The 72,089-nt window shown below is 37.9% G+C and overlaps 4 protein-coding genes across 5 annotated transcripts; 1 reads left to right on the forward strand and 3 right to left on the reverse strand.

Annotated features, from left to right (window-relative positions):
* Window positions 1–17,505: 17,505 nt before the first annotated feature.
* Window positions 17,506–30,525, reverse strand: LOC107817449 (uncharacterized). The gene is made up of 13 exons (XM_016643277.2): window positions 29,904–30,525; window positions 28,748–28,860; window positions 28,558–28,614; window positions 27,874–27,969; window positions 27,673–27,743; window positions 22,641–22,683; window positions 22,466–22,546; window positions 22,265–22,324; window positions 21,398–21,448; window positions 19,592–19,689; window positions 19,442–19,490; window positions 19,044–19,088; window positions 17,506–18,628 (listed from the first exon to the last, which is right to left on the reverse strand). The coding sequence occupies exons 1-13, from the start codon at window positions 30,253–30,255 to the stop codon at window positions 18,185–18,187; spliced, it is 1,560 nt and encodes a 519-aa protein (XP_016498763.2). The 5' UTR covers window positions 30,256–30,525; the 3' UTR covers window positions 17,506–18,184.
* Window positions 30,526–31,138: 613 nt separating this feature from the next.
* LOC107817450 (uncharacterized) lies at window positions 31,139–38,083 on the reverse strand. The gene is made up of 8 exons (XM_016643278.2): window positions 37,763–38,083; window positions 37,130–37,232; window positions 34,043–34,141; window positions 33,067–33,939; window positions 32,925–32,988; window positions 32,598–32,737; window positions 32,029–32,340; window positions 31,139–31,835 (listed from the first exon to the last, which is right to left on the reverse strand). Exons 1-8 carry the CDS (start codon window positions 37,807–37,809, stop codon window positions 31,530–31,532), a joined length of 1,944 nt encoding a protein of 647 aa, XP_016498764.1. The 5' UTR covers window positions 37,810–38,083; the 3' UTR covers window positions 31,139–31,529.
* A 2,669-nt stretch (window positions 38,084–40,752) lies between these two features.
* On the forward strand, window positions 40,753–51,001 carry LOC107817451 (vesicle-fusing ATPase). Its single transcript, XM_016643280.2, has 21 exons — window positions 40,753–41,107; window positions 42,689–42,784; window positions 42,876–42,957; window positions 43,241–43,291; window positions 44,645–44,812; window positions 44,935–45,089; window positions 45,221–45,329; window positions 45,463–45,562; window positions 45,639–45,694; window positions 46,229–46,294; window positions 46,408–46,490; window positions 46,624–46,757; window positions 47,010–47,220; window positions 47,697–47,828; window positions 47,897–47,957; window positions 48,061–48,120; window positions 48,245–48,303; window positions 48,377–48,464; window positions 49,342–49,464; window positions 50,244–50,309; window positions 50,494–51,001. Exons 1-21 carry the CDS (start codon window positions 40,932–40,934, stop codon window positions 50,635–50,637), a joined length of 2,220 nt encoding a protein of 739 aa, XP_016498766.1. The 5' UTR covers window positions 40,753–40,931; the 3' UTR covers window positions 50,638–51,001.
* Window positions 51,002–52,495: 1,494 nt separating this feature from the next.
* Window positions 52,496–55,160, reverse strand: LOC107817452 (cytochrome c oxidase copper chaperone 2-like). 2 transcript variants are annotated; one of them, XM_075227069.1, is made up of 3 exons: window positions 55,057–55,160; window positions 54,859–54,960; window positions 52,496–52,989 (listed from the first exon to the last, which is right to left on the reverse strand). In XM_075227069.1, exons 2-3 carry the CDS (start codon window positions 54,877–54,879, stop codon window positions 52,747–52,749), a joined length of 264 nt encoding a protein of 87 aa, XP_075083170.1. In that variant the 5' UTR covers window positions 54,880–54,960; window positions 55,057–55,160; the 3' UTR covers window positions 52,496–52,746. The 2 variants fall into 2 exon arrangements, with proteins under 2 accessions (XP_075083170.1, XP_075083171.1); XM_075227070.1 differs by lacking the exon at window positions 55,057–55,160 and having other exon boundaries at window positions 54,859–54,982.
* Between the last annotated feature and the right edge of the window lie 16,929 nt (window positions 55,161–72,089).

Below are 72,089 nucleotides of genomic sequence, written 5' to 3' on the forward strand. Positions count from 1 at the left end.
AGGTAAATTCCGATAAGATCAAAGCCATCGAGGACATCTTAGACCAGCTGTCAAGCATGAAAGAAGTCCAAAGGCTGACCGGAAGATTGGCCTCTCTAAGTAGGTTTATTTCTCGGTCTTTAAAAAAAATGTCATCACTTCTTCTCGCTTTTCAAGAAGAAGAACAACTTCGAATGGACTCCAGAATGCTAACAGGCCTTAAAAGACCTGAAATGTTATCAATCAAGCCCTCCGCTACTATCAAAATTGGAGGAAGGCAGACAGTTGCTGATATTCTTTGTGGTCTCGAAAGTAGCGGTAAGTGTTGTTCTACTCCGGGAGCACGAAGGTACTCAATCTCTTGTCTATTATATTAGCAAAATTTTGTCGGGATCATAAACTCGTTATCTGCATCTCGAAAAACTGGCCTTAGCTCTCGTAGTCACCTCTCGAAAGTTTAGGCCTTATTTTCAGTGCCACCCGATAGCCGTGGTGACAACCTTCCCCTGCGGAATGTCCTTTACAAACCTGAGTTGTCAGGTCAGCTGGCCAAATGGGCAGTTGAAATTAGTGAATTTTATATTGAGTACAAGCCTAGAACTACGATCAAGTCACAGGTTTTGGATGACTTTGTGGCCAATTTCAGTCCCGGGTTACTGCCTCTAGATGCGAAAGAGGCGGTGATGGTGTCGGAAATGACATAATGTGTTTGGACCTTGTTCACAGATGGAGCATCTAATGTGAAAGGGTCCAGGCTCGCGATTGTCCTAATCATGCCCTCGGGAGAAACCTTGAGGCAAGCCATAAAAATTGTTCCTTTAATTAACAATGAAGTCGAGTATGAGGCATTGATTGCAGGACTCGAATTGGCCCGCAGATATTGTCACGACCCAATTTTTTCTCCGTTTGGTATCGTGATGGCACCTAGTCTTAGGGACTAGGTAAGCCTAACATTAATTGAAACCACATTATTTAAATAACATCTAACAAGTTAAATAGAAATCTCTTACAATTCCCAAAACCGGTAGTACAAGTCATAAGCTCTACAGAGTGTTTGCTAGAAAACTTCTAAATGCAACTGTCCAAAAATAAGAATAAACAGTGCAAAATGAAAACTTGAAGGTGACTCCGAAGCCTGCGAACACAGCGGCAGGTTTACCTTGAGTCTCCGTAGCAACAGTCCACACAGCTAGCTAACGGACAAATACCTGGATCTAAACAAAACAATGTAGAAGAGTAGCATAAGCACACCACAGCGGTGCCCACTAAGTATCAAGACTAACCTCGATGGAGTAGTGACGAGGAACAGTCAAGACACCCACTGGTCTAATAAACTAAAGGGGTACAGTATATGAACAACAGGAGTATGATGTCTACATAAGGACTATGCAATATGGCTCACAATACAGTAATGGCATTAAAGAAAGAAACAACATGTATCAGCAGAATATCATGAAAATGACACAGACAAAGTGAATTGAACACAACCTAAATCCGGAATCATAAATACAGCAAGGACAAGAAATAACTCAGCAACTAAAACCGCTTTTACATCAGGTTTTAGCCAACAACTCCACGAGGTACCGAAAGACAATTCACAACTTACAGGTCTCAATACATGAACCCTAACACTTGGCATCCTGTGCCCCCATAACACCTTATAACTGCACTGACGACTCACATGCCAATAGAGCCATTCTCACATAGAAGGCAAGTAAACAAGGGTGAGCATCTATGCTCAACAATATCAAGAACACCTCTTATCTGATAAGAGTGCTTAACTACGTGTATGTTTGTGCAAGTGTCCTAACATAGTCCATACCAGCAAATAAGCATAAGGAAGAAGAAGAACGGACAACACATAGAATATTTTCTCACAGCTTTCACAAGATACAGCTCACACAAGTACGTATATCACTACACAAATATCAACAACAAGAATGCCCCCAGGCCATAAATCATCACAAATCAATCCCTGACAAATCCTACCTTGTCTCGCCACGTGTGCAACAGTAGCATAAATGCCCGCCTTGTCTCGCCACACGTGCATAATAATATACACACACACACACACACACACACACACACACACACACACACACACACATATATATATATATATATATATATATATATATATATATATATATATATATATATATCGCCTTGTCACGCCGCATGTGCAAATATCAATGGTAACAATGGCACGGCAGAAACCTCATGCATCACAATAATAACAACCGCACGGCAGAAACCTCGTGCATCACCACAACAAGTACCACAACAACAATGAAAATAATACAAAGTACGACAAGTAAATACTCTCAAGAACTTTAATTCACAAAGAAACGGTAGAACCAATTCACTAGGAATAAACACAGTAAAGAATGCTAGGCGTAAAGAGAACAACTCAACAAAGGGAAAACTAATGTATAGCAACGATCCCACAATATACACTTCAACAACAGGGAAGCTAACACGAATCACATAATTCCAAATAAAACAAGTCGACTAAGATATAGGATATCTAAACTTCTTTTAAGTTTGAGGAAATTACGAAGGGTATTCAACAATTCAATTGAGGATAAGCAGCAAAAAAAAATCATAACCTCAATTAAGACTGAACAATTATAGGATAAAATAATATTAATTCAAAATAAAGATAAGCAGTTATGAAAAGATAGCATGGCTATAAAAGAGATAACAGTTTCAATTAAGGCACATACGAATCAAGTAACAATAATAGTGGATCATGAAGCAATTAATTCTAATTAAGCAGGTAGGTGTGAGTCTAGTAATTAAGATATATAATCATAACAAGAACAACTGCATATTCAATGAATACAAGGACCTAAGAACCCTAAAAGGTCAACTTTCCACAAATAAGTTTGTGCACGCACTCGTCACCTCGTGTACACGGACTACAATCAACATAGAAGACTCAAATCCTAAGGGGAAGTCCCCCACACAAGGTTAGGCAAGATACTTACCTCGAACCAAGCTCAATCAGTCCGTAAGAATGCCCTTTCCTCGATTATCAGACTACGAATGGCCTAAATCTAGCCAAACGCAGATTTCATATCATGAATACAATCATAATAGACTCATCTAATTAGTGAAATTAATATTTTAACAAAAATTCTGAAATCCGCCCTAAAAAGTCGACACGGGCCCACATCTCGAAATCGGGTAAAAGTCACGAAATACGAACACCCATTCACTCACGAGTCTAACCATACTAAAATCATCAAATTCCGATACCATTTCGTTCCTCAAATCGTGATTTTTCATTTTGAAAACTTTCTTCAAAAACCACCATTTTTCTCAACTCAACCACAAATTAATTGATAAAAATAAAGATAGAATCATGGAAATAAATAAATTCTAGTTGAAGAAAACTTACCCAATCGATTTGATTGAAAAACCGATAAGGAAGCTACCAAAACCGAAGTCTAAACCTCAAAATATGAAGAAAATGGCCAAACCCTCGACTTAAATGATTCTTCCAAGATTTCTGCATCTGCGGACTAGGAGGCGCACCTGCGCACTCGCATTTGCGAGAAAGAGTCTACATCTGCGAACTCAGCTGGCTAGGCCTGGAACCGCATCTGCGGATTTTTAGCCGCATCAGTGGCACTGCAGAAGCGAAAGGGGGGAACGCAGAAGCGAGCTTCTTCGCATATGCGATCGAGGAACCGCAGAAGCGGCCTTCGCACCTGTGTGCAAGCTTTCGCAGAAGCGAGCGAGATCCCAGGACTCAAGGATCGCAGAAGCGACCAGGCTCACACAGAAGCGGAGCCGCACCTGCGCTCCAACCATCGCAGGTGCGAAAACACCAGGACCAGACCTGTTCAAAACTATGAAAAACAGCCGAAACTCGTTTGAAACACACCCGAGACCCCCGGGATCTCGTCCAAGCATACCGACAAGTTCCATACCCTAATACGGACTCGCTCGAGGTCTCAAATCACATCAAACAACGTTGAAACTATGAATTGCACCATGAATCGAACTTATAAATTTTTAAATCGTTCAACTTCTAAAACCCGTGCCGAAACCTATCAAATCAATCCGGAATAACATCAAATTTTGCAGGCAAGTCCCAAATAACATAACGGAGCTCTTCCAACTCTCGGAATCGCATTCCGACCCCGATATCAAAAAGTCCACTTCCGGTCCAAATCTCCAAAAATTCGACTTCCGTCATTTCAAGCCTAAATCGGCTATAGACCTCAGATTCACAGTCCGGACATGCTCCTAAGTTGAAAATCATCCAACGGAGCTAACGGAACCAATGGAACTCCATTTCGGAGTCGTCTTCACATAGTTCCGACTACGGTCAAAATCCTAAGACTTAAGCTTCCGTTTTAGGGACTAAGTATCCCAAATCACTCTGAATCATCCGGTAATTGAAATCAACCACGCACGTAAGTCAATACACATAATATGAAGTTGCTCAGGGCCTTATGCCACCGGACGGGACTTAAATTCTCAAAACGATCGGCCGGGTCATTACATCCTTCCCCTCTTAAACAAACGTTCGTCCTCGAACGTGCTAAGCATCGCCTCGAAGTCTTGAAATCACTGAAAGTACATACCCAACATACCCCCGTGGGTGACCCCACGTCACCCCAATCCATATAAGCCTGACGACACCATCTCAATTGTAATTTATCCTTTCTGCCAACACCTATAAGCTTTAGAGTCAAAAATTCTCACCTTCCATTTATCTTCAAAAGAACCGATTCTAAATCCATAACCGATATCAGTATCAACCAACTGTAACAACTCATGCCTACAACCACAAGGTACGACCACACAACAAGACACACCACATATAGGCCCATAATAACTTTTCTGATCACAATAGCTGCCCGAAATCAAAACCCGCACCGGCAACGATGATGCAAGAAACACGAAGACCTCATAAATATACACCCGAATCAACAAGTCACAACTAACACCATCGGGCACACACCCCGCAAGCCAAAACTTAAGAAGCACATAACGAAAATGACTGAATATGTAAAGAGAAACACATAAGAGAAATATCAAACAAGTTCGACAGGCAAAATTCTCTAACAGTACCATAATACGAATCAATTTAAGAGGAAAACTCAAAGTACATGAACAAATCATAAGGATGTCCTCCTGGTATAACCTCCACCGTGGCACGTAGCCCGGCTCAAACATATTAAATCGCATGGAATCACGAGGGTCTCGCCCTCAACTCTGAATCACAAGTCGAATACACATCATACCAATGGAAATCTTCAACTAATTCAATTCTGCCAATAAAATCACAACACTTACTAAACTCTCACCCCGGTAGAGTATCAAATCACAAATCATAACTAATTTACTCAGGAATCACATCAAACCTGCCATAATGGACGACGTGAATTCACTTCTAGTCTCGTAACTTTCAAAATAATGAATAGAAACAAATGATAGACACAGGCTACCACTCATAGAGTCTCCCAATAGGGGTAAACACCTAAACATAATACTAAGTCATGAACTCACACATAGGTGGGATAACAAATAGGGGAAGTCGCCCCGATAAGCAAAATCGAATCAAAATACGAATGGTTACCCTCTATAACAAATCAAAAGCATACATGTATGACATCATCTGGGGCAGCGGCCTCCAGCCTACTATATGAGACACATCAACGGGATGGGCCTTCCCCTCTTGGGCGCCCTTTACTCACCTGAATACCCCGCTGTGACACATCTGTCCGAAGTCTAGGACAATCTCTCACCATGTGGATGGTATCTCCACACTCGAAGCAACCTCTCTGCGATGTGGCTGTGGGAACTGTGCGGTACGGGTACTCGGAGACCCATGAGCACCTGAAACACTGTGCGAAGCCTGAAGTGCAAACTGAACTGGCCGACCCACCAAACCTCTACCATGTCGTACCCTGCCTCCAAAATAAGGACCAGTAGATCTCTTCGGTCTACGAGGCCTCCTCACCTCCCTGTCCTCTCTCTCCTGATCTCGCATGTACTCTCTCTCATGGACTCGCCTGTCTTCTCTCTCCTGGTCCCACATGCCCTCTACTTGGCGAGCGATCCCTACCGCCTGCTGAAACTAAACATCTGACTCTAACTCCCAAGCCATGCTGAACCGAATATCATGCTTGAGTCCCTCAATAAATCTACGGACACGCTCTCTAACTGTGGTGACCAAAATAGGTGCATGCCTGGCCAAATCACTGAATCTCACGGCATACTCTGACACTGACATAGTGCCCTGGCGTAGCTGCTCAAACTCCGCGCGCCATGCATCTCGAAGAGACTGAGGTACAAACTCTCTCAGGAACATCTCTGAAAACTGAACCCATGTAAGTGAAGCTAACTCGGCTGGGGCCCAACTCATATGCCCGCCACCACCGATAAGCCGCTCCCCTGAGCTGGAACGTAGTAAAAGCAACCCCGCTCGTCTCCGCAATACCCATAGTACGGAGAATGCAGTGACACTCCTCCAAAAAACCATGTGCACTCTCTGAAGCCAAACCACTGAATGTAGGAGGGTCATATTTCTTGAACCTTGCAAGTCTAAGCTGCTCTTCCTCAGATGATGCTACCCTGACCACGGGCTGAACTGGAACCACAGGCTGTGTCACCATGACACCTGGAACCTGACCAACATGAACTCGCTGCTCTAGGGTGTGGGCGGCGGGAGTCTGGGCTCCTCCCCCGGTCTATGAAATAGCTGGTGCAACCGGAATCAACCCCGCCTAAGCCAATATACCAAACATGCTCAGGAATTGTGCTAAGGTCTCCTGAAGCCCGGGGGTAATAACAGGCGCCTCGGGTACCTGCTCCCCAACTGGAACTACTGGCGGCTCCTCAACTGCTGCTCAGGTAGGTGCTCTGGCTATGGCACTTACTCCTCGTTGGACTCTGCCTCTAGCGATACCTGCTCCTGGAGAAGCGTCGTCGATAACTGTAGCTTGTGTCCTCACCATCTGTGAGAGAATGGAATGATAAAAGTTCAAACTCCGAGATCAATAAGCTCGCACGATAGGAATGAAAGAAGTGAAATTGTCCTAATAGTTCCGTAGCCTCTCGAAGATAAGTACAGACGTCTCCGTACCGATCCGCAAGACTCTACTAAACTCGCTTATGACTCGTAGCACCTATGAACCTAGAGCTCTGATACCAACTTGTCACGACCTAATTTTCCCTCTGTTTGGTATCATGATGGCACCTAGTCTTAGGGACTAGGTAAGCCTAACATTAATTGAAACCACATTATTTAAATAACATCTAACAAGTTAAATAGAAATCTCTTACAATTCCCAAAACCGGTAGTACAAGTCATAAGCTCTACAGAGTGTTTGCTAGAAAACTTCTAAATGCAACTGTCCAGAAATAAGAATAAATAGTGCAAAACGAAAACTTGAAGGTGACTACGAAGCCTGCGAATACAGCGATAGGTTTACCTTGAGTCTCCGCAGCAACAGTCCACACAGCTAGCTAACGGACAAATACCTGGATCTTTACAAACAAATGTATAGAAGAGTAGCATGAGCACACCACAGCGGTGCCTAGTAAGTATAAAGACTAACCTCGGTGGAGTAGTGACGAGGAACAGTCAAGACACCCACTGGTCTAATAAACTAAACGGGTACAGTATATGAACAACATGAGTATGATATCTATATAAGGACTATGCAATATGGCTCACAATAGAGTAATGGCATTAAAGAAAGAAACAACAAGTATCAACAGAATATCATGAAAATGACACAAACAAAGTGAATTGAACACAACCTAAATCTGGAATCACAAATATAGCAAGGGCAAGAAATAACTCAGCAACTACAACCGCTTTTACATCAGGTTTTAGCCAACAACTCTACGAGGTACCGAACCTCGGACAATTCACAACTCACGGGTCCCAATACCTGAACCTAACACTTGGCATCATGTGCCCTCATAATACCTCATAACCGCATTGACGACTCACGTGCCAATAGAGCCATTCTCACATAGAAGGCAAGTAAACAAGGGTGAGCATCTATGCTCAACAATATCAAGAACACCTCTTATCTGATAAGAGTGCTTAACTACGTGTATGCTTATGCAAGTGTCCTAACATAGTCCATACCAGCAAATAAGCATAAGGAAGAAGAAGAACGAACAACACGTAGAATATTTTCTCACAGCTTTCACAAGATAAAGTTCACACAAGTACGTATACCACTACACAAATATCAATAAGAAGAATGCCCCCAGACCATAGATCATCACAAATTAATCCCTCACACAGCCTACCTTGTCTCGCCATGTGTGCAATAGTAACATAAATGCCCGCCTTGTCTTGCCACACGTGCATAATAATGTTCCCACCTTGTCTCGCCACATGCGCAACTCTCGCCACATGCGCAACCCACACATATATATATCCCACCTTGTCACGCCGCATGTACAAATATCAATAGTAACAATAGCACGACAGAATCCTCATGCAACCCCATAATAACAACCGCACGGCAGAAACCTCGAGCATTACAATAATAACAACCGCACGGCAGAAACCTCGTGCATCACCACAACAAGTACCACAACAACAATGAAAATAATACAAAGTACGACAAGTAAATCAACTCAAGAACTTTAATTCACAAAGAACCGGTAGAACCAATTCACAAGGAATAACCACAGTAAAGAATGCTAGGCGTAAAGAGAACAACTCAACAAAGGAAAAACTAATGTATAGCAACGATCCTACAATATACACTTCAACAACAGGGAAGCTAACACGAATCAAATAATTCCAAATAAAACAAGTCGACTAAGATATAGGATATCTAAACTTCTTTTAAGGTTGAGAAAATTACGAAGGATATTCAACAATTCAATTGAGGATAAGTAGCGAAAAAAATAATCATAACCTCAATTAAGACTGAACAATTATAGGATAAAATAATATTAATTCCAAATAAAGATAAAAGTTATGAAAAGATAGCATGGCTATAAAAGAGATAACAGTTTCAATTAAGGCACATATGAATCAAGTAACAATAATAGTGGATCATGAAGCAATTGATTCTAATTAAGCAGGTAGATGTGAATCTAGTAATTAAGATATATAATCATAACAAGAACAACTGCATATTCAATGAATACAAGGACCTAAGAACCCTAAAAGGCCAACTTTCCACAAATATGTTTGTGCACGCACTCGCCACCTCGTGTACACGGACTACAATCAACATAGAAGACTCAAATCTTAAGGGGAACTCCCCCACACAAGGTTAGGCAAGATACTTACCTCAAACCAAGCTCAATCAGTCAGTAAGAATGCCCTTTCCTCGATTATCAGACTCCAAATGGCCCAAATCTAGCCAAACGCAGATTTCATATCATGAATACAACCATAATAGACTCATCTAATTAGTGAAATCAATATTTTAACAAAAATTCTGGAATCCGCCCTAAAACGTTGACCCGGGCCCACATCTCGGAATCGGGTAAAAGTCACAAAATACGAACACCCATTCACTCACGAGTCTAACCATACTAAAATCATCAAATTTCGATACTATTTCGTCACTCAAATCGTGATTTTTCATTTTGAAAATTTTCTTCAAAAACCACCATTTTCCTCAACTCAACCACAAATTAAATGATAAAAATAAAGATAGAATCATGGAAATAAATAAATTCTAGTTGAAAAACACTTACCCAATCGATTTTCTTGAAAAACCCATAAGGAAGCTCCCAAAATCGAAGTCTAAAACTCAAAATATGAAGAAAATGGTCAAACCCTCAACTTAAATGATTCTGCCATGATTTCCGCATCTGCGGACTAGGAGGCGCACCTGCGCACTCGCATTTGCGAGAAAGAGTCTGCATCTGCGAACTCAGCTGGCCAGGCCTGGAACCGCATCTACGAATTTTCAACCACACCAGCGGCACCGCAGAAGCGAAAGGGGGGAACGCAGAAGTGAGCTTCTTCACAGATGCGATCGAGGAACCGCAGAAGCGGCCTTCGCATCTGCGTGCAAGCTTTCGCAGAAGCGAGCAAGCTCCCAGGACTCAAGGATCGCAGAAGCGACCAGACTCACGCAGAAGCGGAGCCGCACCTGCGCTCCAACTGTCGCAGGTGCGAAAACACCAGGACCAGACCTGTTCAAAACCATGAAAAACAGCCGAAACTCGTCCGAAACACACCCGAGACCCCCGGGACCTCATCCAAGCATACAAACAAGTTCCATACCCTAATACGGACTCGCTCGAGGTCTCAAATCACATCAAACAACGTCGTAACTACGAATTGCACCATGAATCGAACTTATAAATTTTTAAATCTTCCAACTTCTAAAACCCGTGCCGAAACCTATCAAATCAACCCGGAATAACGTTAAATTTTGCAGGCAAGTCCCAAATAATATAACGAAGCTCTTCCAGCTCTCGGAATCACATTCCGACCCCGATATCAAAAAGTTCACTTCCGATCCAAATCTCCAAAAATTCGACTTCCGCCATTTCAAGCCTAAATTGGCTATAGACCTCAGATTTACAGTCCGGACATGCTCCTAAGTCCAAAATCACCCAACTGAGCTAGGAACCAACGGAACTCCATTCCGGAGTCGTCTTCACATAGTTTCGACTACGGTCAAAATCCTAAGACTTAAGCTTCTGTTTTAGGGACTAAGTATCCCAAATCACTCTGAATCATCAGATAACTGAAATCAACCACGCACACAAGTCAATACTCATAATATAAAGTTGCTCAGGGCCTTATGCCGCCGGACGGGACTTAAATTCAAAAAATAACCGATCGGGTAGTTACAGACATGGTCATAGAGATCAAATATGATTCATAGCTGGTAGTAAACTAAGTTTATAGGATCTTTGACACAACGGAGGAACGCACGCAATAGTATGTGATTAAAGTTCAAACTTTGCTCACACGGTTCAGGTAGTGGTCGATCACCTACATCCTGAGAGAAAAAAACGTAGAAGCATATGCATTGGCCAATTAGGGGTCGTCCACAAAGATAAAAGGATCAAATTCTGATTGTCGTGCATCTTATGCATTCGGTACTAGATATGGACGGTTATTGTGAAGTAAATACAACCAACCTAATCTGTAACTAGAGGAATAAGTTCATCGATTACCTTCAGCGTGGCAAGCTGCCCGAAGACACGAAGGCATCTCGGGCACTCCGTATCAAAGCATCTCACTACAGCCTCTAGAAGGACGTTCCAAGGCCTGTTGGCCAAAGTTTAGGAGCCTCTGAGGCATATTATGTCATGAGAGAGGTTCATGACGGGATTTGCGGGAATCATTCTGGTGCAGATTTGTTGGTGCTAAAATTAGTTATAGCAGGATACAATTGACCCCGAATGAAACAAGACGCGAAGGCATTTGTTCAGAAATACGACAAGTGTCAACGCCGTGAACAGTTGGTGCACCAACTGACAAAACTCCTACATTCGGTACTGTTTACGTGCCCATTCATGAAATGAGGGATAGATATAGTTGGGTTGCTGCCATCGGGTCCCGAGAAGGTAAGATTTCTTTTAATTTTAATAGATTACTTCACTAAATGGGTTGAGGCAGGTCCCTACCAAAAGATCAGTAAGCGCGAAGTGCTCGATTTCCTGTGGGAAAACATAATTTATTATTTCGGAATACCGAAGGAGATTGCCTGCTACAATGGATCATAGTTCATAGGCTCCAAAGTCACAAAATTTCTTGAAGACTTAAAAATTAAAAGAATTACATTGTCACAATACCATCTGAGCGCAAATGGGCAATCGGAATCAACCAATAAGGTCATTATTCAAAACCTCAAAAAGCGGTTGGAAGCAGCCAAGGGTAAGTGGCCCGAAGAGTTACCAGGAGTACTATGGGCATACCGAATGACGGCCAAAAATGGTGGCTCAGAAACAAAGGATGGAAAGATACTATAGCCGGAGGGACAATCTCCGCTATTTTAAAGTGGGAGACATGGTTTTGAGGAAAGTGGCTCAGAGCATCCGGGAGCTCAACGCAGGAAAGTTGGGTCCGATGTGGGAAGGCCCCTATCGGGTTTCAGCTATCACCGGGAAGGGATCATACGAACTAGAGAATCAAGATGGACTCAAATTGTCGAGCAACTAGAACGTGACTCACCTCAAAAGGTACTACTGTTGATGGATCCGGTTTATACTGAAAGTATATGCTGCACTCTTTTTCCTTCATCCAGTTTTTATCCCAATTTGGTTTATTTGGCAAGATTTTTAACGAGGCAGCAATGAAAAGCATACTATGAAGGAAACGTCGCCAACAGAGTTAAGGCCTTTAAATGACAAGGCTTTGAAACAACAAACTACTGCATGATGGTTAGATAGTCTTTGGCTTGATGGAAAATTCCTAACGGGAAGTAAAACTTGCCATCGGACCAAAGGCTATTCAACTGTTCACAAGTGTTTTTCCTCAGAGGAGCAAAACTTCCAGTGTTCCAATTTGATACTTCAAATTCGAACACTAGGGGAATAGTACGAGAATACGGCAACATGATTTCCATGGAAACCGGGACTGCGAGACCCGAGAGTAATAATGTATCATCGAGGTCGGGGACTGCACAACTAGCCTCGTAGAAACAAGTCCTACGAGTTAGCCACGTGTATTGGCAATTTCTTTTTTTTTTTTAGCAAATGAATGCTTATGTACTTTGAAGATAGAAAGAATAGAAATGAAGTCCTTTTATTTTTATCTTGTTTCTTGTCCAAACGATGAACTAAATTTATCATTTGAAAGTTATCTGAAAACTTCAAATGTTAGTGACAGAATGAACAGGAGACATCCTCTTCAAGATCACCATAAACATAAGAGGGCCCTCTCTTATGAAACCCTCATAGTAAAGGGTTAGTTCCGGAAGCGTTTATGCCCGGAACCCAAAAGTTATCGGAAGAAAAGACACCCGAAGCCTTACTTAATTCGACAAACAAAATGAAGGAACTTTGCTCAATGCTTAAACAAAAGGTCCTTTTTATTTATCAAATATGCCAAGCAATATAAGTACAAAAATACACAAGGAAAAAAACAAAAGAAAAGAAAGCAAAAAGGCTAAATTCCATCGCTACCGGAACTCGGGGTAAGAGAGGCATCTACGCCCCTGGGAAAAGTAGGTGGATCTACCGCCGGCGCAGGATCTTGGCCTTTATCGTTATTCTCTTCAAGTTCCTCCTCAGTTCCCGAAAACTCGGAACCGGCACTAGAAGAGTCAGTTGCATGAGGCTGAATTGGGAGACGTTCTCGAGCAGTTAACTCCAGCGTTCGGGCCTTGGCGATCTCATCGTCGATATCAATAACGCCCGTTTTGGCCTCTTCCAAGGTTTTCCTCTTCATATGGTACATAAAGTGTGTGTTTTCAATAATGAAGGAATCTCCTTGATGCTGAAGTTTTGCTTTAAGCCTATCAACCTAGGTCAAAAGGCTATCCCGCTCGGATCTCATGGCACTGAGGCTAAGATCGAGATCACGGATTGTGGTTATATGAATCTTATTTTGTTCCATGATCTTCTTATACCTATCTTCCATCTGGTCCTACATCTCCTCGGCAGCAGCAACCTCTTCAGCTTTGGAGTTCAAATCTGCCTCCAAATTATTTACTCGTTCAATGGAGGCAGACTCGCGCTCGCTAGCGGCAAGAGCATCGTCTTGAGGTTCAGCCTACCTAGCCTTTGCATCCTGAAGCAGTGCATGTAGTTGAGTGGCTTCTTAACTGTAATCCATCACCTCTTGCTCAGTCTATTACAACCGGGCCTCAAGCTCGGCCGCTTTAGCACCCTTTGCCTCTAGCACCGGGAGGCGCACGACAAGTTGATTCCTCTCGGCCAACACCTGATCCCGTTCAGACATAAGTCCCTCTTTGTCGAGGATAAATCTCTTAAGGCCCTCGGAAGCGAGGAAGTTGGCCTGCAAAGCAAATACTAAAGTTAGAAACCTTGTTGTAACAAGTCAAGTAGAAAAAAGCAATAAAAGAACAAGTACAGTACTGTTGTATTGTGTATGGCATTATAACATACACTCCCTCGAAAGAGAGTGTATTTTCTTCTTATCTTTTTCTAAAGCCAGCGGCTTCAAATAGTTGGAAAGTTCCACCGGCCTGGATAGCAAGTGACACTTCTTTGAGACCAATAGAGAGACGCTCCTCCTCCCTTAGGGATTTGCATAATGGGGTGAATAGTTGTGCCCTAAATTCCTATGGTCAGGGACTGGGGAGGAGGGACATCCTCCACTCGGGCATCTATGGCCGGGGAGGAGATGTAGCAGTTGCTGGTGATGAAGGTAGTAACTGGGATAGGAAAGGGAGAATCAGCATTCTCCACTAAATCCATTTCTCCCCAGAGCACTCAGACCGCGCCCTCAGTTGGGAATCTAAACTCTCTAGATTAAGCATTCTGTTGACATGATGAAGATATTTGTCTCCTTTGGAGGGTAGCCTCTTCATCACTGGCTTTCCCATCATCGTCAATAACTATAGTGGTTCCGGCTCGCTCGGGCGTGGTTTTCTTTACTTTCTTATTTTTACCTCCTGCTGAGGAAGAATGCCGCCTTTTTGGTTTCTTGTTCTCTGGCCGGGGACTCTGAGAAGAAGCGCCTGCACCAGAAGCAGACCTGTGGGCACTGGTCTGGGTGAGTGTCTCCTGCAACAACCTCACAGCCTCTGCGGGATTGGCCAAAACATCCTATTCATGGCAGGAAATAGAACCCTGGGGGAGCCCTAAATCAAACAAAAAGGCTGGATTAGCATTTTTTCGCATGTATAAAGGCGGAATAAAGGAAGAGTCAGTTTACCTGGTTCTTGGCCTTCCACCAGTATTTGGGGGCGAATTCCTTCCACCGGCGGATCTCTCGCGTAGTGATATCCAGAATCTTCTGAACCCATCGGTCCAGGCCTTCAACCCTTAGTGGTGTCCACCGAATAGTTGGAATAACGAAAGAAAAGGATTAGCAATATAATGACATGAAACAGCCTTTTTCGGAGAAAAAGGTAGACTTTGAACTTACGTGAACGATTCTAGGATTTGGGAAAAGATGGAGTTGTGCCGAGATGATATTCCTGGTAGCAGTGATAACAAACTGCTCCATCCATCCACGGTCATTGTCATCATCCATGCTCGTAAGTAAAGCATGGTGGCCATGATTACTGAAATTTATTACTCCCCCACGGAAGATTTGGGTGGAGTAGAGGTTCATCATATGTGCTAGGGTGAGGGTCTCCCTCGTTTCCAAGAACAGCCGCTGCAGACTAGCCACTGTTCACCATACAGAGGGGTCTACTTGTGCCAAGCAGACTTGATACCGGTGGCATAATTCCAAGATCACGGGGTCAAGTCCCCCACTCAATGAGAATGGGCCCAAAGTGAAGCAGTATGTGTAAACGTACGTAAAACCCCTCTTAGTAAAGGTGACCCGCTCCACCAGGTCGGGAGCAATGATATTTAGGGCATGGCACTCACAGTCCTCCTTCACAGAAGGAATACGAGAAGGGGGAATAGAAGAATGATATTTATCAACAGCCCAAGTTCGGGGATTTGAAGTGGGGAACTTCTCTTCGAAATCTTTGGTAGTGTTCAGATGTTTAGGTATGATGGTGCTCACCGTGGGAGGATCAGCATCAACTTCCTTATCTTTGCTCCTCTTTGAGCCTCTACCGAAGAGAAACCGGAGTTCTTGGAAGATTTAGTAGGGGAAGCTATAATAATAAGGAGATGATAGAGCTTTTTGAAGAAAATCGGAGAAAGATGAAAGGAAAAGGAAGCTAAATGCAAAAAGGTTAAGAAAGCTTATGAAGTTGTTAGAAGTGAAAGAAGAAGAATGAGGCGTATAAGTAAAGGAATAGTCAGCTAAAATCGTGATCATGATTACTTCGAGAATCGGCAAAAATATTGCTAAATTGTAGGGTAACACATGCTCGGGGTATTAAATGCGAGAAGTCGTGCGTCTTATCAAGCGTCAGAAACTATTCAGAAGGGTTCAAAAAATTTCCCGCCAAGAAAAGAATCTCTACCAACTTTCCGATGACACAAAGATGTGCCACTGGAAAGTAGGGGGACTATCTGTATAGGGTAAAAATGGTTTATATTAAATGCTCGAATGATGGCGTGAAACGTGGAACCGGAGGCAGACGGAAGATAAATCGAGTGGAAGCCAAGACCGAGGACAACAACTTCGGTCAGTACCGGGTAGATCCCGATGGGAACACGGTCAACGGGAGCAAACGGATGTTGGTCTCCAGATGACATTTAATGAAGAATAATCCTCAATATTAAATATGCAGTCGTTGCATATAATTTTGGAATTCATGGCATGCCGTTACATATTCATCAATGGCCCCTTTATTGTCATTTAAGAGAGGTTTGATCCTAGGATCTTATTACCTAGGTATAGCTATAAATAGTGGCTTTAACAACCATTGTAAGGGAGGAAATCTCTGGCTAAACTTATGCTACATTTTATTCTCAAGCTAAATAATATAACTTTATTTTCTATCTAGTATTGTTCTTATCGCTGTCCTCAGAAGCCTTGCTCCTAGAACCAGGCTTAGCTATTTCTTTCGATTTCAACGCTAAGTCTTATTTTCATTTAATTTACTTATCATTTTGGGATCTAATTAGTTCGCTTGTCTATAAATCACAGAACAAATTTAACTATACCGTTTTACGGGTAAGCAATAAGATTTTACCCCACTTAATGCTATACCATTGCTTATTTTATATATATATATATATATATATATATATATATATATATATATATATATATATATATATATATATATATATATATATATATATATATACTCCTCACCATTAGGTTATAGTTTGGCTTGGCATTGAGTTTAAGAAAAAAAAGACTTTTAAAACTTGTAGTTTAAAATAGTCATAGATTTACGTGATTATAAATTATCTTATTAAGGGTAAAGTATAAAGTTTTAAATTAAAATATTTGTCAATAAATAAGTATGAATATGACACATAAATTGTGACAAAAAGAATAACAGATTACAGCTAGTTTGGATCTATTATTGACTTCAAATGCTAGATCTACCTCTAAATATGTTTGTGATCGTCACATAGTTCCGTAGCACTGTATATTAATTTAGGTAAAAAGACTGTAGGTATGTTACAATTGAGAATTTAAAGAGAATTTTCAAAATGATAATCATTTTAATAATTGTGATGTATGGAAAGTTTGTGTGCGTTTCAACTATTCCATAATACATACTAGTACTTTTTATCCATACAATTATCGGATAATTCTATCTATCAAAATTTTGACAAATTCGAAAAATAACCTAGCATTTAAGAAAATTGAAAAAAGTAGGGAGGAAGGTTCATCTAACGGTGTTTGAGACATATAAAAAGATAACCCTCACTAAGAGGGCAAGTGCAAATATAATCATTCTCAAAAATGTTATTTAGAAATTAGTCAGTACTTATTTTGTCCTGAAATTTTTAACTAAAAATCGACAATTCAAGATGAAAAATTGAACTAAAAAACTAAAATTCAGGACACACTAACTAATTTTTATATAGAGATCCTTTAAAATAGCTAGCCGGTGTCATTTCTACCTCACTAAGACTACACATTAGCTCAAGAATACCAACGAAAAGCCTAAAGATATATCTGCATTTCATCAAATTGTGCTTTCGAGATACTTCCGAGCACAACTGCGTAAAACACTTCATCCACACTCTATCCCAAACTACATTTGGGACATTTGTTTTTTAGAAATTCATTAACTAACAAGCAGTCTCTTACCTTCAAATTAAAAAAGAATAGTCTTGCAGCTTTATTTTCCCCGAATTACAACAGCAGTTTTCTCTTGTCAAAACTGGCATGTTACAACACCGAAGATGATCTTCACCACTTTGTATCAAAACTTCTGTGAAATGTGAATTCTCCAATGCACTTGAACCTGATTCGTACTCGTCAACATTGTAGCTACCATAGAAGCTAGATAAAGAACTTTGCCATATAAATACTGCCATTCAGTCCACCAGACAACAGGTATGTTGGCAACCCAAATGGAGTTACACTTTACTAATGGGCATCTAGCGATACATCAGTAAAATTAAAGCGAGGTTCCTCATGATCTGACCATTTGATGCAGGTTAAATATCATGTAGAGGCATCCCAGTAGATGGACTCTTACCATTACAAATAAATATTGCTGGCGTCTTATCACCATCTATTATGTTTCCAATGCTTCTTCAAACTTTTCTCTTTCCTCGAGGAATTCCCTTCATCTCTAGCATTACTGCTCTCCCCATTTTCTTTCACCTTCTTAGCAGATATTTTTTCCTTTGACGATTTCCTCTTCTTTCCTGAAGATTGCGCTCCACCATCCTCTGCAATCCCATTTCCTCGGGGGAGTGCTTCTTCATCGTCATCATCTAACCGCCAGTTACAATAGATTTCCTGCTGGTTGGTATACTGCTGCAGTCCCTCCCCGGCGCCTGGTAGCAAGTTAGTAAAAGTCACTTCCCCGTTGGATCCCCCTTTCCTTTCCACTAGTATTTCATCTGGTCTAATTATTGTGCCAAGAATACTCCTGTTGGGACCTAGGCCAAATATGGCTTTTGCATTTGTCAATGTCGTGAAAGCCATCGCAAAAGCAGATCTGACCTGCACCAATACGAATAAGAACCTCAGAATGTAGCTCCAGAGGAGGCAAGAAGCAAGAGGACCATGTAAACAACTTAATAACAAAAGCTCAGCAAACATACGAAGGGATCGCATCAAAATTCGGATCTGCATGCAATCTAAACTTATATTTCAAACTTGGACTCTTGGAATTGCCAAGTGTATCGAACAGCTACGATAAACCTAAATAATAATACATGCTGTTTGACAATAAGCCGGAAAAATGCCTAATTTTCACAATTACTGAAACTCATAAATATTTGCCAGACAAAGTAGCTTCCTATATCGCCCGACCAAAATTAAGCAATCTTATTGACTTGGTGCATTGCCTCAAATACGATTTTGATTGAAAATGGATAAAAAAGATTAGCAGATTCTGAAATCATGCGGAATGTACCTGAAAATAATTGAAGGAGCTCTTTCCAATGTCATTTTCTGGTGTCTGCAATCACAAAAACACCTAGTTTAGTACTTTGTTTATAGTGTACTCAACCTTCAAAAGAAAAAGGTACTTGTGCTTTGTTTATAATGTACACACCAAATAACTATACAAAAACAAAATGGACATGATCCTTCTCTTCGTTGCTCCGAAAGAAAACAAAACCAACAGAAATAACTGACACCATAGTCAAGCTTAAAAAGCACAAAATTAAATAGAATATATATAACTTAAATAAATAAAAATAGGAAAAGAAAGAAGGAAGAACAGAGACAACAATGTTGGCTCATGGATGTACTATGTGATATTCAAATAGGCCATACGGAAATGTGAAAGGCACAGATATAAGAGGTAACCTGTGGATCCTCAATAGAAATAAGAGATTGCTTCCCTTTAATTGAGAACCTGAAGAACAAAAAGGCATCAAAGTAAATTACCCAACGAATATATTTTGACAACTTAAAGCAAAACACAGAAATATCTAACTATATATCAAAATTGCATACCCTTTGCTACTCTTCAGGAAGAAGGTACCTTCTCCATTACAAGATACACCAACATCTGATGTATTTAATTTGCGTCCATAAATATCAAAGAAACTAACCTAAATCAACAACATATGAGCAAATGTGAGCAGCTTACCCTGAATAATATGAACCTGTAGCAAGGTTTTTGCTTTAAAAAAGTCCCAACATGCTGAAATAACAGAAAAGAAGGGAAAGGAGAAGGAATGGAAGCAAACAGAAATAGCAGGCAAGGAGGAACTGGAAAAAGGGTAGTCGCTCAGCTAAATAATTAGTTCTGGAATCAAAGATTAAGAAGGAAAGAAGTGCGCACAGGACACAGACAGGACGAAATGCACAACCTGCACTGCACAAAAGTTATTGCTTTTGAAAAATAGAAACTTCCTTTAGAAACCTTTCAAGTGGCAAGAACTAGACATCCTAGACTGATAACAATTAGAGTTCATACTCTTTCTCCTACAAATGTAAGTGATATGGCTTTGGTTTTATCTTCTTATTGTTCCTCCAAGAATCTGCTTGAACTACCCATTAAGTATTTCTTTTTAGTTCTCCTGATAAAAAAAAGTATTTCTTTTTAGTTCTTCCAGTCCCAGACAAACTAAGATTAGAGATGAGTCAAGGTGGAAGTAGTTCCCCCCCCCCCCCCACCAAATCGCCTGTATTAGTTGTAGAGTCAAAATGATCTTCTCCCAGATGGTTAACAATTGGGACCTGAAGAAATTAATAGCAAGTCAATAACACTTTGTCTAGCCTTTATCCAAAAAAAGACACTTCTTCTAGTAAAACAAAAAACAAATAAGGTTCAAGCAAAAATCCAAGAAGCTAGTAGGAAATTTCAGATATATCATAAAGTAATCTGGAAGAGAGGTTCTTTTAAGGAAAGCGAAAATCCCGTTTGAATTTCCGCACTACTTATGATGTTCTCCATGCGAAGATAAAACAGTCAATTTGGATCTCTCTCAATCCTCTTTGGTAGTTTTCAAAAACAACACAATTGCTTGATGATTTTGGGATTTATATAATAGGTGAATGAAATTGTTCGTGGAGTTTTTGAGAGAGATAGCTGAGAAGAACAGTCAATAGAAGTCGTGGTTGAACATGACAACCGTGAATTATCACATTGGAACACTAAGAGAGGATTTGTGTTCATCTCTTAAAAAGAAATAAGAGAATTTTTTTTTGGTGATAAGGAAGAGAGAAGATTGTTTATTAGCAAGGAACATATAAAGCATATACTAGGTGCGTAAAATTGTCCATGGAGTTTTTGAGAGAGATAGCTGAGAAGAAAGGTCAATAGCAGTCATCGTTAAACATGACAACTGTGAATTATCACATTGGAAATTTAAGAGAGAAGACTTGTGTTCATCTCTTGAAAGAAATAAGAGATTTTTATTTTTGGTGACTAGGAAGAGAGAAGATTTGTGTATTAGCAAGGAACATATAAAGCCAACATCTTTTCAATATGGTTTAGAAGTTCCGCACAGGCATACTCTCATACAGCTGGTATGGCTTTGTATTAAGAAGAAGTTAATCAGTAGAGAAACTTTGCCTTAGGCTTTCATCTTCTCTTAGAAAGACATTTGTCTGCTAAATTATCTCTGTTAAGGATTTCTCTCTTTTGCCCCTTTAAGAAACTACAGCTTTGATTCTTTTATCCGTTCTCCAACCAGCAGTACGCTATCTTTCTTGACCATTCTCTTTCAAAGACAAGAACATTGTGGGTCATGTTAGGTACAGCATTGATTTCATTGAAAATTTTCAAGAAATACAACTTCAAAGGTGACATACCAAAAGAATTCCCAAATTCTGTTCCGGAGAAGCTTGACCATTTCGATGATTCTGGCAAACAAATTACATAGCATGACCAAATAATCAGAACAAGATAAAACACAAAAAATACATTGGTGACAACTAATTTTACATACAAACTAGCACATCACAATGATACCCCTCATGGAGTAAAGTTTATTCTTAAGTATCAAAGAGCGGTATACTCATAAGACTCAATTCTTTTTCTCTTCTTTTTTCAGGTGATTTCACTTAAAAAAAAAAAAATCGGAAAAAGATTTCACTTAAAGTCTTCAAAAGTAGTTAATACAAAAGTGATGAACAATACATATTTGATATAACCAAAACAGAAACCAAGACAACCTTTTTCAGATGGATGAAGTATCAAATGCAAAGGAAACAGGACTCACAGCAGAATTCCATGGTACCTCAGTTCTCAGTTTTTTTCCATCTCAACCTATGTCTAATAGAAGACACAAGAAGTACTTCAAACCTTAATGCCAAACTGATCGGGGAAGAAAAAGGCCAATACTAATTGATCAAATAAAGACTACATGCTTGAGTTGCCTCATTTCAGAAAATAGTTTTAATCCAATACTCCTTCAATCCCAGATAGAATTTTCAACTTTGTTTCATTTGTAACAGACCAGTGCATGCATTTTGCATGCAAAAAAGGGGTTGGCAAAGTTGAGAAAGGATATAACAGCGACAAGAGGGTCTTTTTCTAAGTGTATTAAAGGACTGCCGTGAAACTAATTCTTCACATAGTCAAACCACTATTTCACTCAACTAACTACGACCAAATGTCCAACGACCAGTCGTAATTTACCATTCACACTATAAGAGCATGTGACTGAGTTTATTCACCTGCAACATTGCTATGAGCATTACAAGCAGCGCATAGGAACCAATCCCACCAGTATAAACCTGCAATATAAGAAGACCATAAGTCAAAGCAGAAAAGATCTAAACATTATCATCAGCAAGTAACTTTAACGTGCTTTTTAAGCATGTCTCCGCCGACAGTTAGCAACTTGGATATATTAGAAGATATTAAGAATGTCGTACCTCATTTAACTCTCTCTGTTGCAAGAACACTTTCAAAATCAAACATAATGGTCGTAGAGGGGGCCAGTTAGACATAGCATCCTATAGAGGTTTGCAAACACAGTAACATCAGACGCAGTTAGTTTCTACATCAGTAGATTTTCACTGTTCAGCGAGTGGATGCATCGGCACAAACCTTAATAAATTCAGCAGCTCTGGGTCCATTCTCCACATCAAAACTGTGGTCAGAAAACAGAAAATTATTAGTAAGAAGTTAGCTAAATAATCATATGCTATAGCAAGTGATATGAAGACCCCTTGTTGCCAACGGTCAACCCATAAGAAACTAAGAAATCAGCTAAATAATCATATGCTATAGCAAGTTATATGAAGACCCCTTTTTGTCAACCCATAAGAAACTTACCTTCAAAATACAAACTCAATTCTTCCCTCTAGTCACCGTACTCTACCATGTCCAAGTCATCTCAACCAATTAAAAATATTAAAGCAGTTGGGCTAATTAGATAGTAAATCAGAGTACTATCCCAATTAGCTTACTAAACCTTTTTTTTTTAAATAAGGAACTATTCTCAGGAAACGTTTAATTTATTGAGATGAGCCATGGCAGTAACTTCATTGATGGAACAAGCAACTCCGACAGAAATTTAGCCTCCATTTCTTCCCAATACCACCCACTTCCCCATCAAAATATATCCTCCCAGAGGTGTGCATTATTCAGTTTATATCAAGAAATCGACTGACCAAAGATTTCATCCGTTTGGTTCTTTCTTTCTTTCTTTTTTAACTTGTGTTTTTCAGTCATTTTTTGGTTTTAAGGGTTAAGGAATTTTGATTTTCTGGTTAGGTTCCTGGCTTAACAAATTGAAATAGGAGTATATATATTGTGCTAGGGTTTGCCTTAAATTTGGGAAGGCCCCACTACAGCCAAGAGAAGGAGCAGCAACACTTTTTTTATCTCTGATCTTATTCACACTGTCACATCTCAAGCAGTACTACTTGGTCTTCCACCTTCCGCTCTTTCTCTATCCTCCTAACTTGCATTTTCTTCTCAATGTCCCCAGGTTTCCCACTTTTGCTCTATAACTTTTGCTACCAATCTCCCCATTCTAAGTACTTTTGCTCTTTAGGAACCAACACCCCCCCCCCCCCGAAAATAACTTCTCCCAATCAACTGTTTTCATTGACCAGAAACTGGGGAAAATTCTTGTCTCATTCAACATTTTTAAGGCTAAAAATTTAAGTTGGAGCAATAAAGTAGAATCCAAAAGAAGCCCAAACCGAGAGAGGAAAACAGAATATTTGTGCTAGCACTCATCCTTGGAGTTGGTTTACACTTTGGAGGTCAGATTATTCACAAAAGACATCAATGTCATCCACCTAGTTATTTTGCCATTGTGGTATTCACCATATCCGAATATGTTGGTCATTATCACCATTCATCATATAGTACATAGGTTGTTCCATATTGTACACTCTTCATAAAATTAAAGGCAACTGTTTAAGAGAAATGGTATTATAAATACCTCACCAAATGCGTTGATTCACCACAGAAAATTTCATCCTTCAACCATTGAGTTAAATGGGGTAAATACTTACCACACCGGGTGTTTACCCTAACTAAACAATTAACCTTAAGAATCAACAAATCATAATGAAAATGAATATCACTTAATCATGGTTAAGTATTCAAAAGCATATCTTGGTGCTAACACTACCAATTAAATGGAGTACTTGCCTACTTGGTAACAATTATACTGCATTTTAGTTTCAATTTCTCGCAGCAATTCATTTCTCACACCAACTACGATCATATGTAGATGGTATTCCAGTGGCTAGCGACATTTTTTTGGATGCTTGAAAATGACTGCAAAAATTCTGTTAATAAGTTAAAATTCACCTTGCACGGCCTTTGGCCTGCAGATAGCACTGGACAGACTCTAACATGTCCTCCACCTCAAGACGACAATGGTATGACTTGAAATATTGTCCTTGTTGTTCTTTGATGATTATATTTTTATATAGAACTCTAAAAGCTCATTTTTGTAATATTCATATTTAAATTGCATGTACAGTGGGAAAACGACCAACAGTTATCAACAGATCTCCACAAATATTGGTATAGTTTGATCTCTAGTCATTCGGACTATTAGTTGTGGGAGCATGAACGGGGGAATTATGGCTATTGTTCTAGTCAGTGACATTCCTTCGTTCCAAAGACGAAAGAATTAAGGGTAATAAAATTATTAGCAATTTGTCAACTGCAGGAATTTATTATTTTGATGATAAAGTTTACACGAAGACTAACATAGGAAATGCTCTCTCCAATCAAAACATATATATCTCATGCAAGGAAAAGAATGCTTCATATGTCTTTTTGCATGAGATATACTTCTGTTTGGACGAAAATTTGAGGAAATTCATTTCTTGCCCACCAAATCATGACACAAGAGGCTGTGGTGGAGTACTAAAGAGCTCCAACTCCATCTTTCTGATTACCTAAACAAAAAGGACAAAAGAGATAATAGTGCTTCAGTTTGCTACTTAAAAGTAGTTATGCTTAGTAGGTGGAAAAAAAAAATAGTACTACTCCATAATGCCATTGTGGAGATTTCGACATCAATTTCTCTCTCCAGAACAAACAGGCCATTCATAGAACCTACAAGGTTCGGCATACCTCTGGAGATAATCATGATTTTCACGAGAAGGGGGTACTACTGTACTAATACCATCACTCGAAATCAATGTGAAGGGAGGGAATCATCTGATGCACCATAATCATAAATCAAGTGTTGGGGAGGCTTATTCTTGCTATAATTCAAGTGATCTCAAATGTAATTATGGTTGTTTTTAAAAGTGTACCCGTTCTTGATGACGCATTTGAACCGCAACAAGGACTTCACCGGCAGCCATACAACCCAGAAAATAAACATAAAAGAAGTCGCGAATATGGGATAGAAGAATAAAGACAGAGAGTAAGTTGATAATAATGCATATATTAGTATTACACTTTACTGAGAACATGGGCAGCCAACTATTTATTTAAAAATACTAGTACTACTTCCTCCGTGTCAAAAAGATTGTCTTAGTTTGACTTGGCACAAACTTTAATAAAGAATGGAAGACTTTTGAGATATGTGGTTTTAAATAAGCTATAGCATTTGTGTGGCTGTAAAACTTTTGAAACTTGTAGTTTTAAACCTGTCTTAGTATTTGTGTTGCTATAAATGCTTACTATTAAGGAAATAGTGAAAGGTGCCAACCTTTTTTAAACGGACTAATAAGGAAATAGTGCCAATCTTTTTAAAACGGAGGGAGTATATTTTTTCACCTACTAAGCATAAGCATTTTTAAGTAGCAAGCTGAAAGTGAGACACTGCCATTCTCTTTTATCTTTTTGCTTAGGTACTCGAAAAGATGACATTTGAGCTCCTTAATAGACTACCACAACCTCTTGTGTCTTGACTTGGTGGGCAGCAAATGAATTTATGCAAATTTTGATCCAAACAAAAGTATATCTCAAGTGAAAAGACATGTAAATATTCTTATCTTTGCATGAGATATATACGTTCTGGTTGAAGAGAACATCTGCTATGTCACTCTTTGTGTAAACTTTATCATCAGAATAATGATGCAGTTAACAAATTGCTAATACTCTTATTACCCTTAACTCTTCCGTCTTTGGAAAAGCTCACCGCAACCTTGAAGTAGTATGTATCTTTGATAATCTGGCTAGAACAATATATAGCCATGACTCCCCTACTCATACTCCCACAACCAGTCGTTCGAACGACCAGAAACCAAACTCTACCAATATTTGTAGAGACTTGTCGGACAACTATTGGTCGTTTTTCCTGTACATGCAAATTAAACATGAAGATCACAAGAGCAAAACATTTAGAACGGTATTTCACGTCATACCACTATCGTCGAGGTGGAGGACATGTTAGAGTATGTTTATTGTTATTTGCAAGTCAAAGGCCATGCACTTTGAACTTTAACTTATAAACAGAACTTTTGCGGTCATGTTCAGGCATCTGACAAAATGTCAGTGACCACTGGAATACCATTTACATAATAATCCTAGTTGGTCCGGAAAATAATTTGTTGCGGGAAAATGAAACTAAAAATCAATATAACAATTTTTGTGTGGTGAATCAACGCACTTGGTCAGGTATTTATAATACCATTTCTCTTAATATTGAATGGTGACTTCTAACTGATATTGATATTGATCAATTGTCTCTAGTTCTATGAAGAGTGTGCATTATGCATGTTTACCATTTCCCTTCACCAATCTATAAGTAACCAAATCTAAGATATTGTGAAAGTTCCCAACAATAAGTAGCAAGGAAAATGGGTACTAAGATGAAGTTGCAGCGTGCTTTCTCATCCATTTTGTCAATTGAAATATTTATAACATGATATTTGCTTTTGCTATTATTATTATTATTTGAAAAAAAAAGTGCACAACATCTCCCACCACCATCTAACCAGCTCTAAAATTTGTGCCAAAACTGCCAATATACAAATTCCTGACACCTAGGCTACGGTAATATTGTAGGGTTTGGAGGAAGAGCCGCCTCAATATCAAACTTTAGTCAAATGAGTTCAAAAGGTTGGTAGTCTTGTTTGCATAGTAAACGCTTGGCCGACCTTTAGAGGAAGCAGCTAAAAACAATGAGGTATGTCCCAAAGCGATTTCCAGTGGGTTGTCATAGGTTTTTTCTCTAACTTCCCAGAAGCACAGAATGGGAGAGCTTGGTCAACTCTCCATTTCATTTTGTTAGCTCATTAAGATAATAAAGTCTAAACTAATATGAACAAATTGACAACCAAATGCACCAAGAAAGAAACTCAAACAAAAAAGGAACACAAGATAAAGGATTATCCCAAAACACAAAAATAAATTACTTAATAAAATCTGTGGAATTATTTCCATTAGATAATAAACTGAAATCCAGTCTGGAAAAGCCGAAAAGCACAAATCAAGCTCTCCTGGGTCCACACTATCCACTGACCGCCAAGGAGGGGCAAGATAATTTGCAACAAGAGACTAAATGGAAGAAGTTCTCGCCAATCCAAAACATGGCTTTATTTAGCTACTTTCAGGATAAAGACAAGACATATAAACATAAAAAATTTGAACTATCTTCTACAAACTCACAATAGTATTGTCAGAATCCCGTAAAAGTAGTACATAATCAAACCTTATATCAAATGAAATGCCACTTTTCTTCTCCACAAATTTGATTATTGGCACACGAGCCTTTGATATCACCTAATTTAGAAAAGCACATGAAAAATCCAGATTGTAAGTTCTCTTCGCAGAAACCTATCACAAGTTTGGGGGAGGGGTGAAATGAAAGAAAATGTTCCTCATTGAGAGATCACAGGGTCATGTCATGGACCTGTATCTTCTTTGCAACTCCTTTTTGTGAGAGAGCCCTAGAAAGAGCTTGTAACCCAAGTTGAGGACTTCTAATATCTGACCCTAAAATCACCAGCTGTATATCAAAGAGTAGCTCAACACGTTAATTTAATTTCGATCATTTTTGTTTCCACACCACAATCAGTCAACAAGTCCTATATACCTTATGACTGTGAATAAAAAGATCTATCATCACAAACAAAGCAAGTCTGCAATCTTACACACATTTATAACACGGTAACCACCACAAAGCAGTATCACGCTCCAGAACTATTTTTTCAATAAGCAACTAATTATGTTTCTCATTTAAAAGCACATGCTCCTTAATTGGGTACAACAGCCTTTACAGGTTTCACATCACAGAATAAGTGGTCAAGTACAGGATGTCCAGGTTAGCATGATGCTTTTTGTTGCATGCCATGTGGAGGATTTGGAACCCAACAGTACAGTATTGAGGGGTAATAGTTGTTGCTGTTGTAATTTTTCTTTGGGAGGATAAACAAGATATTGAGGGGTACCGTTATTATTGTTAAAGTTAAGATTCATATTAGCTCAACTTTAGGCAGAAGTAGCAGCACTTCAGTGAGAAACTTTAAGGAAAAATATCTTTTTACCGAGAAAGGAAATCTCAAATTTACTTGAAAAATACGCAAAGTAAGCTTACATCAACATCACTTGTGGGAAGATATAGCCCTGTCTTGAATGATCCAAAGACTTCTGGCTGGAAAAAAGAATAAGAATGATAAATTAAAACAACGAACTTCAACAAAGTAAATCAATCTGCTTCTGTACATCACAACAGATATAATGTGCTATATAGTGATGGGAGGAGAATGGAAAGTGTGAGAACAGACCTTGCAGTTGGGCCAGATATATCTGATAACATCAAAGACACATTCTATGGCTGCATTACGAGATGCTTGCTCCTCAGGTGTAGGTGATAAAAACTCACAAAAATCTATTATCTCTGCAAATATAGCACACAACAAATTTTAGCAAATTTAGCTGCACAGCTTCTAGGTCAAAAATATGAAGTAGTATATAAATATGTGTACATAAATATGCATGCACACAACAACAACAACAAGAAAAAGTCCAGTGTAATCCCACTCGTGGGGTCTGAGGAGGGTAGGGTCCAATAGACCCTCAGCAAATATGCATGCACACAATTAAAGTTTTAACCAAGGGTGTGGCCTAGTGGTCAATGAAGTGGAGAGAGGATCATGAGGTCTCATGTTCAAATCCTAGCGGAGGCAAAAGATACCGAGTGCTTTCTTCCCACATGCCTAAGCCTAGATAGCCTTATCTAGCAGAGTTACCCGATACTCAGAGGTTGATTTAGGATTTGAAGTTTATGAGTTCTGGGGACCTGCGCTTGCAACCGAACCCTCAGCCTATTTATGTTACTGGGTTCCAGTTTATTACACCGACATATTTAGTGAATTTCTCAAACAATGGGTCCGGGCTAGACTGCCAAACCTGTACCATATGTTGTGCATCTGCCCTCCCGGTACCAGTGTTGGTGAGAAGTACCAGATACCATATGGAATAGTCGAGGTGAGCCCAAGCTAACCGGATACCACCGTCTTCAAAAACAATTATGCATGCACACAAACACATGCGTGTGTACAGTACAGGCTTACATCCATAATCGACACATATACAAAGCAAATTTAGGTGCACTGCTTCTAGAAGAAGCATATGGGTTCGGGATTCTAGTCCTTTTAAGTTATTGGGTTCTAGAATTTACAATTACAAGGTTTGGAGCAAAGTTACTTGTAAACTAAAGGGAATGTTATATACATGCATAGATATACACATACACATTCATATCTATGTGTTTGCGTGAGCTTATTCGTTCTTTAAAATCATATTTCAGTTGAGGCTTGATTATAGATTAATCACAACCAGAAGACATTAACGAGGCAATTAAAAGCCTTTTTTGAGAAGCTAAATCGGAAAAAAAAACTGAAAACAGAATTACGAGAACTAGAAACGACGTCGCGATACCCTTATGAAGCTGAAGCATAGGACTCTTAAACCGACAATTAGCACGAAACCAATTGCCTTCAAGTCCTCTCGTTGTTTCCTTAACCGGCAACGGAGTAGCAGCAGCTGACACCGGCGTCGAAACGGAACCGTTATTCAGCTCGGCGGTGTCGCCGTCGAGGTCAAGTGAGAAGTAATCGGCTACGGCGGTTTCCGGTGAGGGACATTGGAGAGTAGATAGAGAAATTTCGTTGCGGAATACGAGGTAAGGTTCATGTTCGTCGGAGGACGACGGAGGTGGGTGGTCGGTGGTGGAGATAGTGGCGGCGGAGAGAGGGCTGAGAGTTTCGTACAAAATGCCCTCAACCTCCATTGGGTACTGAACCGCACGTAGTTTACAGTCGGGAAATTAAGTTGGACTGTTTTAGTGGGGGTATTTTGATACGGTCGAAAAAGTTGACGGGTAGATTATAAACCCTGGATCCAATTTAGGGTTTTGATTTTGGTTTTTTCTTTTCTTTTTTTGGGATAGAAATCTAAGTAGCAAATCCTATTAAAAATAAACTCAGACATCTAGAGTTTGATCTTTGAAAATGGAATCATCTTTCGACGGGAGCACTTTACCCCCAAAAATAAAATATTTCGGTGTAATTCCATTAGCTGGGCTATAAAAATGAGTATGAAATGCTGAATTAAAAAAGAAAAAAAATGAGAAAAGAAGGAAAGAAGGAAAGAAAAACAAATTGAATTAATTTATATCGATGGAGGTTTGCTTTAATGGCAAAATATATTCATCACCAATTGATATGTTAACATATTTCACTTATGTGAAGGATAAGTCAAAACACAATTCTTTCTCCAGAGTGGAGGTGTCTTGTTTTGGTAACCAATATCGTTTTGGTTTCAAAATCATTTTTTACTAGGAGCCATAACTAATAAATCCAAGACTTGATAATGGTTTCTTTTAAAAATACATTTGGTTAAAATTTTCATTCACACAATATTTAAAAATATATTTGGTTAAAATATTGACGCACGTAATTATTATTTATCTATGATTAAGCAACAAATTATTTGATTTGGTGATAATGAGTATCATGATACAACATGTGGACTAAATTAGCTCCAATGTAAGTGATTGCTCGGGCCCTCCAAAAATGCTATAACACGCGTGTCGGATCCTTCAAGATGCACAAATTTTGGAAGAACCCGCACGCATTCTACGGAGTTTTCGAAGAGTGTGAACAACATAAACATTCTCTAATGACTTTCATATTTGATAACAAATTCTGAGCAAGAAACCATGAATAAGCCCGTATAAATTATAGGATCTATACATATTATAAATCAGATGAACACATCATGGTCTAATGAACTCTACCTTTGCTGTCTACAAACTCATAAAAACCAGAAGAAAGAAAACACTGAATAAGCTGAAGGAAAGTATAGCATGAAGCTATACATATCCCGACACGGATAATGCAGAAAAGAATATTTGTTACTTTACATCATAGTACACAATTATGTCGATAGTTGCATCATAATAAAGTTGAACAAGTTGTTCAAAATTAAGTCGCTCTATCTATAGTCAAAATCCAATGTCAGCATCCCTCTACATCATTCTCATTGGTCAACCATGGAAATAGCTCATTTTCTCTTGCCAGTTCCTCTTTTTTTATTGAGGAAGCTCGTGACAGGTCCTGTTTGTGTCAAGTAAAGAAACTTGTCACAATCCTTTGCACCAATCTCAGTAAATGCATCTATAACTGTCTTGATAAACCCCGCCAAAGAAGCCTTAAAACTCTGTGAGCAGCTCTTGTCACCCTCATCGACATCCTGAACACCTCCCTTGACAAGGCTACCTACTTGAGCACCATCCATATATGTCTTACACGCCACGAGTATATCCAGAGCACTTTGTACGAAATGCCCTACCACAAAATCCTCAAAGTGCTGCAGCAAGAGCCACGAATGGAATTAGTATTTAATGTAGAACCACAAGGTTTGAAAAAGCCATTACAAAGTCGAGAAAAAGTCGTAAAGGACATGCAGCATAACAAAACTTATTTGGTATTAGATGGTTAAGAAAACCAATTCATGCACGGTATGATCACAGCAGACAAACAATTTAAGAAAATAAGGATACCTTTGGCGGCCGCCTAATGGAGAAGACCATTGTTTTCAGATTTAAAATATAAGTGCTCTCATTATACTGCAGTGAGCTTGCTTCTCCTCTAGGTGTCCCGCTCATGCCTGCCCAACCAGGCTCATTGAAATAGGGCTTTGCATTCAGAATTAGCCCTTGTATGGACACCAAAACTTGTAGCATGGTAGACTCACGAGGGATCCATTTCTCCTTCCCTGTGCCGCTCCAAGTGTTGAGAAGACTCAGGCAGACTTTTCCACAAGCATATAAATTAGGATTGAGTCGAAGGCCAAACGAATGGTAGTGAACTTGCTGGCAACAATAGGTTGGGAGGTGTTAGGCTTAAGGTCGAAAGAGGATAAAGTAGTACAGTATCCAGAGAGTTCAGTGGCGGAGCCAGGATTTTCACCAAGGGTATTCAGAAAATTAAAAAAGTAAACACGCCAAGAAATCAAGGGAATTCAACAGCTAATAAATATACATGAAAAAAAGTTTTAAACTTATATACACAGTGTAATTTTCCGGCAAAGGGGGTTCAGTGCCAGTCTGCCCATGAGCAAGACACATACCGGGGGAACATTGGGATAGTTGCTTGGAAAGAGAACATCAAAGAAGAAAAGGCCATCATGGTATGGAGTTCCATCAGCTCCCTTAATAACTGCCCTCAACAGATCCATTCTTGTTTCATACACCCTGACAAATATTGTATCTGCTCAATAAAAGATGACCATATGTGAGTGGCCAGAAAAAATTGCAAAAGCATGTGTTATAGTTACACATGGAGGCTTTTAAGACTATCATGACTAGACAGTATTTCTAGGCTTTTGTTTGTTAAATTTCAAACGTTTGATGAAAAAGAAAATATAACACATCACATAGAACTTTGCTTGTAATACCAGGCAGATCTTTCTCCAGGATTTTCCATTCCTCCTGTATTTTCTTGGCCCAACTCTTAGAAGGCTGTAACGGAGGGAAAGATACAATAAGATGAAGCCAGAAGTAATTATAGTTTCGGAATCTTACTTGGGTTTAACTAACCTGGTTTTTTGAAGAAGCAGAATAGTAATGGTCCTTATAATCCTGAACAGTATCAAATTTTTTGAAAAGACGGAGCTTCTTCACTGTTTCACCTAAATCTGCATGTTGTTCCCCATTAGAAGCTGGCCCCGAAGGAATTGATGGACTTGATGTTGTTGTTGCACTTTTAAGCAATCCCGGATTTAAGGGCGCAAAATCCATTTCCTGAGGGAAATAGTTCATAGCCCCTGACGCATGAGTAAATCCTGATGAAACCTGAGTGGTTGGATTAAGTAATAAACTTGTCCAATCAGGCACTGGAGATCCCATGGAAAAATTTGGGGGATAAGCCGCACTAGGAGTAGATTGGTTATCCCAACCATAAGAAGCTGTAGCATGGGATGAATGGAATTTCTTTGTACAATGGGAAAACAAATGTTTTTCTGCCCCAGATGAGAGGTTCATTGAACTACTTTTTCCCTCAAAATTTGAATTTCCGATGGATAATAGTCTCTCTTTGCCTAAAGCAGGTCCTAGAGATGACCAAGACTGCCCAAACTGTGTGGGCTGACTAACAAGAGTTGAGCTGCTAAATGAAGTGGACTGGTTCCTTGATGCCATTTTTCCATCGGCGGGACAAGGCATCCATGGGATTGGAGCTTCAACTCCGGGGGGAATATCCATGTTATCAAAATGTGATTTCATAACACCGTCATACAGTAAGTCATCATAATAGTCATCATAATACATGTCTATGTGCTCATCAATAACAAAATCATCTATAGTAATTGGATTAACTGATGCTGAAGGGCACTTAATTGAAGACTGAGCCCCATCTACTGGTCCACTATTAGCTGAACTGCCATGACCAAGGGAAACATCGACCAATATATCCTGCAAGAGAGGTTATTGACAAAATTAGTCCCCCAAAATAACAGCATAGAAGATGAACAGAACCAGTAGTATGAGAAGATCGTGTTGGCAATCCTCTGATTACCTTCCCCTTGCCACTAGATTTTACATTTCCATCAATGTGCTTATTAATATCACTGATATCTTCTTCCACGTCAACATCTATTATTTCATGGCAAATAACCTACAAAATAATACATTAGCACTAGAATCATAGGCGACATTAAAGTTATAAGGAAAAAAGATTCAAGTCAAAACAATAATTGCTTGTCTTGTCATTAGTACCAAGGTTCCAGCAGAATCTCTTGCAAATTTTGAATAAAAACATACATAGACACAGTCAATTAACAGAAAAGATATAAAGAGGGGTTAGTTAATCAGAGGAACTCTAGCCCTTTTTCAATTTTCTTTTTTCCTGAAGAGGCATTCAGTACATATAAAAAGATTTCTAAGGGAGGAAATAGGAACTTTTAATCATTTAAAAAGAAAAAATAAATTCAAATTAACTTTTATAAAAAATCATAAAGAAGGCAGGGTAAGTAACCTGAGCACTTCTTTTATAACGGTGGCGCATGGGCCAACACGCGCTCACCTCACTAATCTACCGGTACCTACTACCTCCCACCACCTACTACCTCCCGCCAGCACAAATACCAACTAACTCTGCCCCACCAAGATTTCGATAAATAGGCAAAATCACCTTGAGTATTTGTGCCTCTGCTAGGATTTTGAACTCGGTCTCCCATGGTTCATTTAGCTTCATTGACAATTAGGATACACCCTTGGTGAAAATGCCTACACACTTTATTCTCGTTATTTTGATAAAGCACTAATTTATTGATGTGTGAAAAATTCCCATATACAAGTGATACACAAAAACTAAAACACCTGGAAAAGAATGTGGTTTGCCATAAAAAAACCCCAATCATCTATGCTAACAGGAACTTCGTGGGTGCACCAAAATTTAATAAAACCAAAAGATTAGCTCTCAACTTTACAAGAACTTTTTCCACACCCTCAAGAGATCTTCTATCTCCCCCACCCCCCACCCCCAAAACCTCCAAATCCAGTAGTACCAAATAAGGGCCAAAAATGTGAAAAAGTCCCTTTGAACCAGGGACAAAATAGATTTGAGAAAAATTGAACTGAGAGCTTAATACAACTTCCACCTACCACCCAAACAGCTGCAATGATAACAAAACAACTCAATTTGAAAAGAAAAAAAAAAAGAAAAGGAACCAAGTCCTTTTTTCTACAGATGTACTTCTGTACACAGAAGTGCAGAAAACAAATATGAGCATTTTTCACAATACGCTAGATGCTAACTCACTTCCTCACCATTCTAAACATTAAACATTCCCATATATGAATCCAATAATCAAGCATTACAGTTAATTCTACTTCCTTGTTTTTGCACTCTGTAACTTCAGACATTACAATAATGTAAACTTAACACACTTATTTAAACCAACAGTAAGTCAAAAGACTTGGTATAAATTTCTTGTATCCTAAGATATACTCTATGTTGTATGTAAGGGATGAAGATATAATAATATCATGATTTCTGAGCTGACGGGTTAAAAGGTTGTTATATCTATGGATAATGCATCGACAGTATGCACGAATCTTCAGGGAGAAAAGAGAAAAGAAAACTTATATGGTTAAATTGTCACGTAACCTTCTCTAGCGAGTTTATCCAAGTGCCATGATGTGTTAACATGTTGGGGAGAAAAAACATATTACTTGGAGCATCATTTTTTAAGCAAAACTTGGTAAACCGGCTAGGATAAGCCCCCCTAACCTTTGCATTTTCTCACAGTCGTGCAAAGCAAGCCTGGAATTAATGACTATGCGATCAAGCATCAAACTCAGAATTTGAATTTATAATGTTATGGAGAAGGGTAGTAGCTGCTAAGTATGGAGTTTTAAACAATGGATGGTTTTCTAGTGAATAAGCCATATAGAAAGGGGAATTTTACTTTTTAGGGGAGGGACTGGAACTATTAGATGCGTTAGTTATACTGTTCGTAAGAAGCATAATGCATTCTTTGGATGATGACATTGGAAACATACTCAGCGATGCTATTTTAACGAGAGGAAGATTTTTATTCAAATAATACCAAAGAGGTACTATACTGTACAATAAATCCCAATATAAATGAGGTATGTTCCCCCAAGTCTGTAAGGAGTCCATAAGTCCCAGGATATATGGTGTGGTCTAGTGGTCGATAAAGTGGATTGAGACCTTGAGGTCTCAGGTGCAAATCCCAACGGAGACAAAAAAACTAGGTGATTTCTTCCCATCTATCCCAGCCTTGTTGGATAAAGTTACCCGATACTTGTTGCTGGCGGGAGGTAGCAAGTATCCCGTGGAACTGTAGATGGTCCGGACACCATGATTATTACAAAAAAAAAGATATATATCTCATATCACTTAATTCTTTTTGTTCCAGCAGATATTCTGAATAATCTGAATTTCACATCAGGAATACAATCTGTTACACCGTTAAATGGTAGTCCGTTCTACCCATATGACCAATATATATATACACACACACATAATGGTATAGTACTCCACACTCAGAGATATGGGACATTCTGCATTATGGTGGATGATAGAGAGGCTATGGTAGCAAGCTTCCTTTTATTTTTGTTGTTGAATAAAGTGATGTGACCAGGGGATCCTGTGCAATATAAACTTCAAGAAGGGCATACAGAAGTTGGAGTGTGATAGAAGTTCTTCCAAAAAATCCTTGATTTCTTGGGAGGAGTGATGGGAGACACAATGATTTGGAGCAGGTGATGGCGAAAACATTACCACATTAACAACTTAATTTCACTTCCCGAATAGTATTTAAGTTATATACAATGATAGTGTAATTAATTTTTTACGCCATCAATGCAATTTAACCTATTACAGTAAGTTGCTTATCATTTAGTCTAGGTTACCAATAAATGCTAAGTAGTATTAAATAGAGTTACCTCTAAGGCTACAATTACCTTTAAAGAGACCTGACTGTCACACCTCCTTTTTTTAATTAGGTGCTCATAATTAGGTGCTCACACTGACTATATAAATAATTTTTACACCATCAGTGCAAAGAACTTAAACTCTTCCTAATAAAAAGAAAGTAAATTATCTGCAAAGCCAAAAGCTTTAAGAACTTTATACCTGCTTTTGCTTAGGAGATTTCGATTTGGAACTCCAATTGATAGGTCGCGATATTTCCACGACCTCAGCATCAATTGAACTCCCGCCTGGAAATACTCTTTTCCTATGCATCAATAATACCATCTCAAATCACATACACCCAAATACTTAAAAAACAAAAAAACAAGAAACAAGAAAATGATCAACTGTGTCTATCTTTCTTTCTTTCTTTTCTTTTCTTTCTATTAATTATAACTAGGAAATCCTAAGGGGCAGTTGCCCACATGGTTCGAAAATGGGTGGGATAACAGGGCCGCCCCTCTACCCTTCTCCACTCCAACCACTTACATATCACTTAAATATTAGGCTTTTATCTGCGACATAGTTCAAAACATCATGCATTGCGTTCTTATCACTAGACCAAAACTCTGGGTCTGCTTTACTTCAATAACATCAAAATTATAGAACCCCAAATACTTTTTTAAAAAAAAGTTCATCAATTTAGGTTCGTATTTTACACTTCATCTCGGATCAATATAATCCATAATCACAACCCACCACTAAACCACCAAATTCTTTTTTGAGGAATGATATAAAAACAAAAAATTCAATAAAAGCGAATGATCAACTGGGTGTGTCTATGTGTGTGCTTACATGGAATTGCGAGTGACATATTGAGCACGCGGTGTGGGCGTCTCCATTGGTCTCCGGTTGTGTGAATAGGTGAATTGATCAAATCGGCGATTAGGGCTAAACTCCACAGTTTCTCATCATCTTATTATTATTATACATGCAAAATCGACTGTCTATGTAATGTTTCGTCTCCACCGGGGATTCTATATTTAACATAATATTATGTGTGTGTGCGAGAGAGATAGAGAGAGAGTTTTGTTCCAAAAGGAGTCTATCTAGCTTCCCGAGTCGCTCTTCCCGGCTCCCGCGCCTAGTGAAGTAGATAGTACTAACTCCTCCCCCAAAAAAATACAAAAACAAAAATAATTTATTTGAATTTGTGACGTAAAATGAGTAATATATATTTTATGTGATTATAAATTATTACATAAATATAAATTATTTTAAAATAAAGAAAAAGATCATTCTTTTTTAGTACGGATAAAAAAAGAAATAGATTCGAATAAATTGAAACGAAAGGAGTATATAAAGTCCAAGTGAAAAAGCACATGATATAAACATAGTAAGTTTTTATACTTCGTCCGTTTCAATTTATACGAGTTAGTTTGACTTGAAGTAAAAAAAAAAAATACACTTGAAACTTATGATCTTTAAAGTTTATAGGGTAAAAAAATGTTGGGGTCATAATATTTGTATGGTATAAAGGCTTCTCAATAAAGGTAAATTTATTAAAATAAAAAATTTAAAGTACATTATTTTCAAATGTGGAAACATGTTATTCTTCTTTAAATGGATTAATATGAAAAGTGTATCATATAAATTGAACCAGAGAGTAATATCTTTTTTTATTACGGTTAATAAGACAGACAGACAGATAGATATATTAAGCAAAAATAGAAATAGTAATAGGGTGGGTATTAGACCCTTGCCTAGTTGGCGAGTTACGGTATTATTATTAATATTACATGTTAATATTTGTCTTTCAAAAGTAGTTCATAGAATATCTAATCATATTGCTTCATTAACAAATATCCGAAGAATTGCAAAAATCCATATTTTTTCAAAAGCTTTCTTGTTGGTTCCTTCTTTAGCTAGCATGTCCGTCTACCAATCTATTATGCTCTCTGTAGTTATTATTTAGAACTAAATTCTACAACCGCTTGATTATCTCGGCTGACAAACTAGTATATTTTAATTTAGCATCCATACGAGGATAGCGTAAAACTTTTTTTAGATTTTCATGTCTTCTAAAAGAATAATAAAGATAATTATCTATAGAAAGTGAAATAAGTAATTACTTCTTCTGTTTTAATTGTTTAGCTTAGTTTGACTCGATATAATATTAAAAAAATAAATTATTATTTTTAGTACATAATATTTGTGTGATTATAATCATTGAATTAGTTACAATATGTTATAGTTTTTTGTGTTTATAAAAATTTTTCATTGAAGAAACATGAAATTTGTCGTTCTATTTGAAACTGACTAATAAATAAATAATATAAAATAAAGTAAAACAAAAAGTAAAAAATAAACAAAATATTTACTAGAAAAAGCTAAATTTAATATTTCAAGAAAACTATATTATATACATATATAAATTAAATTTTGTAATGTCTCGAAAATATCATGTATATCGAATAATCCACTGGATAATTGACCTCCGTTTTCAAATGTTAGAGTGATACTAGATATGTTCAAACTAATTTTCGTCCACCTTTCTAGCTAGAATTTTAATTTAAGATTTTCTAGTTGAATCTCTCGATCTTAACCATTATTAAATCATACTTTGTGGGAGTCTTTATAAATAATAAATTTTCTAAATGATTTATTCATTCAATGTACTAATTTTGCAAACATCGACAAGACTAATAACCTCTATTTCACCAATATTTTTCTTCATGTTGTTTCTTTCAATCTTAATAGCATCCGGGAAGATTTTAAAGAATGGGGTGATTTTTGTCATGTCATTCTCAAAATACACATGAATTAACTTGACCAATTCAACAAAAAAGAAAAAAAAAAGGAATAAGAAAAACAATCAGTAATTCTTTTTAAGCAAAAATAAAAACAAATAAAGATCATACATAAAAACCCCATTCCTTATCAAACCAGAATTTCAGTAACAAGACCCGAGCTTTTCTTTTTTAATCTTCAATTTACCAAATATAATAAAGTGATTCACATTCAACAAAAAAGAAATTCATAAACCTAAACACGGCATACGAAAATCAATTTATCAAACTTACAATTATATTTGGATATTTATAGAATCGCGTTTTAACATTTGAATGAGTTCGAGCTGTAAAATGACGAGCGATCACTATGCAACGACATCTCCTCGCATATCAATCTGCATGCGATGATGCAAAATCTTAAGAAACTAGATTTCCACAAAGTCTCCGAGACTAATTTCTTTAGAAATTTAACAACTAACATATGCAACCATGAAGGGCTTTTATTTTAAGTGAAAATGACCAAAAGTATTCTTGAATTATTCTAAAAAAAAATGTCCATTAGTGGGAGAATATTTTTGAACTACTTGGATAATAATATGGACTCTATTGAATAGGGATGAACGTTTAATACGAACTTCGATTCGATATTTGAGAATTTAATTTATTACATGATACCAAATAACATATCAAAGTAATTTGACGGGGATCGTCATTCTTATTTGGTTCAACATGGGATAATAATTTTTGGAATACTAATCTTAGGATAAAATAACAAAATAACTAATATGTCCTCCTCCAATATTCTCTCCCCTAAATCCTTTAAGAAAGTCAAGGTAAAATTAGAAATAAGTTTATCTTGTGCAAAATTAAACGCATATATTTTATTATATCTTGCATATATCATTTTAGTCTAATAGTTCAAATATTTAATAATAAAAATATATTTAGTAAATAGTACATCATCATTTAATTCTTGTATCATAATCCTTAAATCGTAATTCTACAATAATTTGTTCACAAAACCGAGGAACGCTTAAGAGCCAAGACACAGATATACCTTAGCAAATTCCTCGAACCACGTGAACGCCCTTTTATTCACCGGGTCCGACCCGACCCGACCCGACCCGATCTTCAACCCGGGTTCATTTCCCTTAACAGCCAAGCAAACAACACATTTACTATTCTCTATTCAAATTCATACGTTGATCTCTTCCATTTCGAACTCTGGAAAAATGGCAGGGAGATTTGGTTCCGGAGCATCGACGATGATCGTAACGAACACGCCGGCGAAAGATCTCGCTTACACAAATTGCGCATATTGCTCTCCGGCGGATCTCAGAAACTTCCTTGTTCCTGGATCTAAGCTCGCTTATGCACTTATCGCTGATGCTTTTGTTCTCACTTTAGCATATCCTTTCAAATTTCATTCATTACTATTCTTATTCTTAATTTGATCAAATTTTTGCGATTTTATTAGGATCGAGCTGTCGCATTTCAAAAGTTTTTTCATTTTTGAACTGACGAGAATGTGTAAGTTTAGTAGGTCTAAGGCATAGAAATAGTGTAATTATGATGAATTGTATGAATATTGAATTTAATAGGCCGATCCTTATTAGTTTGATATTGAAGCTTAGTTGATTGTTGATTGTTTGAACTTTGAACTGATAAGAGATTTAATAGATATAATGGAGCTGAGTGGACCTACTCTGAATGGTGCTAGCGAGGATGTTTTGAACATAAAGCTAATTTAATTTAGCAATTTCTTTTCTGATTTTATTACGACTGGTGTTTTGAACATGATTGTTTGCTTTAAGTTAGCGCATGTCACTTTTGTTCCTTTTGAACTGACGAGCATATGTGAGTTTAGTAGGTCTAAGGAGTAAAAATAGTACTGTAATTTTGATGAATTGTATAATTACTAAGTTCAGTAGGCTGATCCTTATTAGTTTGAGATTGAGGCATAGTTGATTGTTGATTATTTGAACTGACAAGACATTTTATAGATGTTATCAAGCTGAGTGGACTTAAATGATTTGGACATAGTAAGATAATGCGCATTTGAGAGCTAGCTTTTTAAGATAATGGGAAACGATGGCTAATTTACTCGTTTAGAGACCAGGAACTATCAACTATTTTGGGTAACTTTGGCTATTAGGAGTTGTGTGGCACAATTTTTGCTTTGACCATTGTGGAAATGAGGTTTTCACGGGTATATATTTTTCTTTTAACCCTATCTATTTGGATGAGCAAATGATCATCCAACTTCTTATTCTTACCTCACGTGAAACTAATGGCTGATCCAAGGAGTTGAACATTGTAGGTTTGAGTTCGGAATTCTACCACAATATGTTTGATTTACCGGGTTCGAATTCTATTATTTGTACTTATTTAGTGAATCTTTTAACACATATACAAGTTCCGAGCCAAAGCTACGGGTTCAGATGAACTCGTAAGTCCTTACCGACATGCTCCCCTAACGACCTCTTTATATAAATGGACCTATTTGAGGAAACATATCTTTCATTTGGAAAGTAGTCATCCTAAAGAGAAGGTAAGGCTTGAACCAACAATGATGGAAGCTGAGTGACTTGACTCTTGAGTGCATTCGAGATCAGTGGTCTCAAATTTAGGCGAGTGTGGCATAACCCTTAGTGAACCATTGGCTAGTTGGTGCGCCCAAAAGGGAAACTTATACACTTCCTTCCCTTTCAATTATATCCCCTTTTCCATTTGAAAATTTCATTCTGAGGTTAGTAAACTATTAGAGAGATTTTCTCCCTGCCACCGGAGGAGATCTTTTATTAAACTTCTGATAGGAAAGGCTGTCCACTAGCAAATGCTAATGAGAAAATTCAAAACTCTTGAGGAGATTGTGTTCTCTTGTTTGTCTTTCTCTAAAATTTCCATTTCATATTCTGTTCATCATCTTTATGTAGCATTTTATTGGTTGAGGATAATGCAATTTAGTGCTGCCTTAACTGTGGAACACTGCCCACGATGCCATTCCTAATGGTCATCTTGGTCTTAATGCGATTCAAAGACGCTATGCCAAAGTTTCCACTGGAGACACTATATCTGTTAACAGGTTCGGCAGGACTATTCAGATATTATTGCTTTCTGTGGTCTAACTTTTCCGTAACATCAGTTAATTAGTGGTTTCACTGTTCAAATTGCAGATTTGTTCCACCGGATGACTTCAACCTTGCTCTGCTTACCCTTGACTTGGAGTTTGTGAAAAAAGGGACCAAAGATGAGCAGGTAAAATGATCCTGTCTAGTGTACCGCGCAATGTCTTTATTCCCTTTGAAGGAGTTAGATTCTTCTGGTGAAATTTGACTGTACCATATCTTTCAGCTCGCATAGCAAGTCTGGTATTTAGAGCATGCAGATCTTTTACAATTCGGTTGTGGTGTATTTTGGTTGCAACCCCATCTTCTTTTTTAGCTGGTTTTGTTTTAATCTTAGGCATCAAGAGTACTCTGGTTCAAACACTTGTGTTGCTGTAAATGTTGCAAGTTTACCAAAATATGTCTTTTTGTAGGTAGATGCAGTTTCTTTGGCTAATCAAGTTCGTAAGAGATTTGCTAATCAGGTGAAGGCGCTATCCCCCTCTGTCTTAATAACTTCTGCTTTCGAAGGTTCTTCTCTTGTTGTATTGTACCTGACAAAGGCTGTCGGGGAACACGTATGATTTGATTCTTCAGATCTGTACTTTCAAGAATGATTTCCATATGTCCTTTTCCTTTCTTTAGAATTTTGAAAACTAAGCAAGGCTGTTTATCCCCCGAAAAAAAAAAAGATAAGTAAGGCTAAACAACGTCCTGATCCTTATATAATGAAACTTCAACCAAAACGTAGTGTATTTGTTTTTTTTTACTGCTAATCAATTTAATTTATTACAAATATGCTCCACTTTGTACTAAATACTTTTGTCTTTGAATCATATCCATGTTTTAGTGTCCACTTCACATTAATGAGCGCTTGAGAGAAAATGACTGACATGTATATGAGTAGATTGGCTGGACTTATTCATCTTACAATTTACATGTCTGTTGTCTGCTTTTATTAATCAAAAGATAAATATGGAATTGCCTTGAGGATGTCAGGTGGAATCAACAAAATTAAGACCAAATGACCAACAACCTCTCCACCAGCCTCCATTGCAAAACCACTACTACCAACCACCTCCACTGTTGGTCACCATCAACTACCATCATACATCTATCACCTTTGGTTACCACAACACCACCACTGCCGTCTACCGCTGCAGAACCACCATCTCCGGTCTCCTCGACCAACCACGACCACTAGCTTCCACCTTACAACCATCATGGCCGACCACCACCACCATAGTTTGTCGTTAGCTTTTAGAGTGTGGTTCATAGAAATAATTTATACAACACCATGTAAATTAATATTTCTCTAGTATTTAGTGGATATAGTATTTATTATTAATTTATTTGAATTCCATATACATTAATTTTTAATTAAATGTATATTATCTACATTCAAATGTGAGAAAATAAGCAATTTTAATTATCCAGTGTTCTGATCCATGTACAGCATCTTAATAATCAGATGTGTATGCTGATTGAGACATCTTAATCTTAATAACAACAAATGGAGTCTTAGGGTGGTCTAGTAATAATCTTGGATTGGTTTATGGTGGTCTCGGAATAATCTTGCTAAATTCTAGGATACTTTGTCTTTTTTAGTGGACTAGGGCACGGTTCAGAGGATCTAGAGGTGTCTTTGTAAATTGCTGGGGATTACTAGGCTGTTTGAGTATTGGTGCTCCAGTATGGTGTTGCCTTTAAAATGCTATTAGAGAATGATAAAGTGGACCTCTAGCTCCAAGGCTTACCAATTAAGCTGCAGCAGATGTTCCAAGTCTATAGTTCTGATGAAAGTAACTTATTTATGAATTGTTAACTTCATTACGCAGATTATGTCAACTGGGCAAAAGGTGACATTTGAGTATCATGGCAATGGTTATATATTCACCGTGAATCAAGCTACTGTGGAGGGGCAAGAAAAATCTAATATCGAAAGAGGGATGATTTCAGCTGACACATACATTATATTTGAAGCTGCAAACTCTAGTGGAATAAAGGTTACTTCTTTCCGTCTTTAAGTAATATACGGGAGGCAAAAAGTTGCCAATAGATAATGGCTTCCTTCATGTTTATTGGAGTCCTTTTGATTTGGTTCTTGCTGCAACTGACTTCAATGCAGATTGTCAACCAGCGTGAAGCTGCTAGCAGCAGCATCTTTAGACAGAAAGAATTCAATCTTCAATCATTGGGTATAGGTGGTCTGAGTGCAGAGTTTGCTGATATATTTCGAAGAGCTTTTGCTTCCAGGGTTTTCCCTCCACATGTGACCAGCAAGTATGGAAAATTCTTGCTAAATAACTAAAATTCCTTTTCTTTTCATGAATTTGAGTTTGTTTCCTGAAGACAAGATGTAGTACAATTAATTCCTCACTTGGCCTTGGCTTTGCGATGAAATTGATTTTCAGGCTTGGTATCAAGCATGTCAAGGGAATGCTGCTCTATGGACCTCCTGGTACAGGGAAGACTCTAATGGCTCGGCAGATTGGAAAAATGCTAAATGGCAAGGAACCAAAGGTAGGTTCATGCAAGCCCTACTCATTTATTTTCTCCTTGTTATCGTTGTTACTCTGGAAGCAAGCAATATTCAATATTTTACTTGTTTGGCAATCTTGATTGTCTATGTGCTTCTTGTTTTTTTCTGTTGTAGATTGTCAATGGACCAGAAGTATTAAGCAAGTTTGTCGGTGAAACAGAAAAAAATGTGAGGGATTTGTTTGCTGATGCTGAGCAGGACCAAAGAACCAAAGGTAAGGGAGCTATCATGGAAATGAATATTTTGGGGTTTAAACTTGTTATTGTAATCTGTTATTTTTGTATTTCCAGGTGACCAAAGTGAACTGCATGTTATCATTTTTGACGAGATTGATGCAATCTGTAAGGTGGGAACCTCTTGAATTCTATTTGATTTTTTGAGATTATTACCCGTGCATTGATCATATCCCATTTGATTTTCTGTTATTGGTTCAACGGCTTCTCTTTTTTTTTTCTTTTCTTTCTGAGAAAGTGCTTCAGAGGCTCTTATACGAGCTGCTGGTTGTAAAATTAGAAGTTTGTAGGAGTGGGTCGTGTACCAATACATGTTTCACCCATGGGATACTGCCATGGGCAATAAGTTCCAGATGTTAATTTTGTTGCATAGATGTAAATATCAGCATTTGACTACTGAATCTAAATAAGTTATCCTTAGCTTGTTGCTTTAGTTGATTGGTACACCCTTAAGTTGTCTGCAGTCTACTTGTATGATACTATGATTGATACTGGGCATTATTACAAGTCATTTTGTGCTAATGCACTCTGTACGTGAGCAAATGTTCACCAAGCTTGCGGATCCATTCACTACCTTATCACGATATTCATCTGCAGTTGATTATGTAGATTTAGTTTCTTAATATGAAGCTTTTGTTGTTATGCAGTCTAGAGGATCAACTAGAGATGGAACTGGTGTACATGACAGCATTGTTAACCAGCTTCTCACTAAGGTATGCACAATACTTTCTAGTTGTGTTTGCAGAGATTAGAGTGGCTATATGCAACAGTAGAATGCTGTTAGCTGTTATTGATTCAATCTGGTTGATTGTTTCTTGCACTTTAGATAGACGGGGTGGAATCTCTGAATAATGTTTTGCTCATTGGAATGACAAATAGGAAAGATCTGCTTGATGAAGCACTTATGAGGTAACCATGGTCTCTTGTGTCATTTTTGTCTCTTTTTTTTTTGCTGAAGATTATACAAATGTTTTTGGTGTCAGTATTTCTTTGAGATTAAGTAATGTTTTATGGTGCATTATTAAGTTCGATATTGATATAGGCCAGGACGACTAGAAGTCCAAGTGGAGATAAGCCTTCCTGATGAAAATGGTCGACTGCAAATTCTCCAGATTCATACAAACCAGATGAAAGAGAATTCCTTTCTTTCCCCTGATGTGAACTTGCAAGAACTTGGTATGTGGTCACCACAGCAAGCATGTTATGATGGCTTTTGATATATGGCTCTTTTAAAATAGATGATGATATTACTAAAATCCTGTTATATACTTCTATCCCTGATTCAACTTGATTTTTCTTTCAAAGATATAATGTTGAATTGAAGGTGTTTCTGTGTTACTTCTGACTTCTGTTACTTTGTTTAGTCTACTAACCTACAGTGGTTCTATGGAATTCTTAGAGTTTTCCCCCATTTCCCTTTGCGTGCAGCCGCAAGGACAAAAAATTATAGTGGTGCTGAGCTTGAAGGTGTAGTCAAAAGTGCTGTATCCTTTGCATTGAACAGGCAGCTAAGCATGGATGATCTTACTAAACCAGTGGATGAGGAGAGTATAAAAGTCACTATGGATGACTTTTTGCATGCCCTTGGTGAAGTAAGACCTGCATTTGGTGCTTCCACTGATGACCTTGAACGTTGCAGGTTAGTTTTCCTGTTCCTAGTGTGCAGCCAATTGGTAGTATTTCGTGAATTGTTAAAGATAAAATCTATTTCCAAAATTGTACATAGTCCTTTTTTCTTTCTCCAAGGTTAGCTCTCATGCAATGCTTGTAGGATTATCGGGCTTGACAGTACAAAAAGAAGAAAAAAGTTTAGTACAAAATTTTCCTGAGAAAGGGATGTACTGTGTTGATGCTAAATGTACTTGTCTCCTATGTATTGATGGGGGGTCAGTATGAAGGGCTTACAGTGGGAGAGACTTAAAGTTCAATAGTTGGGAGAAGTATATGTGTTCTTGGTGGCTTAAGTGAAGAAACTAGTCTGTCGGATCTTGGATATACGTAAGGAAATGATAACTTGATGTTGAATAAAATTGTCACCACTGGAGTCTAGTTTAAGGTTTGTAGAACTTTGCTTAACTTGCTGCATGAAGGTGGCTTAACGACAACATTTTTCAGACTTAATGGCATTGTGGACTGTGGCGAACGACATCAACACATCTACAGAAGAACTATGCTATTGGCAGAACAAGTTAAAGTCAGCAGGGGGAGCCCCCTTATTACTTGTCTTCTGGAAGGCCCAAGTGGAAGGTAGAAGCTTGTGTTATTCTTGTTTTTTATGTGGTCATTTATCTTGAGTCTTTCCGTTCCTTGGACAGTGGCAAAACTGCAATGGCAGCAACAGTTGGAATTGAAAGTGATTTTCCCTATGTCAAGATAGTAAGTTACTAAATATTGGGAACTTGTACATTTTCTGGAGATTAATTACAAATTCTCACTCTTAAACCCATCTCTTTTTGCCTCTTTCCCCTGTGATTGTTAGATTTCTGCTGAAACTATGATTGGGCTCAGTGAAAGCAGCAAATGTGCTCAGATTGTAAAGGTACACACGTTAAGCTTGCACATCACTTTAGTATGATCAGCTAAAAGATAAATGACTTTGTAAATACCCGTGCATATTACTTGCATTTTAGTTATTAACTATGTCTTGTGCTAATATGTGGTAGGTATTTGAGGATGCGTACAAGTCACCACTCAGCATAGTCGTCCTTGATGGCATTGAAAGGTAAATTTTCTGATACTAGGTAAATAGCCTTCAAATGCATTATGATGTGTTTATCATGCATGTACCTGTGCAGGCTTCTGGAATATGTTGCAATTGGCCCTCGGTTTTCAAATTTGATTTCTCAAACACTGTTGGTGCTCCTCAAACGGCTTCCACCTAAGGTATTTCTTCATAATTATTCAGTATTATATTTCAAGATGCTCATTTGGTACTATAATTGCATGTTTGCTTCTTTTCCCACCCCCGTGTGTGTGGGTTGGAAAGGCTCATGGACATGCATCAGATAACTTAAGGGTATCAAAGCAAAGGATAGAAAGGAGTGCTTAAGAGGTTTTCTGGAAATGCTTAAGTGGTTTTCTGGAATTTTACAAGAGAAGCGCAAAAAAGCATTGAAGTCCACGTGGCTTGAAGCGAAAAATGACACGCTTCTTTAAAGTGAAGTGCTCAATTTACAGGAAATAAAAAAATTCAATACATATACGAACTTAGTACTATAATTATCAAATTTCAGTTAAATAACTAAATTCAATATACAATAATGCCAATATAATCCAACTCTTCAAAGTTGAGATTCAAAGAATCAACCTTTTCTCATTCAGAACACTTTGCATGTCATTGTTTGAAGCACAAACTTATCTGAAACGTGTGGCTTCATGGCTTCACCCATGAAGCGATGACCTCTCGCTCTTGATACTTGACTAATTCCTACATAATAATTGCCCGGAAGCTGAAAACCAAATCAATGTTAAAGAGTCTTGTGCCGCACCTACATGCCTTGTAAAGTTTTTCTTGGGGTGGGGTGTGAAAGAATTTATCCCATTTCTATCTTGAACCCATCAAGTTCTCTAGTTGTTTTGATTTTTGCCTCCATTGGAAGAAAAGTACAGATAAACTTAAGAAACCGATGGACTAGAACGCCCAAGACACATACTGATGATGACCTACTGCTTTTTTATGAGCTGGATTTTAATTACGTTGTGGCTACATATGCAACTCTGCTTTTTGCTGATGATTCTTACGGCGGGTTTCATGTTACAGGGTAAAAAAATTCTCGTGATTGGAACTACTAGTGAGGCCGGTTTCTTGGACTCGGTTGGCCTTTGTGATGCTTTCTCGGTCACATACCATGTTCCAACACTAAAGACAGAAGATGCCAAGAAGGTAAGAGGGCATCCAAACTGCCAAGATGTTGATGTTTCATAATGAAAATTCATTTTCTAGTTGAATAGCCCATAGTTCTAACATGAAGAATGAAACTTTTATATGAAAGAAAACGGTATATAGCCATCTGTTACGTCAAACCATAATAGTTGGACTGTGAAGACTAAAGAGCAATGAAACTCCAAATAAATTCTTATATTGGATGCCATATGTTGAAAGGAAAAAAGGAAATCCTATTTTTTTGTAGAGCAGGTAGGTGCAGAAAAGCTTAACTAGGACATCGCAATTAGGTATTCCCAGATAAGGTAATCCAGTGCTAGTGGCCAATAAACTCCTTACAAAAGAATACTTCACCTCCCACTGAACCAGAATCGTCGTGGCAAGAAGATTACTGAATAATAGCTTGTGAATTCTGACGGTGTAACAAAACAGTGGCTTTTGTCATTGATGCCGCTAAATTTGTCAATATATCTTTATCTATTGAGCTCTCAGGTTCCATTTTACTTTTTGTCTTGAACAAACTGTGGAGCAAATGAGTTGGTGATTTGAGAAGATTTCTCATCATCAGTAGGCTGTATACTTTGTTTTTCCTTGGTATATGTATTGACTCTTGATTTCTAGTTCATTGGTTCAATTATTGGAGATGTCCTACCAAATTCCTTGGTGATGAGTTAGAACTCTTGAACTCTAGTTCATTGGTGCAGTTACTGAGATTTTAGACCTAATGTCATCGCCTATTCTATACCGCCCAAGTATTGATGTTTTGATGTTATTTGCAGGTGTTACAACAACTTAATGTCTTCTCAAATGATGATGTTGATTCTGCTGCTGAGGCATTAAATGACGTAAGTTTCAAAGCTCTGCTCCCTGTCTATCAGACAAGCACACTTTCCATACATGTCTCTTCCCTATACGAATAGTTCATATTTGTCTCATCGCCTTCTGATATTGGCACTCCTAGAGAAATTGAAATTTCAGGCGTATGATAGGGATTGGTCAATAACTCTTGATTGTGTTGTCTTGTGACAGATGCCCATCAAGAAACTATACATGGTTGTCGAAATGGCTGCTCAGGGTGAACATGGTGGGACAGCAGAAGCCATCTATTCTGGCAAAGAGAAGATCCAAATCTCACATTTCTATGATTGCCTTCAGGACATTGCTCGATATTGAGTGCTTGGTACATTTTTTTTTTCTGGAGTAACTTAGGTAGGAACGGTGGTTTTCCTCTGAGTCGTCCATATTTTATCGTGGGCCGCTTTTTCTCATACACCCCATTTATGGGGTTCTTCTATTCATGAATTTCTTTTGAGGTGTTTATTGGGCCTTTGGAAACTCAGTTCTGTAATTGGCAATTTAGTTAGTATTTGTTAGAGCTCATTCGAAACTTCATTTGCTTTCTTATCCCTTGTTTAACTGTACTCTCTTTTTCTTTTTTCCTTTGTTGTTGCAGTAAGTATTGTAATCTCTGTTGAGTTGAACTTTCCATCTAATACGACTATAATAGCTTGAGGGGACTTACTAGTATTGCTTGAAAGTTGAAAGCTTACAATTATTCTTTTATTTGTAGCTCATATGTGTTTGTTCTAGCTTATCCATTTTGCTTTTATATCTGTTTGTAACGTAATTAGAGGTTATACGGCAATGAATTGTCTAAGCAAATATGAACATGGTTATATTTCCAGCTAGAGACGTTGGCTCATGTGACGTGATTGTTTGCTTTTCCAACTCTTTTCGAGTATACTCGTATATATCATAATGGGAAAAGGTCCAGATTTGTCCATGTACTTTGTGAAAATGTCTAATTCTACCCTCCGTTTATAGTTGGGTTCAACTATATCCATACATGGTTAATATAGGAATTGTTGGCTCAATCGAAGCGTACTCTGGTAAAAGTTTTGAATGCTAAGGTTTAGCTCAATGCGCTAACCTGATACTAATTGGGATTATCACAAATGAGAATAATGAGCCAGCTTCTACTCCAGATTTTTGGGCAATCAAACAAAATCCCTTATTTTGATTTGTCCAATAGGCGGAGAGCTAAGTGGAGAAAGAAATGAAGATGACAATCATGATTCAATATTCCACCTCTTACCGAACATAGGGCTGCTTTATTTGTTTGCCATATCTTCGCTAGGTGTTTATGGAATTATTATAGCAGGTTGGTAGAGTTGAACTTGTTCGTGTTCTGATAAATTCTATGTGTTACTCTTCTATGCTACGAGGGGTTGTGATTCGTCGGTTATGTGCACACATGGTGCGGTTCAGTTTGGACCTTATAGCGGAATTCAAGCGAGATGGTGATTGAGGTGTGGAATGGTTCTTTCCGGGCCGTGGCATATTGTGTTATTCACTTCTCCATGGCGATTAAAAAATTGGGAAGCTGAATTTAACAGCCTTTTGATGTTTCCTGTGGTTTCTCCTGCTTCGTCTCATGTATTATATGTTCATTTATGCAAGACACATTCTCTATTTTTTGGATTCCCATCTGGTACTCACATTGTGCCTTATTTAATCTGAATTTGCATTGCGTAAGATCCATTTAAAGGGGAAGCATTCCCTATTAGGATATTATGGCATGATTAATTCGGATTCGTGCCGTGTAAGACCAACTTTAAGAGAAAGCATTTCCTATTAGGATTTTCAGCGCAAGACCCACTTTGAGAGGAAGCATTCCCTATTAGGATTTTGTTCATTTGCGATAGGATTCTATCCACCTCACTGCAATCCTTGGTGGTTATGTAACACACAAACAAGTTAATGGACGGATACCTAATGGAATATAAAAGAGAACTTAATCATCAACTATACTCATATTCAGTCAAATATATCATTAGTTATCAATGGTTGATCCTTACCTGTTTTGTCGAACTCAAAGAGTTGAATAAATCAAATCGACACAAAACATTATAGTTTCATCACATAACTTTCCTTCCACAGCGATGTATGTAACAAACCACTAATACCATTTTCATACCAAACATTTGTTAGTATTTATTCATAGTTAGATGAAGCAATGATGCAAAGATAATAAGTCCCTTGCAACGGCTAATTTCCATTCTTGAAATGTACTCCACAATTCAAATAATCAAGACGAATTATCTCGCATTTCCTGGTCCAACAAATCAATTTGCAGAACTTCCTTGCTTTATTCCTGTATTTGGTAAACAAATTCGACCTGTAAATATTTAGCTAATTGAGCTTGTATAGTGCCAAAACAAACTAAGCATTAGACAAAATTTTGTATCTCCGCTTGTCTATTCAGAGGCCGGCTGCTATGCTTCAGACATTGAAGCCTTCAGCTCGAAGGCATTTGCGATGAGCTTCAATCCATTTCTCACAAGCGGATTCGCCATGCTCCACAATGCATTCATCTCTCAGCTTCTTAGTATCAGGGCAAGCACAGCATATCTTCTTCTTTGGCTTTGAATCAGGCACAGCTGACTTTTGATCTTTTGGTACTTGCGACAAAGATATGGCTGTAGATGTATTCTCTATTGGCAGTCCACCCATTTTTGAAGAATACTGGAGGAGTTAGAAATGAAAGATTATGCTTTAGCATTGAAATAGAGGCTAACAGAAGTAAACCAAGAAAAAACCCAGAAGAAGATGCATAACAAGCGTTGAAGAAACTACATTTTCAAACGCGTAACCACAATCCTTGAGAAATAAGTTGAGAAAGAGATTGCAGGTATTAGGATTCTGCCACCTTGAGTTTTTTTCCCTCTCCCACTCTCTGAAAAGCAAAGCTCTAGCTTCTTTGTTGTACTTCATTGTTAAACAACATGCTCTCGCTTCGTCTCCTCAATTATCATTAATTGAGAAACTTATCAGATTTAAATCCAAAGGTATATATAATCTATATAATTCGGATGCCATCAGCAGTAGCTATCAGTATTATCTATGTTGCCTTAATATAGAAGCTACGACTGACGTTACGAGTATTCTCTTTTGCATTCTAAAACCAGCAATTTCTTCTCCTTTTCACCTTACTTTTGGAACCCTGTCCCAGCTAAGTGTACCTCAAATGAGCCTTTGACAACACAGGTAGAATCTATCAAAACACAGTATCAAAGCAGGATCAACAGTAGCAAACAATTTCAGAACATATAAGGATTCCACAAGCCAAAAATTTCAGAACACTCTCTCCCCCAAAAAAAAAAAAAAAACCACCACACTATCACCTTATTTGTTATCCTCTTTCAAGTTGCTAAGTGTGTGCATAAGTCTTTTTGAAACCTTTTACGTATGAGTTTATACTCTTACGTTTGATATATTCTACTAGAATAATCCAGTGTTGTCAAAGGCCAAAAGCGTCAAAAAACACTTTAGGTCTATCGGGGCTTTAAGCGCAAAGTGCAATTAAAGCCTGGACTTTAGTTAAAAAAGGCACAACGAAGAAAAGAATAAAATTATATATATAAGTAAAAAGTTACATCTTCACGTAAATGATTTTCTTAATAATTAAGTACTCCCTCTGTTCCAATTTATGTGAACCTGTTTGACTAGGCACAGAGTTTAAGAAAAAATGAATACTTATGAAATTTGTGGTCCTAAACAAATCAAAAAGGGGCCCATAGTATTTGTGTGGTTATAAAAGCTTCTCATTAAGGGTAGAATTGCAAGTTTAAGCTAAATTGTTTCCAAATTTAGAAAGGGATCATTCTTTTTGGAATGGAGCAAAAAGGAAATAGGTTCACATAAACTGGAACGGAGTGAGTATATCTTTTCACCAATCATATTCAATGTTCAGTGCCAATCTATTCAAGATAGAATTTATGGGCAATGAGGCGAAGGCCTTAGTGCCTTGCCTACCCTAAAGCACAGACTAAGTGAGGCAAAGCATTTACCCGAGCTTCAGGGCCTAAGTGTACCTCAAATGAGCCTTTGACAACACAGGTAGAATCTATCAAAACACAGTATCAAAGCAGGATCAACAGTAGCAAACAATTTCAGAACATATAAGGATTCCACAAGCCAAAAATTTCAGAACACTCTCTCCTTATTTGTTATCCTTTTTGAGTTGATATCATTACAAAACAAATCTCATATCTAAGTGTGTATAAGTATTTTTGAGACCTTTTACATATGAATTTAGACCGATAAATAGATTATACTAGTAGAAATAGTTTTCTCCTGGGAATAATTAATATCTCTATTTGGGCCTAATATTTCATTCCAACATTTTGTAATAACTAGTATCTATGAACGTGCGTTGCACGTTAATAATGACACGTGATGATTTAAATATTTAATTATATGAATCAACAATAAAATTTAATTACTGAGAGAAATTTTATGTATAATAATACAACAATCATCTAAATGCCGAAAAATATTATTACATTAGCATAATACATGAATTTAAAATAAAAGGACATCATCAAAACTTACACAAATGATCAATTTTGTCATGTCAGTTAGATAATTATGTATTACTTCCTCTGGTCCACTTTAAGTGATTTTTTGGTTGCTTTCACACATTAAGGAATCTACCTGTTAGCATTAATTAACAATGTAATTGACCATATTAATCTTAAAGTTGATCGGAGAGAGTATAGTTTAAAAGTATTTAATGTGATGGTATCTTACCGAGCACTTCTTTGTGGACGATATTTTTGTGTGTGCACGTTTCCTCCTAATGATTTGGTTGCTCTGCCTTAATTAGAACTCTTGTTGTCGATCTTGATATCCCTCTTGAAAGTGCAACATACAGTTGTTCGTGCAAGAAAATATATTGCGGTAAATATAGTCTAATATTTAGGATGTTTGTCCTTGTGCTTTATTTATTATATTTGCTAAACATAAACATACTAAAAATTATTTTCACACAAATTTAAAAGGATATTCTTAGTTTCGGAAGACCAAATTTGAATTTAGGGATAAGAATATACTTAGAAGCACATTGACCAGTATCATAATTTTTGCATGTATGACATTATTGTCAAAACTTCTATATACCAACTGTGTGCTATTACATAAGTTATTCGGCTATCTAAGTTTTTCAGTAGCATGACATGCATATTTTTCTTCAAAATCAACCTATATACAATGGAAGATTAATTTTAATTTAGTCTATTATATATACGGTGACATTAACATATGTAAGAAATAATAAACTTGACAATAAACCTGTATGGTAGAAGGCCATTTGATATGATATTAAAGTATTTAAGTATTTTTCTTGGTAGTAATTATTGGCATCATTTTCTGTTAAGTCAAAAACTGAAAAAAAATTATTTTTACTATAAAATTTTGCAATCAACCTTTTATTTAGTTGATCAACATATTCATTTCTGCTAGCTAAGATAGATTTTTAATTCTATCATGCGATTTGCACAAATTGCGTTTTAATCTAATAATAGAAATATTTCTCTTATTAAATGCACTACTATTATCATTGGGGTTGATAACCAAGTACTCAGGAAGAATCAAATCATCTTTTATTGGATGCTCTTCTTCGTTTCCGACACAAAACAAGAAGACATTGAATAATGGATATGTTCTTACTTTATATTTTTGTTAGTTGAATCTTTTTCATTTGAAGCCAGAAGTATAACTTTGGCAAGCTAGCTTTTACTGTCTCTGCTTTTGTCGATTTTGGAACTGCTGGTAGTACTTGACAGAAATCACCTCCCAAACCATTAATTTTTCATCAAACGGTTCATAAATATCCAATATATCTCTAGAACTCCGAGCAATTATTTCAATCGTTTGATACTTAGCCATCAGTGTTTCATCCTATATTATCAATTTTGCTTTTCTTATAAATTTAGCATCATTGCTCTGCTTTGATATATTGTGATGGTTATTTAAGTTGTTTGAAGAGTAATATCAAATCTAACGTGGGTGGAATCACAATAAAATCGTTATTGGTACACCACTTGCTATTATTGCTAACAATATCATGCCTCTTGATATGATATTTACAAGTAATACATGACATAAAAATATCATTTTGATTTCGCCGGAGGCATCTACAAAGAATAATTCCGCTATACCAGAGTCTACACTTTTTTTTTTTGATAACCATAGTGTCCGGGCTAGCTTGCGCGCACCTCAACTAATTCCACCGGGTACCTGCCACCTCCCACTAGCAACAGTTACCAGGTAACTCTATCCACCAAGGTTTGGATAGATGGAAGAAAACACCTAGTATTTGCCTCCGCTGGGATTTGAACCTGAGACCTCAAGGATCTCACCCACTTCATTGACCACTAGACCACACCCTTGGGTGCTACCAGAATCTACTCTTTATAATATAGTCTTGAAAGCTTCTTCTTGTTTAGGATTTAGCTTTGATTGTGCTTTCTCAGACACATGTATAGCATTTTGATTCTTAATATTATACTAACCTTTACTTTGTGTTCTGATTTTTTTAATCTCTAACGCTTTTTTATGGAATAAATTTTTGTATCCTAAGATTTTTTTTAACTTGAATAAGAATTTTACTCATATGATGAATTTAAAAATAATTGAATTGGATTCTCTTGTTAAATAAATAATTAAAAGATCTAATTATTTGGTTTTAACATAAAAAAATAATTTATTCTATGTTGATTCAGATCTTAATATTAGTTCATCTCTTGTTTTGAATATTTAATCTTAATTATAATTTTATCTACCATAAATTTTATTTTCAAAGAGTAAAAAATTGATATGACATTTCACTTTTAGATCTTTATGTTTGTAGAATCATTAGTGGTGTTGACTCTTACCAAATTTTTTTTCCCTCTTTCTCACACATTTATATTCTTAAATATTTTCTTAGTTGTTGTTTAATAATTGGGTATTTTTCAGTATTACACGAAAAATTAATAAAAAAATATTATTTGAGTAAGAAAACAGTTCAAATATAATATAAAAATATATTATCCTGAGGATATTTTTTTCTCAATTTCAACTCTTTATGTCGTCCATTTAATATTTGTTTTTATTTTTTCTTGGTATTGGACATTATGGAGTGGTAATGTATTGCCAATATGGAGGATTCTTATGAAATTAATTTTATTAAACTTTCCTACATATTTTTAACAAGAATTTAATAGACAAAATTTTATTAATTTTAAAATTTTAAATATTAAAATTAGCATGGAAAATATTATAGTCCAAAAAATAGGTTATTGCAGTTATGTCCTTTCCTTATGAGTTCTTCCATTTAATATTTTAGGGCTATTTTGGTCTATTAATATTGTATTTGTGCTTTTATAATAATATAGTATCTCCTTTTTCTAAATCGATTTGGACAATATAATACATTCTCAAATTAAATTAGTAATATAACATTATAATACGTTTTCAAATTAAATTAGTAATAGGAATTTTTAAGAATTATATCCTAAAAGTCATTAGATTACATGACTAAAAATATGTCTCTACCTCGAAAGTAATTATATTAAAAAGAAACATAACGTGTTTCCAAAGGTATTAGGTATACATGCTAACAAGTAGTATTATATGTCTATGCCCGAAAATAATTATATTAATAGGATTTCTAAAGGTAATCATGTAGGATTCCTAACGTGTAGTATTCTGTCCTAAAACTAATAGGATTATAAGGCTAATATCTAGAATTCCGGTTATGTTCTTTTATTATAAGTTATTATACTTAATACTTAATATTATAAGGTTATTTTTGTAAACCGACATTGTATTCATGCTTTTATAATAATACTAGTCTCTATGAACGTGCGTTACACGTTAACAATTGCACGTAGTTATTCAGTCTGTTTAATAATTGCACGTAAATATTCAATCAATAATAAAACTAGAAGTTCGTTAAAATTAGAGTCTGTCTTCAATTAATAACTTTTGTGGGGAAAGGCAAATATGGAGAAGCCATCAGTGCTTGGATAACGAACAATTCACATTGACCCACCGGGGTGGCTCCAACCCTTTGGTACCGGGTTCATCTGAACTTAGTACTTTCAGCGTAGAGCATAAATTTTATATGTGAAAATTTACTAAAATTGCAACGGATAGTTGATATGAAACCATAACTTTAAAAATATAATGTATTCAAAGTTAAAAACCTTAAAAATTGAACTCCCGAACACTACAATTTAGACGACTAAAAGAAAATAATTTGAATTTAAAAATGCTAAAAGTGAAGAATAGTTTGTGTTCATTGTCCATATTTCAGCAAATAGATTGCTTCATCTATTTAATTCAGTTTGATTTATCGAAAAAAACAGAGTAATCAACAAGGCTTGAATTCTAATATCAAAGTGGTGAATCACATAGAAACAAAAACTCAAGGATTAATTGTGTATAATATAACAAAAAAATCAGATTAATTTAAATTCAAGGGCTTAATTTTGCCTAACCTTTTTCTCCGCTGTTCTTCGCCCCGTTGAATGCAGGCGGCGTTTTTGGGATATCTCTTGTGAAGAAATAACTTGCTACGTTTATTAGGAATGCGCCAAACGCGTCCGAATCTTTGTTTTTTTAGACATATTCCTCCCCTTTTTCTATGAAATGACAAAGTCCCTCTAAAGATACAAAAGTTGATGCTTTCCCCCATATCACTTTTTTTGTCTACTTTTTCTTGGGCAATGCGCTCACATATAGGGGTGCTAATAGTTCGGTTCAACCGGTTATTTTATAAAATTTATACCATACCAATTTTTCAGTTACTCTATTTTGTATGACCAAAATTAGACTTTTCGAAACCGTACCAATCATCTCGGTTTCTCTTCGGTATCGATACGATTCGGTTAGTTTTTGGTATTATTTTTAAAATGTCATATTAGAATCTCCAATAGAAGTTATTAAAATGCAATAACATGCGTATTTGCATAGGACTTTGGCAAAACTATCTACGCATTTTTCTATTTAAGAGGTAATGAATTAAGAGAACATGAAAGATAGCGAGAATATAGCCATCTCACTATTCTATAACAGCGTAAAATAAATTAAGCAAAGGCGAAAGGAGTATAAATCACCCGAGTGAAAAAATATTAGTTAAGTTGGGACTCAAGAATAAAATCAATTATAAGATTGAGTATTCAACAAATGAAATCTAAACATACAAGAAAAAAGATATGCAATACCTTATTGCTTGCTACTCAAGATCGTTGGAATACCTTGTGACTTGCTACTTAAAATGCTGAAACTAACTTGATTTCAACGGGAGTACCAGAATGGGTTTGGGAGTTGGACTTTGGGGGGGTGTTTGGTATGAAGAAAAATATTTTCCGAGAAATATTTTCCAATTTTTACATGTTTGGGTGGCTTATTCTCATTTGTTTGCACTTAATGGAGGTCTGAATCTTAATCATTCAGATCTTATACATTAAGTGCGTTTTATTTTTAAAGCCTGAATCTGAATTATCAGATCTTAATCATTAAGTGTGTTTGTTTTTTTACTTCACAATCACTTAATGGGTCTGAATAGGTCTGTATGATTAAGATCAACAACAGAGACTTAATTTCATTAAGATACTATCGTCCATATTCATTATTAATTGTCATTACCGTCTACCATTATCAACTACCACCATGACACCATCACCACCATCATTCTCAATCATAGCCCCACCATAATCGACTATCACCACATGCCATCTGCACCACTCCCACCACCATCATTCTCAATCGCAAGCACTTATCCACCTCAACTACCACAACTAACCACCCCATCACCATCAACAATTATAACCGGCACTACCCATTATTATAAACTACCACCACCCACCACCACATTCCTCAATCACAACTACCACCATCATCCGCCATTATTAACTATCACCACTCACCACCACCATCCTCGATCATAATCATCACCGCTACTAATCACCACTAGCTACTACCCTGAACCACCACCATCAACCAAACCTACTACCAACCACCGCCTCTAGTCGACATTCACAAGCACCACCGTTAGCCATCACCACCAGCAACTACTATATTTTAAAAATATTATATATTTTATTGATATAATATTAGATTAATTAGTATTTCATTTAAATTTTATGTTTATTAATTTTCAAATAAAAATAAATTTTATATATTCAGATATTAAAAATCAAACAGTGTTAATCATTTAGTATTCAGATCTCTATACGCGTCTTAATATTCAGATGTGTATTCAGATTTAGATGTTTTAATCTTAATACACATCTTGATATTCAGATGTGTATTCAGATTCAGACGTCTTAATCTTTAAAAAAAAAACAAATGAGGCCAAATGTTTTGGAAAATATTTTCCCCATCAACTTATTTTCCTTCAATTGGAGGAAATTTTCCCTATCAAGAGAAGGGAAAATATTTTCTAAAACTCTTTTCCAACCTTCCTCTCATCTCCATCCCCACCAACCCCCACCAACCCACCCCACACCCTCATCCCACCCCCACCCCAATCCACACTTACCCTAAATAGAAATATTAGTAGTAGTACTTTCTTTTCATGTTACAAATAGAGTATTTTTTTTTTCATTTCAACAAATGAGTATTTTCTTTTCACGATATAAAAAAAATTATTTTTTTATTTTAACAAAAAAAATACTTTCTTGTCATGATGTAGAAAAAATATTTTCTTTCATTTAAACAAAATGATGTAGTAAAAAGTATTTTTTTTCATTTCAACAAAATGAGTACTTTATTTTCATATTGTAAAAATAGTACTTTCTTTTTCAACCAAAAAAATAGTATTTTTTTAAGTTATGGAGCACAAATTTCAACGTTGTTTTTGCGTAAAAAGGTAAAGCAACACATTAGTTCCTTTGGGGTTTATGTGAATTTTTAGAAAAATAATTAAATTCTTGAATAAAATAGAGTCATGAAAATGATGGGTATTTGGAGGGGGAGGGAAGAGTACAAGAAACATAAGGACTTGGGGGAGGGGAGAGGGGTGAGGAAAGTGGCATAAAAAATTATTTTCTAAAAAAAAAAATTCTACTCTGTAACCAAACACTAGAAAATATTTTTCGAGAAAAGGTTTTCACTCACCAACCAAACAAGGGAAAATAAGTGATAAAATCACTCATTTTTCATGAAAATATTTTCTAGGATCGTACCAAACAAACCCTAGGTGTCAATCACATGTTGGCTTGTAGTCGTTTTCATAATCCCAAGACTTTAGGAGAAAAAATGCTTTCTTATTTTTAAACTTAATATATGAAATATATTTTTCATAAATAAATTTATCGTATGGTTCTGTATTTTTACATTTTATTTTTATAAATTAAAAACATACCCGATTATTAGGTACTGTTATAAATTTATATAAAAACCTACGATTTTATTAAAAAAAATCTAATAACCAATTCAGTACGGTATGATTCGATCGATTTAGTCGATTTTTAAAGATCCATTTCACCTGCACACTCTATAGAAGAATAGATTGGAGTAACTTTATCTTCTTTAATTTTTGTCTTTTTGATAATTGAGAAATTTTATATGTGGCCCACGGTTGAAGACTTGGTAGCTAATGGGACGATTCTTCTATCTTTATCCATTAAATATAAGTTTTTATATGTGATAGGGTTGCACTTGTAATATATACCTAACTCATAATTGAACCACTTTATTCAAAAAAATTATAGCATATAAATTGAGCAAAAATAAATATATTGCCTCATATATAAATTGCAGATAAAATTTAATCTTCAAACTTCAAAGACGATTGATATATTCAAAATTTATTATGTCAAACCTGCACACTTTCTCAAATTAGAAATTTTAAGTTTCTTTGTTCCTTCCTATAATTCTGCCGACATAAATATACCATGAATGAAAGTTCCACATCAGAAATTCACCCCTTCATCTTCTTTATCAGTCAAAAGCAAATTATTTTTTCGTTCGTCGGCTGAGAAATTCGAGGACCAGCAATATATGATTCGAAACTCGGTAAATAATTAACCTATTGTATACGATTAAAATCGGATCCACCCGATTTTATTATTTGACCGAGACCGGGAGATTGCATCAAAGGACGGCCTCGTAACGGAACAGACTAAATCACGATAATTAGGTATCAAGTTCAGGATCGAGGTACCTGTCGAGATCGAGGCTAGTAGCGATCGAAGCCAAACAAGACAGACATCGAGCAAGATCGAAGATAGCACAATAACAGAAAGGCGGGATATCCGTGACTGGTCGAGGATCACGGCGTAAACCTCGGTGACTGGTCGAGGATCATGGCGTAAATCTCGGAACGGATCAAATCAGAAACGGTTAATTAGCTAATCATGGGATTTTCTTATGTAATTAGAGTTATACTATAAGTAGAACTCCTCTACCATAAAAAAGGGAGTATTAACCATTTGTACGACACATTGTTCTCACGTAAAAAAGCCAATTTAACGCTCTCTCTTTAGCGTATACTCTCTTGTTCATCAGCTTGCTGTATTTTTAACTATCTTGGTATCAATCAGTTCGAGGGCACCCTAGCTCGAGGGTTGAATTCCGTTTCAATACTAGTTCACTTTATTTTATAGTTCATTTCTGTTATTAATCTTCATATTTGTCTATCGGTATTAAGTGAAATCGCGTATCCTTAGAACCTCATTATAAGTTTAATTGTTATCCAATTTTAAGGGTAAACAGTTTGGCGCCCACAGTGGGGCTAAGGATAATAGTGATTGCTTAATACTAATTTCGATAACACACACTGTTTTACACTGGTTCTCGTAAGAATCTTTATTTTCAGGACAAACATGTCAAACTCACAAGCAGCACCTACATATGGTGACAACAGCCTTGGATTTCACGGGGGAAATGACAACATAGCTGCCCCAGGAATCGAGGTGCCTCAGGACGACCTCGAGGGAGCACCAATTGCAAATCCCGTCGATGTCAGTTCACATGTCACCCTAAATGCAAATTTGAGCATTGAGCCCGAAGGTAGTATACGCAGGGAAGTTCGATCAGGTGGTCGAGGTACGCAGGGCGGAGAAGATAGTGGAGTTAGCCTCCAATTGATATTCGAAATGTTACAGGCTCAACAGGCCGCTATAGCATGACTACAAAATCAACACCGAACATCGAGTAGGATCAAACCAGAAGTCGTTCAAAGGACCGAGCTTGTGCCGGAAAGGTTGAATGCTAACGAATCGGGGACTGACCCCGCCATTATGAAAATGTTTGAGGAGCTCACTAAATGGATTGAATCGGGAGAGAAAAAAATCGAGGCAAATGACAAGAAAGTAAAGACATACAACTCCCGGGTTGATCAAATACCAGGGGCATCGCCGATTCTAAAGGGTATGGATTCAAAGAAATTTGTACAGAAGCCTTTCCCTCTAAGTGCGGCATCGAAACCCATTCCGAAAAAGTTTCGAATGCCAGAAATTCCTAAGTACAATGGGACCACCGACCCTAATGAATATGTCACTTCTTATACATGCGCAATAAAGGGAAATGACTTAGAAGACGATGAGATTGAATCTGTTCTACTGAAAAAATTTGGAGAAACCTTGTCAAATGGAGCAATGATATGGTACCACAATTTGCCACCTAATTCCATCGATTCCTTTGTCATGCTTGCAGACTCCTTCGTAAAGGCATATGCCGGAGCAATAAAGGTTGTGACTAGAAAATCGGACCTCTTCAAGGTGAAACAAAAAGACAACGAAATGTTGAGGGAATTCGTATCTCGGTTTCAGATGGAACGCATGGAACTACCCCGGTCACGGACGATTGGTCTGTTCAGGCCTTTACTCAAGGTTTGAACGAACGAAGTTCGGTGGCATCACGACATCTAAAGCATAATTTAATTGAATATCCAGCGGTAACCTGGGCCGATGTACATAATCGGTACCAGTCGAAGATCAGGGTCGAGGATGATCAATTGGGGACCTCTTCCGATTCCGCTTATCCAGACAGGCTCGTCGGCAGAACTCAAAGGGATATCGATAGAGAACCACGGTCAAGTAGAGATCGGTATCTACCATACAACGCAGATCGTAGAAACAACTACCCAGGATGCTATCCCATCCGAAATGATCAAAGGAACAATCGAAGACAGAGCTCTCGAGGGCTCATGAGCAAAAGTGGCTTCGACAAACATGCCAATCCCACAGAAGCACCACGATTGTCAGAATACAACTTCAGCATCGACGCATCAGGTATTGTGTCAGCTATTGGGAGAATCAAATATACTAGATGGCCCAGACCCCTACAAACTGATCCATCCCAAAGTAACCCCAATCAAACATGCAAATACCATGGTACACATGGTTATAAAGCCGAAGACTGCAGACAACTAAGGGAGGAGGTGGCCCGTCTATTCAACGAGGGTCACCTTCGAGAATTCTTGAGCGACCGAGCTAAAAACCATTTCAGAGACAGAGACGCAAACCGAAAAAACGAGCAGGAAGAACCACATCACGTGATTCATATGATCGTTGGAGGGGTCGATATTCCACAAGGGTCCGTTTTCAAACGCACTAAAGTATCAATCACCAGAGAAAAATGAACTCGAGACTATGTGCCAGAAGGTGCTTTATCATTCAATGATGAGGAAGCAGAAGGGATCTCACAACCCCACAATGATACTTTGGTAATCTCTATCCTTATGAATAAAATTCAGGCTAAATGTGTTTTAATTGATTCAGGAAGTTCGGCCAATATTATTCGATCGAGGGTCGTGGAGCAACTCGGCCTACAAGATCAGATTGTACCTGCAACTCGGATTCTCAATGGCTTTAACATGGCAAGTGAAACAACTAAAGGCGAAATCATCCTACCAGTAAATATAGCCGGAATTATTCAAGAAACAAAATTCTATGTGATCGAAGGCGATATGAGATACAACGCACTGCTCGGAAGACCCTGGATTCACAATATGAGGGTGGTCCCCTCAACCCTTCACCAAATACTGAAGTTCCCAACACCGGATGGAGTAAAAACGGTGTATGGGGAACAACATGCTGCCAAAGAGATGTTCGCGGTCGACGAAGTGATACCGGTATCGGCGCTTTCGTCAACAAAAGGATCGGAGTCCAAAGGATAAAAGGAAGCTAAATAGCAACCACAGCTACCAGCCTCGACTCAATCAGAGAAGCAAGGAATGGATGAGGACGATGGTTATTGGATCCCTCGATCCTTCATAATCCCCGAGGATTTCGACGCCACCAAATCGACGGTCGAGGAGCTGGAGCAAGTCATACTGATCGAGCATCTACCCGATCGAAAGGTATACCTGGGTACGGGGTTAACCCCCGAGCTTAAGGAAAAACTCATCAAATTTCTTATCAATAATATGGATTGTTTTGATTGGTCCCATTTAGATATGATAGGGATTCTGCCGGAAATCGCTACACATCGACTGAGCATGGACCCGAAGTTCTGCCCGGTAAAACAAAAGACAAGACCCAGTCTGAGGTAAAACATGCATTCATCAAGGACGAGGTAACCAAACTTCTCAAAATAGGATCCATTCGGGAGGTAAAATATCCCGAATGGTTAGCAAACGTAGTCGTAGTCCCTAAAAAGGGAAATAAACTTAGAATGTGCGTAGACTATAAAGATTTAAACAAAGCATGTCCTAAAGACTCTTTTCCTCTGCCGAATATCGATCGCATGATCGATGCCACGGCCGGCCATGAGATCCTTAGTTTTCTCGATGCCTACTTCGGGTACAATCAAATACAAATGAACCCAGAGGATTAGGAAAAGACTTCGTTCATCACTAAGTATGATACCTATTGTTATAATGTAATGCCGTTTGGACTAAAAAATGTTGGTGCCACTTATCAACGCTTAGTAAATCGAATGTTCAAGATCAAATAGGTAAGTCAATGGAAGTTTATATTGAAGATATGCTAGTTAAGTCCCTGCGAGCAGAGGACCATTTGACACATTTGCAGGAGACCTTCGATATACTAAGGAAATACAACATGAAACTCAACCTGGAGAAATGTGCATTCAGGGTCGGCTCGGACAAGTTCCTCGGCTTTATGGTATCAAATCAGGGTATCGAAATCAACCCTGATAAGATCAAGGCGATCGAAGACATCACAGTCGTGGATAATGTTAAGGCCGTACAAAAATTAACAGGGCGCATAGCCGCCCTAGGCCGATTCATCTCGAGGTCTTCAGATAGAAGTCACAGGTTCTTCTCACTGCTAAAAAAGAACAACAATTTTGCATGGACCCCGAAATTCCAACAAGCATTGGAAGAACTAAAGCGGTACCTATCGATCCCGCCACTGTTTCATACTCCGAAAGCGAATAAGCAACTATACTTGTACTTAGTAGTCTCGAAAATTGCGGTAAGTGGGGTCCTAGTTCGAGAAGAGCAAGGTACGTAATTTTCTGTTTATTATGTTAGTCGAAATCTAGGTGAGGTTGAGACCCGGTACCCACACTTAGAAAAATTAACTCTTGCCTTAATAAGCGCTTCTAGGAAACTAAAACCATATTTTTAGTGTCATCCGATCTGTGTGGTGACTACTTATCCCCTTCGCAATATTTTGCATAAACCCGAACTTTCGGTCCGATTGGCCAAATGGGCCATCGAGATCAGTGGGTACGATTTTGATTATCGACCCCGAATGGCCATCAAGTCTCAAATCTTAGAGGACTTCGTGGCCGACTTTACATCAGCCCTCGTACCCGAGGTCAAAAAGGAACTATTATTAAAATTGTGTACATCATCGGGAATATGGACCCTCTTCACAAACAGCGCATCGAACGTGAAAGGGTTCGGGCTAGGCATCGTTTTGAAGCCGCCCACGGGTAATACAATTAGACAAGCTATTAAAACATCCAAGTTAACTAACAATGAGGTCGAGTATGAGGCCATGATTGTAGGTCTCGAGCTAGCTAAAGGTTTGGGAGCAGAAGTCATCGAGGCCAAATGTGACTCCATGCTCGTGGTAAACCAAGTCAACAGAACTTTCGAGGTCCGAGAAGATCGAATGCAGAGGTACTTGGACAAATTACAGGTGACTCTACATCAGTTTAAAGAATGGACCTTACAACATGTGCCTCAAGAACAAAACAACGAGGCCGATGCCCTTGCAAATTTGGGGTCATCAGTCGAAGATGGCGATATTAGCTTGGGGACTGTCGTACAACTTTTAAGGTCAATAATCGAAGGAGGCCACACTAAAATCAACTCCACAAGTCTGACCTAGGATTGGAGGAACAAATATATCGAGTACCTAAAGAACAGGAAGCTTCCATCGGATCGTAAAAAATCGAGGACTCTACGTACGAAGGCCGCACGATTCACATTGACCGAAGATGGAACCCTATATATAAAGATGTTCGATGAACCATTGGCAATATGTTTGGGACCAGGAGATACCTACTATGTCCTATGAGAAGTCCACGAGGGCACCTGCAGAAATCATTCTGGTGCCGAATCATTGGTTCACAAAGTCATCAGAGCAGGATACTATTGGGTCGATATGGAGAAGGATACAAAAGAGTTTGTTCGAAAGTGCGACAAATGTCAAAGATATACGCTGATGATTCACCAGCCCAGAGAGCAACTCCACTCAGTCTTATCCCCATGGCCATTCATGAAATGAGGAATGGATATCGTCGGCCCTCTGCCATCGGCCCAAGGTAAAGCTAAATTTATTTTGTTTATGACTGACTATTTCTTTAAGTGGGTTGTAGTACAGGCTTTCGAGAAAATTAGAGAGAAAGAAGTCATAGACTTCATTTGGGACCACATTATATGCCGATTCGGGATGCCTGCTGAGATCGTATGCGACAATAGAAAGCAATTCGTCGGCGGTAAAGTGACAAAATTTCTCGAAGATCACAAAATAAAAAGGATCCTGTCGATGCCATATCATCCTAGTGGGAGACAGGCTGAATCAACAAACAAAACCATCATTCAAAATCTAAAGAAAAGATTGAAAGACGCTAAGTGAAAATTGAGAGAAATATTGCCCGAAGTCCTTTGGGCGTATCGAATGACGTCAAAATCCAGTACGGGGGAAACACCGTTTTCTTTAGTATACGGTGTCGAAGCTCTGATCCCGGTTGAAGTCAGGGAACCTAGCATTATATTTCGATATGTAACGGAAGAGTCAAATCACGAGGCTATGAATACAAGCCTCAAATTGCTAGATGAAAAACGGGAAGCCGCCCTCGTTCGAATGGCCGAACAGAAATAACGGATCGAAAGGTACTACAATCAAAGAGCCAATCTTCGACACTTCAAAACCGTGGACTTGGTTTTGAGTAAGGTCACCCTCAATACTCGAGACCCAAACGAAGGAAAACTTGGTCCGAACTGGGAGAGACCAGACCAGGTCCTCGATATCATCAGAAAAGGATTCTACAAACTTGGCATAGCGAACGACGAACAATTACCAAACAATTGGAATATATCACTCCTCAAACGATATTACTACTAAGGTATGACCTTCTCCATTTTCATTTATATTTTATACTAACCATTTGCAGGTGTTTAATCGAAGACATCAAAGGATTCTTCAAATGCATTAAAGTCCTTAGGTATGAAAGCACGCGTTGCACTCTTTTTCCCTTAGACCGGTTTTTGTCCCAAATGGGTTTTTCCGTCGAGGTTTTTAACGAGGCAACCATTGTTCGTGCTAAATTAGAGCAATTCAACAGTATCCGAGGCTCATTTACAATCAACCTCGAATATTGGGGGGCATCACCTTCGAATAGTTACAAGGAAAATACTTGTGTCGACAGGGTCTCGATAGGTAAATTTTGTAGAGGACCAAACGGTCATATGAATCGTGTCCATGTAGATTACTCGAACCTTAATGGAAAAACACGTTCACATGTATAATCTATTGAAAGAAGTATTTTTCCTTACCTGATGTTCCATGCTTCAGAAAAAATTATACTTTACAATTTCATACTTATGATCTATTGTGGAAACTGGCTTAAGGGCCGATCACAACTGAAGTTCAAACAATTTACCCGATACTCGGGGACTGCCATCCAAAAAATCGACATGATCGAATTACTAAACCTCAAAATCGTAAGACCTTAAAAAGGCAATCCTCGATTTTATAGGCCACGACCACTCCACTCGGGGACTGATACTTCGAACAAGTTTGAAGTATAACAGGGGAACAAGCCTAAAAGGCAAATCCCAATTTAAAGGCTACGACTAAATTAACACGATTCAGAGACGTCCGATTTCCGTTATTAAACAGGCCTTCGAATATTTTCACAAACCAGTTAAAAAGGCTACCCTCGGCTAAATTTCTAAGGATCTCGATAATATCGACCCTCGAAAAACCCTAATGGGTACAAAGTCGTTCGAACTCTCGAACAAATTCTTTATTTTATGCTAAGACATTATGAAACAAAGGGTCTCGATAATATCGACCCTTGAAAATCCTAACGGGTACGGAACCGTTCGAACTCTTGAGCATACCCTTTATTTCGTGCTAAGGCACAACAAAATTTATATGACTAAACGATAAAATTTTCAAGCCGAAAAGGAGGAGAAAGCCATTCTTTTTGTTATGGCCGTATCAGCCTAATTCAAGAGCCTAAAGGGCCAGTTTATTTTTGACAAATCATCCTCACTCAATTAAAACCTAAGGGTCACCCTACTCCGAGTTCGAGCAAGTACTCACTCGATTATAAAAACTACACTAGTTCGGCTTTGATCAAATTGCCTAAGCCTCGAACTTATGAACAAAATTTTCATAAGGCATAAAGAAAACAAAATTTTCACAAGGCATAAATAAAATAATGACAAGTCGGAATGGAAAGAGATATTTATATATATGAGAATATTTACAAGGTCCGATCAGGATCCTATACAAAAGATCAAAAGTGAAAAATCCTAAGGTTCCTGATCTTCTCCGGGGGCAGCTTCTTCTCCATCGAGGTCCTTCCCATTCTCGGACCCGCTCTTGCTGCCATCATCATCATCATCGAAACTGGCCAGTGCTCCAGCTTCGGTTTCATGCTCTCTAGCCTTTACTATCTCGTTGGTAAGATCGAAACCTCGAGCGTGGATCTCCTCAAGGGTTTCCCTCCGAGATTGGCATTTGGCGAGTTCAGTAATCCAATATGCTCAAGTTTGAGCGGTCTCAACTGCCTCTCTCGCTTGGATTTGAGCGGCTTCAGCATCGGCCCGGTAGACGGCCATGATCGCATCTGCCTTGGCCTTTGCGGCTTCAGATTTGTCCTTGGCAAGTTCGGAAGACAACCGAGCATCGAGATCCTCTATTTTCCTTGCTTGAGCCGAGCTCTTCTCCTTCATACCTTGAAGCTGACTTTCGACCGATGATAATTGGGCTCGAGTAGTCTCTTTTTCTGCAGCAAAGCGGTCTATACCTTCTTTTCACCCTAAGGACTCCGCCTTTATCATGTTGACCTCCCCGCGGAGCTGCTCGATCCTCTCGACCTTCTGCTGTACCTGTGAGATCAAAATGTTATCCATCGTTCCCGAATCGAGCCCATGAGCTTTTAAGATTTTCATTACCTACTCGATTAGGTCGGTCTGATCTTTGTGAGTCGTGGCCAACTCGGCTCGGAGGTCCTTGATCTGTTCTTCTTTTTGCTTACCGAGAAGGTTGATGGAATTCCTCTCCTCGGTAAGCCTTGGAATGTCGGCCTCGTACCGACTCTGCTCAACTCGAGACCAAGAAAATGCTTCTCGATGAAGCGATGAGGCCTACGTAGAAAGAAGAAAAGAAGTTAGACAAAAAGAGAAAAATGAACACAAAGGTAATACAAACAAGGGGAGCTAAGGCTTACCCGATTCAGAACTTGCTACGCTTCATTGAAAAGGTTCGATGCCTTGCCCAAGTCCTTCCTCGAGACCTCCAAGTCACTCAGACTGGTAAAGTAATCACGGATGGGGTCTTCCCTTCCGTGGGCTCCTTCGATGGAGAGGGTCTTCAAGGCCCGAGCCTCTTGAATTATCTCCTTAGAAAACAAGGGGAGCAACGGAGAGCCTCCAATTTCTATTGCCCCAAGTGAATTACTTGGGGCGTTCTCCTCATGTCGAGGGGCCTCGACAGCCGTACCCACCGTTGGCTCAATGTGGTAGGAGGCATCTTCAATCCTCGATGACTCGGGGATTTTGCCCAAGTCTCTTCCCGAGAACCCCTCATCTCGAGACGGAGTCTCTGCAGCCTTCACCATTTCAGTGGCCTTTGGGGCCTCAATGCTCATTCCCCCTCGGGCCACCAGCCTGGAGTCGTCTTCTTCCACTTCTTAGTTTTCCTCCCTTAGACGCCTAACAAACTCTTCGGTTAGGAGGATGATGCTCTTCCTCAGCTTACGAGCCTTCTTCTTCTTAGGTTCTGGATCCTCGAAGGATGAGGACTTTTTCCTCTATTTGTCCTTTGCCGGTTTCGGTGCCGGGATCAAAGTCTCCCCCTCACCAGATAGGGGCCTCATAATAGCATATTTGCCAAGGCATGTATGAAAGGAAATTAAGTAAGAAATGCTTTGATAAAACCATTAAAGACGTGAAAAAAGGGCTTACCATGAGTTTTGGCTTCCATCGGCCATTTGATAAATCGCGCCATGAGTGCTCGGCATACGAAGAGGTCGAGGCCAGGTCCCGAACCAGCTCTTGAGGTTAGGAATTGCACCGGGCATCCAAGAGACCGCTATATCACGGAAGGGATATCGATGAGAAGAAGCAAATGAGCAAAACAATAAATAAAGAGCTAACAATGGGATTGTACTTACGCTTCATATTCCATTTCTCG

The sequence above is a fragment of the Nicotiana tabacum genome, chromosome 12, assembly GCF_000715075.1.
Source record: "Nicotiana tabacum cultivar K326 chromosome 12, ASM71507v2, whole genome shotgun sequence".
NCBI classification, from domain to species: domain Eukaryota; kingdom Viridiplantae; phylum Streptophyta; class Magnoliopsida; order Solanales; family Solanaceae; genus Nicotiana; species Nicotiana tabacum.

Coding starts and splice junctions, on each gene's coding strand:
- LOC107817451 (XM_016643280.2), top strand. CDS start 40,932: ATGGCAGGGAGATTTGGTTCCGGAGCATCGACGATGATCGTAACGAAC. Junction 45,330..45,462: donor TAAATGGCAAGGAACCAAAG/GTAGGTTCATGC, acceptor TTTCTGTTGTAG/ATTGTCAATGGACCAGAAGT. Junction 50,310..50,493: donor CTGCTGAGGCATTAAATGAC/GTAAGTTTCAAA, acceptor GTCTTGTGACAG/ATGCCCATCAAGAAACTATA.
- LOC107817449 (XM_016643277.2), bottom strand. CDS start 30,255: ATGGAGGTTGAGGGCATTTTGTACGAAACTCTCAGCCCTCTCTCCGCC. Junction 28,615..28,747: donor ATATCTGGCCCAACTGCAAG/GTCTGTTCTCAC, acceptor TCTTTTTTCCAG/CCAGAAGTCTTTGGATCATT. Junction 18,629..19,043: donor GCTCCTTCAATTATTTTCAG/GTACATTCCGCA, acceptor GTATTGGTGCAG/GTCAGATCTGCTTTTGCGAT.
- LOC107817452 (XM_075227069.1), bottom strand. CDS start 54,879: ATGACAAAATTGATCATTTGT. Junction 52,990..54,858: donor TGACAAAATTGATCATTTGT/GTAAGTTTTGAT, acceptor TAACTCCTCCAG/TATTCTTCAAAAATGGGTGG.
- LOC107817450 (XM_016643278.2), bottom strand. CDS start 37,809: ATGGAGACGCCCACACCGCGTGCTCAATATGTCACTCGCAATTCCAT. Junction 34,142..37,129: donor AATCTCCTAAGCAAAAGCAG/GTATAAAGTTCT, acceptor ATTATTTTGTAG/GTTATTTGCCATGAAATAAT. Junction 31,836..32,028: donor CCATTAGGCGGCCGCCAAAG/GTATCCTTATTT, acceptor CTCTTGCTGCAG/CACTTTGAGGATTTTGTGGT.